This window comes from Notechis scutatus, chromosome Z, assembly GCF_049901735.1.
Source record: "Notechis scutatus isolate UNSWTSFEM ecotype Mainland chromosome Z, rNotScu1.2, whole genome shotgun sequence".
NCBI classification, from domain to species: domain Eukaryota; kingdom Metazoa; phylum Chordata; class Lepidosauria; order Squamata; family Elapidae; genus Notechis; species Notechis scutatus.
Genome location: NC_142025.1, coordinates 138,117,172 through 138,188,481, shown reverse-complemented (window position 1 = coordinate 138,188,481; position 71,310 = coordinate 138,117,172). Strand labels below are relative to the sequence as shown.

The 71,310-nt window shown below is 40.0% G+C and overlaps 3 protein-coding genes across 10 annotated transcripts; 1 reads left to right on the top strand and 2 right to left on the bottom strand.

Annotated features, from left to right (window-relative positions):
* Positions 1-15,612: 15,612 nt before the first annotated feature.
* TBC1D17 (TBC1 domain family member 17) lies at positions 15,613-34,447 on the bottom strand. 5 transcript variants are annotated; one of them, XM_026677492.2, is made up of 17 exons: positions 34,321-34,447; positions 33,759-33,857; positions 32,813-32,887; positions 32,174-32,285; positions 31,777-31,990; positions 29,867-29,978; positions 27,998-28,162; positions 26,956-27,090; positions 26,311-26,414; positions 26,089-26,183; positions 24,867-24,983; positions 23,976-24,076; positions 23,186-23,285; positions 22,818-22,915; positions 20,841-20,957; positions 18,019-18,105; positions 15,613-16,739 (listed from the first exon to the last, which is right to left on the bottom strand). In XM_026677492.2, exons 1-17 carry the CDS (start codon positions 34,339-34,341, stop codon positions 16,527-16,529), a joined length of 1,965 nt encoding a protein of 654 aa, XP_026533277.1. In that variant the 5' UTR covers positions 34,342-34,447; the 3' UTR covers positions 15,613-16,526. The 5 variants fall into 5 exon arrangements, with proteins under 5 accessions (XP_026533277.1, XP_026533279.1, XP_026533280.1 ...); XM_026677494.2 differs by having other exon boundaries at positions 26,956-27,087; XM_026677495.2 differs by having other exon boundaries at positions 26,956-27,084.
* Positions 34,448-36,453: 2,006 nt separating this feature from the next.
* Positions 36,454-52,222, top strand: AKT1S1 (AKT1 substrate 1). Of its 3 annotated transcripts, none has more exons than XM_026677486.2 (5): positions 36,454-36,629; positions 37,484-37,950; positions 42,532-42,609; positions 48,450-48,598; positions 51,277-52,222. In XM_026677486.2, exons 2-5 carry the CDS (start codon positions 37,485-37,487, stop codon positions 51,418-51,420), a joined length of 837 nt encoding a protein of 278 aa, XP_026533271.1. In that variant the 5' UTR covers positions 36,454-36,629; position 37,484; the 3' UTR covers positions 51,421-52,222. The 3 variants fall into 3 exon arrangements, with proteins under 3 accessions (XP_026533271.1, XP_026533273.1, XP_026533274.1); XM_026677488.2 differs by having other exon boundaries at positions 36,455-36,619; XM_026677489.2 differs by having other exon boundaries at positions 36,471-36,529.
* An 841-nt stretch (positions 52,223-53,063) lies between these two features.
* LOC113418556 (tetraspanin-4-like) lies at positions 53,064-69,236 on the bottom strand. Of its 2 annotated transcripts, XM_087946228.1 has the most exons (9): positions 69,071-69,161; positions 66,939-67,047; positions 63,088-63,173; positions 61,918-62,109; positions 60,651-60,725; positions 58,919-59,020; positions 58,665-58,793; positions 56,404-56,487; positions 53,064-53,509 (listed from the first exon to the last, which is right to left on the bottom strand). In XM_087946228.1, the coding sequence occupies exons 3-9, from the start codon at positions 63,154-63,156 to the stop codon at positions 53,441-53,443; spliced, it is 720 nt and encodes a 239-aa protein (XP_087802354.1). In that variant the 5' UTR covers positions 63,157-63,173; positions 66,939-67,047; positions 69,071-69,161; the 3' UTR covers positions 53,064-53,440. The 2 variants fall into 2 exon arrangements, with proteins under 2 accessions (XP_087802354.1, XP_026533270.2); XM_026677485.2 differs by lacking the exon at positions 66,939-67,047 and having other exon boundaries at positions 69,071-69,236.
* Between the last annotated feature and the right edge of the window lie 2,074 nt (positions 69,237-71,310).

Below are 71,310 nucleotides of genomic sequence, written 5' to 3'. Positions count from 1 at the left end.
TCACCCCCTATAGTACATATACCACTTTTGTCCTCTGTAGCTGCTTATTAAATAGGTTGCCTCTCAAATTACTCCCTTTGTAAGATGATCTGATTTTTATTATCCAATACGTTATCACAAGACAAAAAGAGACAGATTCTAATTTATATGCTCATAATCCAGCTTCAGACTACTTTTTCAGCCTCTCCAGAATGCCAGATGAGACATAAAGAAGCAACTGTTTGTCGTGGAGATGGCGAAATATTATTGAAGAAAAAACTGGGTGTAGAGTGAAGGGAATTAAAATCTCTTTCCTCTCCTCAGATGCAGTTTTCTGTGCTCTGGTTCTTGGAGTAGTATTTTCGTTCATTTCAATAGAATAAACAAGGCTTATTTGGAGAAAATTACTTATATGTGGGCTCCCAAGTATCTATTACAAAAATCTAGCAGGGTGTCCAACACAGGGCCCAAGGCCCGCATCCAGCCCGCAATGTGGTCAGATCTGGCCCGCAGGTCCGTTCTGGAAAATGTAAGGGCCGGTCCATGTCGCTTCAGCCCAGTCTACCAAATGAGAAGAGGAAACATTGGGCTAGCATAGCTTCAGCCTTGTCTACCCAGTGCTAAGAAGAAACATGCCAGCAGTTTGAGGAGTGACGTCAAGCTGGCCACACCTACCAAGTTGGCCACACTCATCCAGTCAGCCACCCCCCCCCCCCCCACGAGGTCAACCACAACTCTGATACCGCCCCTCAATGAAATTGAGTTTGACAACCCTGATCTAGACGCTCACTAGATGCCAGTCTCCAGTCTACAACATAATCCTTTCAATAGTTCCAAGAAGGCTCCACACCTGTTTGCACTATTTAGGTGACCCTGTCGACACAGATAAACCTCCAGGTGGTCTCAACAACTCTCTAAAACAAATGCAAATGACCAGCGGTCTGTATGGAATATAAATCCTTCCATTCCGCACCATCCAATCAGAGCCAAAGAAGCTTCTTGGATGAGAAGTGAAACGTCTTCAAAGAAAAAAGAAAAACCAGAAAGTCCAGTTGCCTCTTGAAAAATCACCTTTTGGACAACCATGACCTGGATGACTTAGAATCTCCATAGAAAAATTGCTAGGCATCTTTTAATAACATTAAATAACTCCATCCCTAAATAGCTTTGTTTTCCAACTGAATAAGACAGAAAACTATAGAAGAGCTATAGAATAATAATTCTGGCAAACAAAAACATTAACATTCAGTAAAGGAGCTGGGGTATAATATTCCTTCAATGATATGGCAAGTTGTTAATTTATAGGGAAAAGGTATTTGTGAGAACACTTTAATCGGCTTTCTGGCTATAGCTCAACCCCCATCACATTCTACCTGCCAATTAACATGGACCTGTACTGACCAACGAGTAGACCAGCCCACAGAGACCCAGTTTGGGGTAGCAGTTAAGGCATTAAGCTAGAAACCAAGACGCTATATGTTCTAATCCTGTCTTATTGCATAAAGCCAGCTGAATGATCTTGAGCCAGTCACTTTCTCTCAGCTCTAGGAAGGAGGCAATGGCAAACTGCATCTGAAAAACCTTGCCAAGAAGACTGCAGAGCAGTCTTGCTTGTCCAAGCACTCTTGCTTGTCCAGGCAGTCCCAAGAATCAGACATAATTAAATGGAAGGGGGGGGAGACCAACTCATTAAGTCATTTCCCTTTAGGTATCTTGTAACTCAGTCAGTGTGTGAGATGTGAAGTAAACACGAGACCTTCTCTCTGGAACAAAGTAGTAAAGACAGGACACAACGCCTCTTCATTTGCTGGCCTTCAAATTGCTTTCCAGAAGCCACACTGCTTTTCTGCAGCTGCAGTCTGATGCTGATTCAAAGGCAGAAAAACACTGACAATTAAAATTATTTTTTTTATTCTATGGATAATGATATCCTTAACAACATTTTGCTCTCTTTTCATGGCTCCCACATTCAACTGCAAGAATCTTCTTTCTCCTTTGCCCAGAGTGGTGTTTTTTTAATTTCTTTTTTATGCCCACTGCACATAAAAAAAGAGGCAAGGCTTTGGTCACATGGTTTGACTGCCATCTTGACTTTTTTGACCCGCCTCCCTGCAGCCCGCCATCCTTTATTTATATACCGGTAGGATTGTGCTATCATTTACTTTGATACTAAGGAATTGTCAGCAAGTACATGTCAATCTAACTGGTAGAGCACTTAATAATTTCTAGCAGGTCAGCAGGGACCTCAAACTTCTAATTGTTTAGGTACAGTCATAACAAAAATTATTCTTTCCCTGGCCCTAAAGCACACTGACACAGAAACAAAACGAGCAATTCCAATTATTCAAATGACATAAAAACAATCTTTGGAGAAATAAAGGGGTATATTTCTAGGTATGAAAAAAATCTATGAAGTTCATTCAGTTTCAGTACTCAATGCAATTTTGTAAGATGTATATTCTAAATATATCTTTTGCAGCAGGCTGTAGTCAGTAGCTGCTGGGGAATCCATTAAAAAAACAGTAGGCCCCGTAACTTTGAAGAATATTCTCCTTTGTTAAACGGTACAAACAAGAACCAAGATAGTTTAGTAATTAAAACAGTGCTTACCCAAATGGCTGTCCTTCTGACATGTTCAGGATGTCAACTTTTTTCAGTGTCCTGAGAGCTGAAATCTGTTTGGACAGCACTGTAGTATGGAAGGCTGGTTTATACAACTGGACTGCGCCAGAGGAAAAACAGAACCAAATCTGTTTGAATTAGTCACTATCATTCAGTCCAATATACCCAAAGACTAAAAGACTAAAAACTAAAAACTAACTAAAGACAAACTAAAAGACTCAAGGTCCATCCCTCCCTTGAGAGGACCTGATGGTAAAGACTGCAACGACGACACCATTAAATCCAACATCTTTAACACATTCTTCGGCTCAGTATTTGTAAATAGCAATGGATCATGCCCAGTATTTCCTAGCCGTACCACAGATAACAACAATGATCTAATACATATCGATTTCACAGAAGACAATGTTGAAAAATCACTACGCAATCTAAAACCATCTCTATCTATTGGACCGGATGGAATATGTGCCTACTTCTTAAGAAAGCTATCCACTGCCATAGCCAAACCTCTAAGCATAATCTTTGAAAAATCTTTCAGAACCAGCTCCTTGCCTAACCTATGGTCACAAGCCACAGTCATCCCCATCTTCAAAAGGGAGACCCAAGCCTAGTTGAAAATTACAGGCCAATCTCCTTATGCTCGTCACCTGTAAAGTCATGGAATCAATTATTAACCAATCCATTATCCTCCACTTAGAGACAAACAACCTACTCTCCAATAAACAATTTGGTTTCAGAAAAACTATCCTGTAATCTGCAACTCTTACACTGCAAAAACATATGGACGACACAACTCGACCAGGGCAAAGCAATAGACGCAATCTACATAGACTTCTGTAAAGCCTTTGATTCAGTGGTACACGACAAACTACTCCTAAAAATAAAATCCTATGGTATCTCTGGACAACTGAAAAACTGGATAGAAGCATTCCTGTCAAACAGACAACAAATGGTCAAAATCGGGAGCGTCCTATCAAATCCAGTACCTGTCAATAGTGGTGTCCCCAGGGCAGTGTTCTAGGACCAACTCTCTTCATACTCTACATAAATGACCTCTGCGATCATATTAAGAGCAATTGCGTTCTTTTTGCTGATGATGTAAAGCTGTTCAATACCACAGACAATACTGCTACCCTTCAAAAAGATCTCGACTATGTATCTGAATGGTCAAACAAATGGCAACTTCAAATCTCAACAAATAAATGCTCTGTCTTACATATTGGCAAAAAAAATCAGAAAATAAAATACAAGCTGAATAGTCAAGAACTTGTTGATGACCCAAGCTCTGTAAAGGACCTTGGAATACTCATCTCTAATGATCTAAGTGCTAGAGCCCACTGCAACTACATAGCCAAAAAGGCATTAAGAGTTGTTAACCTAATCCTACGTAGCTTTTTCTCTGGTAATATCACACTACTAACCAGAGCATACAAAACATTTGCTAGACCAATACTCGAATACAGTTCATCAGTCTGGAACCCTCATTACGTATCTGATATTAGCACAATTGAGAAAGTCCAGAAATATTTCACAAGGAGAGTTCTCCACTCTTCTACTTGTTGTAGAATACCTTATGCCACCAGACTTGAAATTCTAGAACTAGAAAACCTTGAATTACGCCGTCTTCGGTCTGACTTAAGCATGGTATATAAAATCATACATTGCAATGTCCTACCTGTCAATGAATACTTCAGCTTCAACCATAACAACACAAGAGCACACAATAGATACAAACTCAAAGTAAACTGCACCAAACTTGATTGCAGGAAATACGACTTCAGCAACAGAGTGGTCAACGTCTGGAATACTCTACCCGACTCTGTAGTCTCTTCCCCAAACCCCAAAAACTTTAACCTTAGACTGTCTACTATTGACCTCACCCCCTTCCTAAGAGGTCTGTGAGGGGCGTGCATAAAAGCGCACCAACGTGCCTACCGTCCCTGTCCTATTGTTTCTCTTATTCTTTTATTTTTCTTATATGTACCCATTTCATGTATTCACAACTATGTATACGCTTATACTTATTATCTTGTAAACAATTGGCAAATCAAATAAATAAATAAATAAATAAATAAATACCCCAAAGACTTATACTGAAAATAAAAAGGGACAGGAATTCTTGTACATGCCTTGATTTCTTAGGATAAAACTTGAGAAGACATAAATATGGGTTATTCCATATTATTAATATTAATAACTGTTATTAATATTAATTAGTAATATATTGCGGGCAATCCAAATATGGATTATTTAAATCCACATTAAATAAATAGAGATTACAAACATGCAAGAATCCTAATGATTCTTGTATAAAACCCTTTCCATCAGACCTGGGTAATTTTCTTTTAATAAACAAATGTTTGTTCTTTTACATTGTTTTATTCCTAGTTCTAAGACTTAGCTTTTTAGTCTTCAAAATCAGTATTTTTCAACCTTAGCAATTTGAAGATATGTGCTGGGTAGGGAATTCTGGGAGTTGAAGTCTACACATCTTAAAGCTGGCGAGGTTAAGAAACACTGTTCTAGAGGAAAATAAATATATGAGATATATAACATCTAATATAGCTAGATTTGTGATTACACTCTGAACATTGTATTAACAGAGGGATACAGTCAAGATCAAGGGAAGTACTAATACCACTCTATAAAGCCTTAGTAAGACCACACCTAGAGTACTGCATCCAGTTTTGTTCACCACATTATAAAAAAGATGTTGAGACTCTAGAAAAAGTACAGGGAATAATAACCAGGATGATTAGGGGACTGGAGGCTAAAACATACAACGGATGGTTACAGGAACTCGGCTTGGCTAGTCTAGTGAAGAGAAGGACCAGGGGGGACATGATAGAGGTCTTCCAATATTTGAGGGGCTGCCACAGGGAGGAAGGGGTCAAGCTGTTTTCTAAAGCAACCGAAGGCCAGACAAGGAATAATGGATGGAAACTGAACAAGGAGAGATTTAACCTGGAAACAAGGAGAAACTTTCTGACAGTGAGAACAATCAACCAATGGAACAGCTTGCCCTCGGAAGTTGTGGGAGCGCCATCAGTTGAGACTTTCAAGAAGAGACTGGACTGCCATTTGTCAGGAATAGTGTAGGGTCTCCCGCTTGGGCGGGGGGGGGTTGGACTAGATGACCTACAAGGTCCCTTCCTACTCTGATTATCTGTATCTGTATCTTATCAGTTTAGACCCAGACTATGATATGCAAAATGACCCCAAGGAACGCTTTTTTATTTATAAAGGCAAAATGAAACTTATGAAATGTAATGAACAATGACAATACAAACTTCCAAATGCACTTTTTCTGCCAACGCAACTAGCCACAATCTGTGCAGTCAATATCTGGAGCTTAGCATGATTCGTAGCACTGATGGGAAGCCACAACAGAAGACTTGGCTGTCAAGTCTGGGCTCTTGACAAACATGTGGAAGTTATCTGCCCTTACATTCTTGACTTCCAATCCAGTCTATAGCTCTAGAATTTCCTAGTCATCTCCCATCCAGGAATTAGCTGTGGTGGCACAGTGGTTAGAATGTAGTACTGCAGGCTACTTCTGCTGACTACCTGCAGTTCTCATTGGCTCAGGGTTGACTCAGCCTTCCATCCTTCCAAGGTCAGTAAAATGAGGATTCAGATTGTTGGGGGCCATATGCTGACTCTGTAAACCACTCAGAGAGAGCTGTAAAGCACTGGGAAGCGGTATATAAGTCTAAGTTGCTCTTGCAACTTAGCGGTATATAAGTCTAAGTTGCTCTAATTAGCCAGGGATGATCCTGCTTAGCTTTGAGGGTTGAACCATAGTCATCTAGATATAAACTGCATGTGATGACCCAGGGTGGGATACAAAACAAACACAAAACAAACACAGAAAACCGGCCCCTTTTATTCCTTCACTTTGCTTCCAAGCTCCGAATATCTTTGACAGAAGACAAAAAAACTCCCACGCAAACAGTTACACAAAGAAGGAAAAAAGCAACAGAAACAGGCAAGATAAGGGCTGGAGGAGGTCCACAGATAACACACACTGGGAAGGATGCCAAACTTAGAGAGGAATTATAAACTAGAGATATTTACACGCTTTGTTTCCAGCGTTCGCCAGTACGCAGGTTCATATTCTTATTCAGTTGTCATAGCTGCAGCCCATGAAGAGGATCAAGGCCCTCTCCTCCCGAGTAGACCACATCTCTCCTTTATCCTCTCCTCCCTGCTTGCCCTAGGATGGATAGCGGATAGGCCTGGGTCTTCCTCTGACTGCTCAGCCGGCTTCTGCCCTTCCCCAGCCTCCTCCACAACCTCCGGAGCCACACTTCCACTCCCTGTCGGCTGTTCCTCCTCTCCCTCAGAGTCAGTCTCCACCAGGGGCATGACACTGCACATGTTTCCAGCTTGGATAAAATAGACTTTTTCTCGTGGGCCTCATAAAAGGATCATAGATTCAGAAATAAAACCCTTCTTTTGAGACAGTGAAGAAAGAGGAGGTTCAAATAGTGTGATGCAGCTTTGTTGGATTGACCTAGTTTTCCTCTAGAAAGACCTCAGTGCAATTTCTTAAAGAAAACGTAAGTATTTTTTAAGGCAGGTAAGAAAGTCCCTCTTCTCAACCTAGGAGTTTTTTATGCCAGAATTACTGTTTCCTTTACCATTTTAGAAGCAACCTCAGGATGGAAGGCACTCAAGCAATCCATCTCACCCAGCTCACAACAGTTCCCTCAGAGTATATGTCACCATTGTACACACATTTTACATAAGGAACAATGTCTAAGCACCATTTTAAAATCACTGCTGCTTATATTGGAGGTCATAGCCCATTGCCTCTCTGCTCAGAAATTGCTCAGAATTCAATAAAGGTAGTCCTTGACTTCCCATCATTCATTTAACCATTTGAAGTTACAACAGTGCTAAAAAAAAAGTGACTTACAGCCAATCCTCACACGTATGACTATCACAGAATCTCCTCAGTTATGTGGTCAAAATTTGGGGGCTTAGCAATTGACGTGTTTACAACGGTTGCAGCATTTTGGGTTTATGTGATTACCATCTGAAACTTTCCCAACCAGCTTCCAACAAGTGAAGTCAATGGGGGAAGCAAGATTCATTTAATGATTGTGTGATTCATGGTAACAGTCATGGTAATTTGCTTAATGACATCCATGGCAAAAAAAAAAAAAGGAGGGTTGTAAAACTGGATGCCACTCACTTAACAACCATCTTATTCAGCAGCAGACATTCCAGTCCAAATTGTGGTTGTAAATCAAGGGCTTCCATCCGATAAATTAAATCTGCCTATAAAGACATCTACAACCTAAACAGATTTAGGCAAGTATTTTTCCCATTTCGGACAACCCGTTCAAGTTAAGATTTTTTGGAACTGGAAGATCTCCTGATGGAAAGCACATAGCCATGCCATATTATTTGAACCACCAGGTCAGTTTTTAAAAGCAGATTGTGGAGCAATTAGGATTATAACCATCACCGTTTTAAATCTGTTTTAATGATAGAGGGATTATCTTTCAGAAACTCTCTATTTGTTTAAGTAATAGTGCACTGCTAATACTGTATTTTCCCCACCCATACTGTCTGAACAGATCTTCAAATCATCTGTCTAATTTCATTGTTCTGCTCTACATAGCATATGCAAGAGACTTTGAACAAAGAACAAACTTTTCCACTTGTTCTCATATTTCTAAATATTTGTCCCTTCTTCATTTATTTTCTTTTTCCAGGATGGGCACAATAAAGGACCCCTGGTCAGAAGATTTAGCAGGCCGCCCTCCCTCAAAGAGAGTGAGGGAGGCTGACTAACCTTCTTTTGAAGGCAGTGAATGAATAATATACATTATTCAATCTTTACAGATAGCAGTCTAAAGAGGGGGAACTGTATCAGAATTTTAAACACAGAATGAGGGAGCCATTTCAGACAGCAAAGATGTCATAGATCAAAAAAGGCAAGATGTCAGCTTTGATGCTGCAATTGGAGCTCTACCTCATTTGCAGGTGCAATTTATTTTAAAACAGGCAGAACTTCAATCTCACCATTGAGGCCTCCATCTTGACTTTTTTTAATCTCGCCCCATAGGCACCTCTGACAGGCAAGGGGGCACCTCTATTTCCAACTATTGCTGCCATATGAACATGCAGACTTCTTCTTATTCAGTGGCAAATCTTGTTTGCAGAAAGGAAGGCCTGCTGGCTGTCTCCCTCGGCATATCACAAACAATTTTGGGGCAAGGCCTTGAAAAAGCAGCAGGGAGGGAAACTTACCATTTGTAAGCCTCTTCAGAATAACTGATGTGCACAGGCCACAAAGCCCCTGTGCTAGCCATAACTTTTGATAAGATTAATTAATCCAGTGTGCCTTGCCCAAATAGTATCCAAGCTGGGATATCTCTTTATCCATGCATCAACAAGGAGAGGAATCCTAAAGATAAAAGCTGAGGAGGCCCTTAAAAAGGCAGGAAGTAACTTTACATGCAGTTTATATACAGTTCAAATATATTCAATTTGGAATGAATTCCTTCATGGGTTAGCATCATTTGATATGCTCAGTAGCTTTATACGGTATGTACCAGTAACATTTCATAGTATCTCATAATATTCTTAATATGATTTTATTAACATTCATCCTCATATTCAGTGGTGTGATTTTATATTATAATGGGGCATAATGAGTTTACAAGTTACTAGCATTCACATTTTTGAATTGCCAAAAAGAAGAGACGGTCAACCTGTTCTCCAAAAAGCACCTGAAGGCAGGACAAGAAGCAATGGATGGAAACTAATCAAGAAAGAGAGCCAACCTAGAATTAAAGAAAATATTTCCTGACAGTGAGAACAATTATTCAGTGGAATGACTTGCCTCAAGAAATTGCAGGTGTTCCAATACTGGAAGTTTTACAGAAGAGAATGGACAACCTATTTGTCTGAAATAGAATAGAATAGGTTTCCTTCTTGAGCAAGGGGTTGGATCAGAAGACCTCCAAGGTCCATTCCAACTCTGTTATTTTGTCCAGTCCTTGTCTTTAGCAGGCTATTAGAATCCAAATTCCACATGGAGAATGTTGTGTTACTTGAAAGAACTGGAAACCTTAATCAAAGACACTCCTAGTTACTGAAAACATTACTCAAAGAGAGTACTCTCTCCTGTTCCCATCACCTGTGCCCCCAACTGGCAGTGTCAGCATCTCTGTGTGTCAGCATTTGCTGAGCAGGCCTAAACAGAGTGGACTACAAAGAGACAGCGATGCCCATAGCAAACTAGGATCTCACTGCCAAGCTAGTACACTACAGTCATCTTGGTATAGGGTTTTCTCCCCTTACCTGTCCACAGCAAAAGGCCTTTAGCTGAGCCCTCACCAGAAGGCCAAGGAACACATTGCTCTCAGAGGCGCATTTGTCCTTTAAAATTTTCAGCATCAAAGCTTGGCTTACTAAGGCGTGTCAAATTTTTCAACTTTCAATTTCCAAACATTAGGAATGCTCAAAATGTGTGACATGCCCTGGGGATTGTAAAGATATTCTGGTTACTTTAATAAAATTTAGAGGTAAGTACATAAATATCATAACTTTTTAATATTTTGTTTCTTTCATTTGGCTTATAGAAGTGAAGCAACACGTATCCAGGACCAAAGGACCAATTGAAATGTTATTGCAAAGAATCAACTGTGTAGCCTTTATATGTTCCTGTATAATTGAAAGATAAACTAGAATAATTTTAATATAAAAGAAGGTCTGTGGCTAAATAGATCACTTGTTCTTATTGTATAAGGCTCTAGATCTGTTTTTCCCCTCTTGATTTAAAGCAGAAGTAGCAATTGTAAGCTGCTAAAATTCTTATTTTGAAACCTCTGCAACCCTTTGGATCATTAAAGATGAATCTAGTGGCATGACTTCCTGTCATTTTGAGGCAGGAAATATATATATTTTTTTAAATAACATCACCCCAAAAAGTAGATTTTGGCAATGAAAAAATACCCCACCCCCCAGCTCCAGATGAGAATTAAAGCCTTGAAAATTGAAGGCCCACCAGAAAGTGATTCAGCCCCGTTCACTTGGCATTTCACCAAGTAACCCTCAGTGCCCACCTATGAAAAAATGCCAGACTCCAAATCAAAGACTCCCATTTGAATTGCTGGAGAAAAAAAACCTCACTGTGTCTGCAGCTAGGAAGGACAATATGGGAGAAGTTGTAGGAGGAGGAGAGCCATGTTAGTCTCTAGTACCAAAACATCAGGAGGCGTTTGATAGCACCTTATCCAAATAAATAATTTAGCACCTCATGCCTTTTAATGAAATGTGTCAATCAGGAAAGGAAAGGATGAGTATCCACACATAAGTACAATCTTCCTCTTTTCTTCCCCCAAGTGGCTGAACTTGGAAATTCCCCTGCTTTAATATGTCACCATGCCCTCCACAGAGCATCACTTCAATCTGAAAAATACAGTATATCAGTTCTCAGAGACAGTTGTGTTCTTGCTACTAAAATGCACTCAAGGCAATTATTTTCATGAGGAACCCCCCCCAAACCAGCTTTTCCCTGGTTTGTGTGATGATCTGATTTGAACAAAATTGCAATAAATAACACAAATACATTTCCCATCGCTTAGCACCCATAGAAACACCATAATGTTGAACCTTTGATCTCACAATCATGCTTATGTCTGTTTTATTTTTATCCTGCTTTCTATCTTTCCATCCCACTTTTTTTTTTATTTGCAGGACCCTATATGAATACAAAATAAGCTGACCATGATTTAACTTTAGAAAAACCAGTGGTGCATTTATTTTTTTGCCTATCACATTCTAAAAATATATAATCCTTTCCACCAGCCACTTACATTGTTTTGCATAAGCTGGCTTGAATCTCTTTAAGTGTGCAGTAAGCAGATAATACAATACTGTATATACAAGTGTGAACTAGTCTAGCTTCTCCACCGAATCAGACCGTTTTTTTGTTTTTTCTATCAATATGCTAATCAGGGACATCTGCAGGGGGTCAAAAAATAGTCAAGATGCCAGGCTTTTCACTGCACAGATGTAACCACCATCTTGACTTTTTTTAATCCTCCTTCATGTCCTTGCTGTAAATCTTAATAGCTTTGCTCATATAATTTTATTCTCAGCTATTTCAAGGAAGAACGTTGTGTATCTTAAGGATTTGCTTCTGCCATTTTAAATACCACATTGACCCATAAAGATTATGGTTCATTTATAATTAGGTTTACATAGATGTTAATGTATATATTCTGCCACAATAATATTTTAAAAAAATCATTGCAAGGCAAGCTGGTTTCATTCATGTACATAAAACTTTCAATGGGTTGAGATAGTAGGAAAATGTGGAAACCAGGAAAACTAAGATTTTTTTACACCTTTGCACCAATATGTTTATGATTTTTTTTAAAGATAACAGGATGACAGAATAACAGAGTTGGAAGGGACTTTGGAGGTCTTCTAGTCCAACCAATACCCCAAACCAATTTTAATTCTGAAAAGGCATATGAACAGCTTTCCCTGAATTTGGGGAGATAACAACTCCTGTGATTATTAAACTGGAGATCAGATTCAAATTCTCACCTAGCAATTAAATTGAATTTACATACAGTGCTAAAGTTAAAAATAGAGCTTAAGGTTGGTTTTATATGTGGTGCGTTGTGAGGAATCTCACATACACACACACACATACCATATATAATGTCAGGAATATCTTGAAGAAAAAGCAGGAGTGGGACACTAAAATATTCAGGGCATCCAGACCAGCGTTTTCCAACCTCGGCAACTGTAAGATGTGTGGATTTCAACTGGCTGGGGAATTCTGGGAGTTGAAGTCTGCACATCTTAAAGTTGCTGTGGTTGAGAAGCATTTGATCTAGAATACAAGAAGCTCAATTACCTTCAAACTGGTGCAACGCAGAAACTAAGACTGAAGGTATGAACCTTCTCCTTTAAGAAAGCTCTGTCTCACTGCAGTTCAGTCTGATAGAGCCTAAGATATATACATTTTGGCTTCCAACAATTTCTGTTGTGCTAGGTGAGACGCAAGATCACTATAGCTACTGAAGCTGGGCACTGCCTTTGTCTAGTGGCTATTTGGATTTTTGCAGCTAACTACCTTAGCTGTAGGCTTACATTCGTTCCTGGAACTGAAATGAGGTATTTGTACTATTTACTCCTGATTCCCATATTTACAGGAACGGCAAAGCAGCTGGGAGCATTTTCTGAGAGGAAGATTGTAATTTTGACTGCTGGTTAGGGAGGGCATGGGGACGTTACTGTGGAAACACTTTTAAGAGAGAAAATAATTTATCGGATGATGGCTGGCAGTATCGGACATGAAGAAAAAGGTGGCAAGATTCCCAAATATCGTTCAGGAGGGAAATTGAGTATTGTATTCACTGGCATCATGGCTGAATATTGCTTCCTGTAATATATGTGTAAGAAGATATGGTATATTTAAAGAGTCTAATAGCTTATACCTTTTAACAAGATTTATTAATCGGAAAAGGTGCTACCAGAGTCTCCCTATAATATATAGGAAAACAGATTGATGTAACTCAAAGGTTTTTTTTTTTTTAATGCAACAGCAAGCACTAGGGGGGCACAAGAAGAGAAGCCAAAAGATAACCCATCTGCAGGGTTGTGTAGGTGCTTTTATTTCCAACTAGCTGCTTCCTGATTCTCCCTCCTCCCCACCCCCCCACAAAAAAAAAATCCCAATGCTCACTGCTAGGTGTTTCAGCAAGACAAAAGAGGAAGGCATAGAGAAGTGCAAGAAAAACGGAGCAGCCAGCCAAGCTTCGTGATCCTGGACAAATTGCCATTTAGTATTGCATCACCGGCTCCCTGCATTGCTCTCCTGCAGTGCTTGGGGGGGGGGGGAGAGAAGCGAGGAGAGCAATGCTGCATTCACTGCAGTGGAATCTGGTTTGCTGCAGAGAAGCTGGAAAATGTAAGTTCCTGTGGCCCTTACCCTTCACCCATGGGGCGGAGGGAAGGTCAGCAGTAATACATAATGATTTTGCAGAGACCCAGGTCTGCACTCTCTATAGTAAAGGCACAGAATTGGATTAACCCAAGGGACTGCAGACATCTCTCCCCCCCCATCAGGAGAGAACACACCTGAAATCAGCCCCCTAAGGGCATATCCTCTACCCAGAGGTCTCCAACCTTGGCAACTTTAAGACTAGTGGACTTCAACTCCCAGAATTCTCCAGCCAGCATAGCTGGCTGGAGAATTCTGGGAATTGAAGTCCACAAGTCTTAAAGTTGCCACGGTTGGAGACCTCTGCCCTACACTTCATTCCCTAGATAACACCTGCAACTTACACAGTGAAAACCCACAAGATCAATGCTTGTTGGCTTGTCAAGCACAGAAATGGGGAGGATGTTTATCACAGCATGCCACAACTGCCTGCCTCCTTCCTTTAGATTAGTTTTCTGGAGGATTTGGCTTTCTGTTGCCTTCAAGTCCTGTCTTGGCCCACTGCTCTCCTCCCTCTGAGGGAAATAGGTGGTTTAGAAACATGAAGTATAAATAAAAATAAAAACCTTAACAGGTGGGTGTACCAGAGAGACTGAGAATCTAAGCATGATCTAACTTAGAATGTATTTGGATGGTAGGCCACCTTACTATCCCAAGACCATAGACTGCAGAAGTTATTTAAAAATTCCCAGAAGGCAGCTGTGGCCTACTATATTCTGCACCATTGTCCAGTAGCTCCAAGGGACATGCTTTTGAAGTTCAACATTGCTTCTCTGAGCAAAGTTGAGAACTCTTTGAGATTCTTCTTTTTTAATAATCAGAAAATTCTGATTTTCCTGCAAGACCCTACTCATTATCTCATAAAGCCAAGAATCACTTTTTTTCCTCCCTATATCAATACAACAGATTTAAAAAAAAATACGGCAATAGGAACTCCTATCCCAATCTTACTCAATGGTACATACCAGTCCCAAAATCTAGGTAGAACCAGGAAAAGTTTTTGAAATTTTGGATAGCCACTGACTGTTTAATGAAGGCTAAACCCAGTCAACTTATAGCCTGCCATGAATTCTACCCAGATTGATAATATTCATGTGAATTGTAATCCAACATCTGGAGCATAATCTTTAGTGTAAACAATGCTGTTTGATGGATCAATGATCTGACCAAACATAAGTCAATCACTGCTTTTTCTTTTGATCGACAGTTCATAATGGAAACTGACCCACTGAATCTATTACTTCTAAATATAGCAGCATAATAAAATGATTTAACTAAATAGGTAGTGGATTCTTCATTGGGGGAAGAAAGCAACATTGAGATAGAATTCAGCAATGATGGAATTATATGTCAAATTCAGAGAGCCTCCTCTGCACATACTCAATTACAGATATACCTTAAATATAAGGTGATTAAACCAATATAGCTCTCATCAATTACTTTTGCTCCAAGAGGAGAGTTAATGAAATGCGTCAACCCCAGCCTTTGGACTGGCTTCATGTTGAGAGAAAGATCTACTGTATATAAAATACAGTAATTGATTCTAAGCAATCATGTGATTTAAAAACTTGAGCTACCATAGTTTGTATTAAGGTGTCATTAACCCTTTTGTATTGTAGAAAAATACATCAATCTGACAACCCTTTTATCTGTTTACAATTTTATTCTCTATTTGCTTTCTTTTCTATCTATGTCTGTTCCAAGTTTGCATTTACATTTCATGCAGTTTGGGTTGAATTGCTGACACTTTGTCAGATCTACTTTTCATTTAAAACAAAATAACTTGCTAAGGGAGATGGTTGATGAGGCTGCAAGTCTCACAATCAATAGTCCACAATCACACTAGTTTAAAAGGCGCAGCACAGAAAGATAAAAAAGGAATGCATGCTTTTCTGGAAAGGCCTTACACCATTCTGGTCAGAAGTGGCTTTTGAAGAATTTTTATTCCTCCTCTCTCCAGTCTCAGCCCACCCAAAACGAATAGCTCAGGCCAAGGAATGTTCATCCCAAAAGAGTTACACACTCAAAAGAATGACACAATACTTTTAATGTATTTTATAAAGGGGGAGGGAAGCAAGATAAGGACCAAGAAAGACTGTTTGGTGGGAAGGAGTCTGCATATGCACACAAAGCTTCAAATCCACATGCCTGCTGGATTAGAGGCACTGAAGAACAAAGTCTGACATCCTTCCTCAATGTATTGCAGTTAGTTTATAATCATGTTTTAAAGAGAAAGCAGCAAGCAAGTCATGAGATGAACCTCCAGCCATGGTAAGGAAGCACGAGGCAGCATATCAACAAGAATTCCTTGGCAAAATACTAAATAATTTAGGAATTGGGCCTTCCAGCCTCTAGTCCTGGAAATCTCTGATTCTGTGATTTTCTCAGAGACAACATCTCTGTAATATTCAGTGTTCCACCAAGGAACTGTTTCAATCAGCTTTCCTACATATTTGTTTAGCATATAGCTTGGGCATCTCCAATTAAATTCTGTAAGTCAGGTCAGAGGCTTCAAATCGGCAGAAGCAATTGCTGCCAAAAAAAACCCCTCAATCTCAACATATAAAACTGGGAGTGGGGGGGAGATAAATGTTGGAAGACAGATAGCAAAAACAGGATTTATGAGGTTCAGAATACAAATCAGAAGACCACTGGGACAACAGCTACTAATCTGCTCCTTTCTATCTTTTTATACAAACCAAAAGGGAAAATCAACTTCAGGCCAAGACCTGGGACTTTTCAAGGAAGCCTTATGTTATGGATAAAGGCACACTGTGCACACTAAGCCAGCTGGCTGTGATTGAGACTTGATATTCCTACAACTATTTGAACTCTAGGAAGAAAATAACTTTGCAAGGCCCCCTGACTTGCCTCCCTCCTAGCTCACCCCCTGCTCTGATTAAAGTGCTTGTGTTAAGAAGATGGTTGTGGTGGTGTGAGATTTTCATGGAGACAGGCTCTGAGAGGTGGAGGCATCCTCCGCAGGCAGGATTTCGATGCTGCTGTCCGGCTGGCTTGGGGAAACACTGTCAGTCAAGTCCATCTCCTGCACCTGACTGGGTGACAGTGGCTGTGGGGAGCTGGCTGTGTCAGTGCTAGAGGTGGGAGATTTGCTCTCGGAGAGGCCCAGCAGTTCCTGGACGTTACGCGGTAAATCCTGGCAGAAAGAAAACCCAAGACTTTAATAGGCAGCACTTTACCAATCACACATCTTCTAGGTATGCTTAGGTCCTACACAGCTTCCATGGCATATAAATACCCCAAATATTTCACTGGCAAAGCCCTGCTTGAAATACTGTATATAAATTCTAGGCTTCAAATCTTGGCTCTCCAATAAAAGAGTCAAGTAAGCAGCCTTTTTGTGTGCTTAAATTTTAGGTTGGGTGTAATGAACTAATACTATGCCATATAAGCTACCATTCACAGTCACCAGGTATGCGATCACCATTAGATTTGACAGACCTAAAAAGGGATTAAAGTATATTTGTACGTATTACTTCAGGATACTATATCCAGTTTGATATAGAAATTAAGGCATCAGACTAGGAACGGGGAGACTGGGAGTTCTGATCCTATCTTGGGCCAGTCACTTTCTTTCAACCCAAGAAAAGCAATGGCAAACCAATTCCAAAAAAAACCTTGCCAAGAAAACCACAGGGACTTATCCTTGAAGGCTCCAAGAGTCGATAGACTCAAAGGCACAGGTGCATGAGGGTGTAGATATACACATACCCACACATCAGACCTCATTATACATAATACCTTGATTTGTACTAAACATCTACCTATTCCAGGTCCTTGGGAAGGACTCGATAGGCAGATAAAATGCCAAATTCAGTCTGAACATCTGGTTGGCTATGCGATAAACAACAATATAATAATAATGAAGATGATGATGTGCCATTTGCAGACAAAGCAAAAAATCACCAGCTTATAAGAACGTGGAAAAAGCCTCTCAAGTAGCACCATGAAAACTGAGCATGCAAAGCGTTCACATAATTCTAACGCTGAACAGGAATTCTCCTTGCAATATTTTTCCATAGATCTTGTAAGAAGTATTGTTAATAACCACACACATTAACCGCACATGACAGATAGGAACACTTCTTGTGCTTGTGGGAGGGCAACATTCCACCTGGACATTTCAGTCTCCCAATAACATCAGGTCCCAAAACCACCAGGATGTTCTTCATTTTGCTCAGCATGAATCTCAAACACAGGAAGTGCTCAAGGTGAAAGCCAACAGCTATGCTAGGTAGAAATACAGGGCCAGTATTTAAGACATCCAATCGGGGAACATTCTTTCAATCCAGTGAAAGTTGGACCTTTATTTCAGCACTGTTTTACACATTCCTCTTATTGTGGATGTCTTGCCTATTGGCTCCAGAAAGGAGACTGCAGTAGGAAAGCTTCATGCCTCATTGGCAAAAACTCACTGGAGTAGAAACCAGCTGCCTGTAGATTGCCTCAGCCCGGCATAAGATGTCTTCCACGCTCATCCTCATGGTCAGTTCATTAATATGCTTTGGGGAGACACAAACAAAAAGAAGACACACGGTTAAACATGAACGTAAAATTCAACTAGACAGAAGGGAAAGGAATAGACAGTGTGAAAAATGTTACAGAAGAAGGTACCTTGGGTGAGAGTGACCATGTCATACTAGAATTCAACATAACACAAACACAAGCAACAGAACATAATGACACCAGAGTCTTGGGTTTTAAAAGAGCTGATTTCAATAAACTCAGAGAGAACTTGGGAAATATTCCATGGATGAAAATCCTAAAGGGGAAAACAACTCAAGAATCTTGGGAAACTCTGAAAAGTATGATCATAGAAGCCCAGACCAGCACAATACCACTGAGAAAGAAAAACAAGAAATCCAAGAAGAAACAAGCATGGCTGCACAATGATCTCTCTGACAAATTGAAAGAAAAAAAGGACAAGTACAAAAAATGGAAAGAAGGACATACAACTAGACAGAATATCAGCAGATAGCCAGAATCTGCAAAGACAAAGTCAGGATCGCAAAGGCTCAGAACGAACAAAGACTTGCAACAAAAGTCAAAGATAATAATAAAAAAGTTTCTTCCAACATATTAATAACAAGAAAAAAATCAAGGAAACAGTCAGTCCACTAAAGAGAGAAGATGGAAAGGAAGTAACAGGCAACAGAGAGAAAGCAGAACTGCTTAACTCATTCTTTGCATCCGTCTTCACGCAAAAAGAAACTATAGCTCAACCCACCAAAAACATAACTGTAAAAGACAGACCCGAAATAAAAGTTAAAATAAGCAAAAAAATAGTAAGAGAACACCTGTCTGATCTTGATGAAAACAAATCACCGGGGCCTGATGGATTAAATCCCAGAGTTTTAAAGGAGCTGGCAGAGGTCATCTCAGAACCACTGCACCATATCTTTCAAAAATCCTGGAGCACCGGGGAACTACCAGAGGACTGGAAAAGAGCTGATGTGGTTTCCATCTTCAAAAAAGGAAAAGAAAAAAACAGACCCAGGAAACTATAGACCAATCAGCCTAACATCAATACCTGGGAAGATACTGGAAAAGATAATAAAAAAACAGATCTGCCAACATCTAGAAACAAGTAAAGTAATAACTAGCAGTCAGCACAGGTTTGTTAAAAACAGATCATGCCAAACAAATCTTATTTCATTCTTCAACACAGTGACTAAATTAGTAGACCAACAAAATACTGTGGACATAATATATTTAGATTTCAGCAAGGCATTCGACAAAGTAGACCACAACCTACTTCTTAGTAAGCTAGAAAAAAGTGGAATAGATAGCACCACCACTAGATGGACTCGCAACTGGCTGGCAAATCGTACTCAATGAGTAGTTCTTAATGGGTCTAAGTCTAAAGGGAGGGAAGTAAGCAGTGGGGTGCCACAAGGTTCCGTCTTAGGCCCAGTACTCTTCAATATCTTCATTAACAACTTAGATGAGGGAATAGAAGGGGAACTTACCAAATTTGCAGATGATACTAAGCTGGCAGGAATAGCTAATACCCAAGAAGATAGGCTCAAGATCCAGATGGATCTTGACAGACTAGAACACTGGACCATATCTAATAAAATGAAATTCAATATAGAGAAAAGTAAAGTCCTACACTTAGGCAAGAAAAACCAAAAGTACCCATATAGACTGGGTGAAACCAGGCTCAATAGCAGTAACTGTGAGAGGGATCTTGGAGTCTTAGTGGACAACCAGCTAAATATGAGCCAGCAGTGTGCAGCAGCAGCCAAAAAAGCTAATGCAATCCTAAATTGTATTAACAGAGGGATACAATCAAGATCAAGGGAAGTACTAATTCCACTCTATAAAGTCTTAGTAAGACCACACTTAGAGTACTGCATTCAGTTTTGGTCACCACATTATAAAAAAGATGTTGAGACTCCAGAAAAAGTGCAGAGAAGAACAACCAGGATGATTAGGGGACTGGAGGCTAAAACATACAATGAACGATTGCAGGAACTGGGCTTGGCTAGTCTAGTAAAGAGAAGGACCAGGGGAGACATGATAGAGGTCTTCCAATATTTGAGGGGCTGCCACAGAGAGGAAGGGATCAAGTTATTTTCTAAAGCACCTGTAGGCCAGACAAGGAATAATGGATGGAAACTGAACAAGCAGAGATTTAACCTGGAAACAAGGAGAAACTTTCTGACAAACTTTCTGAGCAATCAACCAATGGAACAGAAGTTGCCCTTGGAAGTTGTGGGAGCGCCATCACTTGAGACTTTCAAGAAGAGACTGGACTGCCATTTGTCAGAAATGGTGTAGTAGGGTCTCCCAATTGGGCTAGATGATCTACAAGGTCCCTTCCAACTCTGATTATCTGTTATCTGTTAAGGTATTTTCCTGTAAACCAGAATGCATATTCTGAGATTGGGGAATTGTTATAAATGATATGTAAGAATTATGGATGTAAAAGTCAAAGTGAGAAACTTCTGAAAAAAAGAGTGAGGTATAGTGAAATAAATACATTATTCTTAACAAAGCAAAGCAGCAGAAACTTTTCATAACAGCAGGGGGCACAACAGCAGACAATCTGAGCAGAAAAGAATTCATTGTTTTCCGGCATATACCATTCATTTTTCAGAAGCAAGCTATTTGCGTAATTCAGTATTTGTTCCTGTAAACTTGAAACTGTGAATGGTACATGTTTAGAGTTCAAACAAAAACCTATCCTGATGAGTGAGAGATAGAAAAAAGCATTTATCTGCTTGGCCCTCACCTTGAGAATCTCATTAAAGCCAAAACCAGAATTCATAAGAGCCTGTCTTTCTGCATCCAGAATGCCACAAGCCACCAGCAGATGGAAATTGGGGCACGGTAATTCTGTCCATAATACCTGGAATGAGAGGTACAATTTAGACCATGCAAGGGTATCAACTAGCAATATTATTGATCATATTGCCTAATTAAGCACAATATTCTGTCTTCCAACCGTCAGCGGGGCCATCCTATCCCTAAGATGAACCTTGTTCAGTGAAAAAGTAGAACATGTAGCTTGCCTGGTTCTATCATTTGACCTTCTCAAATCACTCTCTACCATGGGGCCAGATCGCAACCAAGTCCCTCTGTGAGAAAACAAGACTGGGGGAAGTCAGCAGACTCTCCTAAAAGACCATCCTTGTTAAATTCTACAATACAGTTCTGTGCCAAACAGACAGGAAGAAATATAGATTTAGAAGTCCAAATCAAGAGCCGATTGTGAAGATTTTCTCAATCCACAGACTTATAACACTCACCTGGTTTATCTGAGATATAATAGTCATACATCTGAATTTATTGTCCCCTTTTACTCAACTCCTCAGGAACTTTGCACAGTTCTCTCCTTGCTAAATTATTTCATTTTATTGTTTACTAAGCAAATTTATATTGTTGCCCAGAGCCACACACAGGTGACTCTGGGCAGCTTACAACATTGAAAATCCACAACAATAAAAACTGTAAAACTCTATCACCATCATCAGCATCCACATGGCAGCAGCAACACAATGAGGCCAATCAAGTGGCTGGACCTATCTACGTAAAATCAATCTAAATATGACCTTTACTATGGTCAGGTCACTGCCTGGTCAATATTCTTTTCTGTAGATCTCCAATTAGACTACTCCAGCCTAGAAATCTGATGGATCAAGTGATTTCCTGCAGATGCTTGTAGGTTTTTAGAGTGATCTTGTGGCAGGTAGTTCCAATATACATTGATCCTTGGAACTCCGAAATAAGAGGGACACTAGACATGACTGCTTCTGAGCGTCAATTCTGAGGATCCTTTTGGCTTATGAAGGAGCTCTGGTGGAAAGTACAGAGAAACACTGCTACTTCACTGATAGAATGGTACATTGTGAGCATTATAGCAATAGCACTTATATACCACTTCATATAGTGCTTTATGGTAGGGATGCACGTACTGCCATGGCGAGTAATGACACAGGTGCGCACTTGCCAGCCACTTGTGCAAACTATCCCCTCCCTGCGCCTGTCAGTCAGCAAAGCCGGAAACGTTGGGGAACTCTGCTTTTCAGCCTTCTCTAAGTGGTTTACAGAGTCAGTATATTGCCTTCACCAATCTCAGTCCCCATTTTACCAACCTCGGAAGGATGGAAGGCTGAGTCAATCTTGAGCTGGTCAGAATTGAACTACTGTTATGGGCAGAGTTAGGCTGGAATAATTATGTCTTAATTCTGAATTAATTATGTCTTAATTCAAAAGGGCCCATTTCTCATTGGAGATGAATGAGCAAGACTTTCATGCAGGCCACATCTGCCAATAAAACTGCTCATTATGCACTAAGATTTAGACTCCAAATGAGCAGATCCAGGCACTGCTATACTGTCTTGCAATGTGTACCTGGGATTCTGTTCGGCTTATCGAATCTCTCCAAGGAAGGGTTCTCTGCAGCATGAGGATTGACAGCTGCATGTTGAGATATCAACTGGGAATGGTATACATGAAAATCTAAACTTGTTAGAGGAATAGCTGCAAAATATTCCTACAAGTCTCTGTCTTTCTAACATGTTTTGCATCTGTATATCTCCCTCAGATATTTCCCCAAACCTCAACACTGTACTGCAGTCCCAAAACTCTACTTTTCATCAGTCTGTTTTGTCTGCTTCCTGCACAAGTCCCCAAAATGAAATGAATTATCACCTAGGTTTCCCCTAATCCTCCTGACATGAGTAAGAATTACTTTTTCCAGTCTCACCTCCCAAAGCTGAAGAATTTCAGAGAAGGGAAATTCTCTCTTGAACCAGATCAAGATCCATCGGAAACAGAAACATAAGCTGCCAGATTCCTTCGAGTCTTTGGGAAGCAGAAAAAATAGAGCAGAAGCAAAAGCAAAAGATGGAATTATGTAAAACAAGACTGGGGGAAGTCAGCGTTGGTGTAAAATATGTTTTTTGAGTATTTGCAGGTCAAATTAAAGAAAAAAAGGCCCTGAATAACAAGACTTAATTTTTTTTAACATTGCATGAAATAAAGAACAAAAACATAATCTCTCTCTCTCCATAGAAACGGAATCCCTTAATTTTTAACCTCTCTACACCTGTAACACCTGTAATACACCTGTACCTAGGAAGTCACAGAGTGGGGGATCCAGCACTCTAAGAAGCAAGGTGAGCTGGGAAAGCTGGCGTTTCATGGACTCCTGGCTTTCTTCAAAATTGTGGTGCTGCAAGCAGAAAACAGAAGACCATGAAAAAACCGGTGGGGAGAAGTAATTATCGTTAAGTAAATGTATACAGATAGTCCTCGACTTGCAACAGTTCCCTTAGTGATTGTTCAAAGTTACAACAACATGATTTACGACCATTTTGCCCAGATATGATTGCTACAGCATTCCCATGGTCACGTGATCAACATTCAGACACTTGGCAAATGACTCGTAGTTATGACAATTGCAGTATCCCAAGGTCATATGATCATCTTTTCTGACTTTCTAACAAGCAAAATAAATAAGGAGGTCCAATTCACTTAACTGTGTCAGTAGCTTAATTGCAGTAATTCACTTAACAAATGTGGCAAGTAAGGTCATACAATGGGGGGGAAAAATCTCTTAAGTATCTCACTTAGCAACAAAAATTTTGAGCAATTTTGTGGTCGTAAGCCAAAGACTACCTGTATACCAGCCTTTTCCCTAAAAGTAGTCTTCAAGGCACTTGTTAAAATATAAAACCAAGATTATAATAATTTATATACTTTTTTTAAAAATGAAACTGGTAGCAAGTCAGGTCAAAGACCCAAAGCTTCCCTGAATTTCATACGTAACTTTGTTTGAGAAATGTCTTAAAATGAGGCTAAGGATATATTAATTAATTATAGTTACCAAGAGTTTTTCTTTTGACCCAGACAGTGTACTCACCACCAGTTCCATGAAACCACAAAAGCACCAGAAGGCATCGACTTCGTTCTGGGTGATATAGAGAATGGGGGATAGGAGATCACTCATACCTTGTACGTAGCCTGTTCAGGTAAGCGAAAGAAATAATAGAGGAGAGAGTTAATTTCTTAATTTGAGGTGATTTTTTTCAAGCCTCAGATTAATGCTTGTCTTTTGTGGTGGTGTGGTGACTCTTTAAAAGAACCTGCACCTTTTCCTGAACTCACAGTTTCAGGGAACATGTTAAGAAAACAACGATGAACACAAAGATTGTGTTGCGTCTTGGCAGTGCCACACTAACTCAAACACATCTAGTCCTAGGCCACATGGGTGTTGGCTCAGCCCCCCCAAGTTTGTGGCTTCTTTACGGAAACACTGACAGTTATAATAAGATGCTCATATTCCCCCCGAAGCACTCCTTTCACATCCATGTAGCTGTACATGATTAAACTGTATCTATTCCTTTCTATCTATACTTCTGCTTCCTTCCATCTTTGTCTATTAAGCTTCCAGACGCCAATATTTTAATATTAAGCAAAAGTCAAGAACACGGGGGAATGACCTCAGACAGGAGGGAAGTTCAAAAGTAATGTTAGAAAGTATTAATTCATAGACAAAAGTAGTAGAAGCATGGAACCAACTTTCAACTGAGATAGTGGGTCAAATCATCAGTAACTGAATTTAAACATGCTTGGGATAAACACATGTCTATCATCTGACGAAAATAAAATAAATAAAATAAATAGAAGTAAAAAATAATGACTGAAAATAAAAATAAATGAATCATATTTTTTTGCCATCAGTTTGCTATGTTTCTATAAACCCTCTCTTAAGCCATGATGATTTGGAATGGTGCCCTTCCTTGGAACTCACCTAGATCAAAGTTGTACATGCAGTATGTCATCAGCACATCATTCAACAGTACCAGTCCTGGATTCTCACTGCCCTCATAGAATTTGTTGTTTCTATCCGTGCGACTGACATCTCTTTCTGCAAAGGCACAAATACAAGTTTATAAAACCCACCTGTGCTGCCCCCTTAGAAAGGACATTCAGGATAACTTAGCGAAGGGCAAACTAAATCAGGAAAGTAAAACAATGAGGAAAGATTGAGGCATTGTATCCCAAGGAAAGCACAAATGGTCATATACACACCTTAGACAATTTAGATTTAGAAAAAGGTGTTCCAAAATAATAGGACAAGCACTGGTGAGATTCAATAGAAATCATTAATCTGATGTGCTGAGAAAGCAGAAATAGAGATCATTGTCTTATGAGCTGTGGTGCCGCAGAGGTTAGAATGCCATATTGCAGGCTGACTTTGCTTACTGCCAAGAGTTCAATCCTGACCAGCTCAAGGTTGACTCAATCCTCCATCTTTCTGAAGTTAGAAAAATGAGGACCCAGATTACTGGGGCAATATGCTGACTCTGTATCTGCTTAAAGAGTGCTGCAAAGCACTATGGAGAGAGATATAAGTCTAAGTGCTATTGCTGTAATGTAGCACAAGGGTCCCCATCCCCGGGTTCATGGACTGGCATGTGTCCAAGGCATGCCAGAAACTGTGCCATGCAAACAAGTGAAGCCCCCATCCATGGGGTGTATGCAGATATAAAACCAAGCCCTTTAGAAATCACTCACTGAACCTGACTGGCAACAGATTTAGGCCATATTTAAGAAAGCACTTATTTATATAATGCATAATTCCTTCATACAATGTACTGTCAGGAGTAGGTGGTGATGGCTGCTGTCTTGGAAAGCTCTAAAAGATTCTGTCTTTTGTGCACCGATTATTAACTATTAACCAGAGCAGATAATAGGAGAAACCTCCACATTCAAGGGAAACATGGGTTTGTAATATTAGATACTGGGAAACAATAAAAGGAAGAAAAAGATTGCATTTAGAAACATCTGGCTGTAATATGAGAGTAGGTTGTATGAATAGAATGACACTGCTTTAGGTCAGTAGCTCACCATGGCTAAGAATTCCAGAAGCTGCGAATCTGGCCATTGGCAAAAAAAAGACGGGCAAAAACAAATCAGCCAGGTGCTGTTACAGAATGACAGTAACCCTCAAAACCAGAATTTATACCAACCAATAAGGCTGCGATAGCCCCGCAGTAAAGAGTTCCGCAGCTCCTGTTCCTCGCTGACCGACTTCCACTGTAACTTCATGCGGAAGTATTCATCTCTGAGGAGAAGGTGGAAGAATGGAATGGGAAAACGCTCAGACTCAGGTCACCTTTGGCAGTCCTTGCCAAGGCCCAGAACTAGTTCTCCTTCAAACAGGCCACCCCCTGATGAAGAGTTAGGCTTACGTCTTCCGTCTCACTTGCGCCTTGTTCTCCTCACTGGTGTTGCCCCAGGAATAATAGTTCAAAAGGTACTTCCACACTTCCTTACGCAATGACATGCTGAGACCCTGAAAGGGACAAAAAAAAAAATAGTTCAAAGAAAGGAAGCAATGATCCAAATTATTATAGAACAAAGGACCTACCTTGCATCAATTCTAGGACTTAAATCAGTGGTAGGAAACACACAGTACAGGTGGACCTCAACTTACAACTGTTTGATGTTACGACAGACTCCCAATTCAAAATTCAAATAGCCTGGCAGCCCTTGCAGTTATGTAATCACATTTTGGGCGCTGGCAACCAGTCTGCATTTACGGCTGTTTGCAATGTCCTGCAGTCACGTGACCATGATTGGGGGGGTTGCTGGAAACTGGCATTTACTTCCAGTTTCCAGCAAAGTAATGGCAAATGTGGACCGTGCTTACATTACAACTGCCATATTCACTTTATGACCACCATTAAGAAGTCATATGTCGAGGATTAACCAATATCATACTACTCAATTTACATGGACATTCCAATAAACAGACACAACAATTTCTTGTTTTTTATTCCAGAAACACAAACTTGGCACGCTGATCTAGCTGTCATCTGTCCCACAAATCTCACCCCAGCAAAGATCCTCTTCCGCAATCCGATGGGATCTAATACACGTCCATCAGGATCCAGATGCTGTTCCCATTCCTGCTCCATAACAGGGGTCTCCCTTTGAACAGAGGGTCGTTCTCCTAGCTGTGCCTGCTGCTAGGAACAAAGTAAGCTAAAAAAACAATTGTATCTGAAGAAGAAAAATTCCTTAAGAGGGAAGGAGGGAGAGAGATAACGATTAAAACTTTCCTTCTTTTGAATTAAAGGGACGCTGTAAAGCTGAAGAGCTTAAAGAACTCTTTCTATAGTCAAGTGAGTATATATAATTGCAAATTTTTTTCACGCTGACAAATTTTAGAAGCACCTTCCCAGTTTCATTGCAGCCGTAGATCTAGCAAACAATGGAGAAATTCTGTTGTGTATCCATTAACTACAGTAGTCCCTTATCATTCATTGGTTCTGGGAGGTGCGACAGATACGAGTTCCAAACAAACGAGTTCCAAACAAACCACATAATTAACGTGTGATCCTTAGTTTCAGCTGTAAAGGGTTGTGAATCACAAGACAGCCAATACCGACAAGTTCTAGCTTGCATGAGTACTGAACAAATGATAAATAAGTACCGGGACAAATAGTTCATGTCAAAATGCATTGAGTAACAAATTTGATGAGTTCCAAATGAGTCAAGTACCGAGGTACCACTATATCTTCATTTATTTGATCATTTTAAAGTTACATTTAAGAGCATAATTTTTTGAAGGAATCTTTTTGAAGGTTGACATTGGTCCATTTAAGCTTCTGTGTTTAAAGACTGACTGGTTGCTCTTTGATAAAGGGGAAAGGATTTCCTTCAAAGAGTTCACTTGTAATCTTCTACTACTACAGTGGCAGTCGTCGTTGCATTTCTATAAGCTCCCGCCACAACATGACCACATCTTCAGTAACTCTATGACACTTGGAGAAAATGGGTGGCAGAAAGAATAACCAACCATTCCCTGAGCCAAAAAAATACCTCTTCCCCCTTGACTGGTTGTCATATCTGCCAGACTATTTCAACACTCACACAGGTGATGACTTCAAAGCCTGTCTCTTCCTCCAAATTGGCAGTTGCCGAATCACTAAGGGAATGATGGGTGAGTCCATCTTCCTGGTGCAGAGCTCCACGGAAGAAATTGGTAACTTTGGAGAAGCCACCAAAGGTGGCAGCATAAGGATCCTGCAGGAATCGCTAGGAGGAAAAACAACCACAATGTGTTTACAGCTACAGGTAGTCCTCAATTACTGCTTCATTTAGCAACCATTCAAAGTTACAACAGTGTAAAAAAAATAGCTTTGCAACCAACAAGCACTTACAACCATTGTAGTATCCCAGTCATGTGATCACCATTTGTGTGCTTCACAACTGGCTTGCAATAAACAAAGTTCACAGAGAAGGTGGAAGTAAAATCGTTAAGTCACGGTCACATGATGCTTCGCTTAGCAACTATGACCCTTGGCAATAGAGTTGCCAGTCCCAATTCTGGGGCATTAAGGAAGAACTATCTGTTAAACTTCACTGCATCAAATGCATGTTGCATATTATTCATAGTTCCTAATTAATCTGTGGTCTAGGAGTGTCTGGCGTGAATCATCTTAGCAATACCCATGCATCCAAAACTCTGCAGTTAATACTCAGGATGTAATTGCAGCCCTCTCCAATCTAATTTTCTTTCTTCCAGTGTAAACACCTGCTGGTGGTGTGAATAGCTGCTGAAGTGGTAAACCTCTTTTTCATCTATCAGTCTATAATCCACTTAAACTCAAATCACGTTTGCTCAGAACTTGATGGTGCAGCTTTACTCATTCAATCATTAAGAGAGGGATAGAATCCAGATCATGTGACGTGTTAATACTGTTTTATAAAGCTTTGTAAGACCACATCTGGAATACTGCATCCAGTTTTGACCACCATATCATAAAAAAGATGTTGAGATTTTGGGAAGAGTACAGAGAAAAGCAGCAAAGATGATTAGGGGACTGGAGACTAATGAAGAATGGCAGCAGGAATTGGGTATATCTAGTCGGGTGAAAAGGAGGGCTAGGGGCAATCTGATACAGTATTCCAATATTTGAGGGACTGCCACAAGGAAGAGGGGGTCAACTTATTTTCCAAAGCACCAGAAAGCAAGACAGATGGATAGAAATGAACCAAGGAAAGAAGCAACCAAGCATTAAGGAGAAATTTTCTAACAGTGAGACCCATTAACCAGTGGAACAACTTGCCTCCAGAAGTTGTCAGTGCTCCATCACTGGAGGCTTTTAAGAGACTAGACAGCCATTTGTCTGAAATGGTATAGATCTGCTTGAGCAGAGGGCTGGACTAGATGATTCCAAGGTCCCTTCCAATTCTGATGATGTTCTATGTTCTATATTTCTAGTTCTGTGCAATCTTTGTAGATATTCTTATACACCATTTTTGGATGCAGGAATTGAAAAGCATAGTACGAATAAAAAATATCCAGTCTGCTTGAGTTTTCAAAAGTTCGAAGACATAGTTCTGGATTCTCACTTGCTGGCTTATCATCTAACACAGTGTTTCTCAACCTGGACAACTTTAAGATATCTGGACTTCAACTACAAGAGCTCCTCAAATATCATGGCTGGCTGGGGAATTCTGGGAATTGAAATCCAGACATCTTAAAATTGCCAAGGTCAAGAGTCACTGATCTAACTCATTAAACTAATTCTATATCCTTGCTTAAGAATGTGCACAACACCTTTATTGTCCATTTGATCCCTTTTGGTTCAAAATAACGCACATAACTGTTCCCAAAACATTCCTAAACCAAAAAAAACCACCATATTAACAGCTTGTTCTTTTTTTCCACATTCTGCTTTTAGTTTTCCTTCATTCCTTTTATGGAGTATGTGACTCTTCAGAAAACAGTCTTACCGATACTAGATTTGATGAACTGTCATCAAAGAGCTGAAGCTCATCAAAGGAATGAGAAAGGGCATCTGAATCATGTGTATAAACCAGGTAGAGCCGAGAATCCTTCGGGGAGCTACAAGAAAAAAAAAAAAAAAAAAGGAAATAAAAATGGTTTTTTTAAAAAAAATCTGGAAGAGGATTTCAACACTGCGACAAATTGTCCGATGCGTGATACATTTTTTCATTGTTTACAACAATTAAAATCATCACAGTGTAAAAATACAGATAAAAATCAAGATGACAGGAAAAAAGGGGACGAAAAAGGAAAGTAAGCTATAGGGCAAAGGTGGAAAATGAAAGCACTGACTTCCAACTTTTTACAGTACAGGAAAGTACAGGTAGTCCTTGACTTACGACCACAATTGAGCCCAAATTTTCAGTTGTTGAGTGAGACATTTGTTAAGTGAGTTTTGTCCCACTTATGACCTTTCCTGCCACAGCTGTTAAATGAATTATTGCAGTTGATAATTTAGTAATTTGGTTGTTAAATGAATCTGGCTCCTCCATCGATTTTGTTGTCAGAAGGTCACAAAAGGACAATTACATGACCTTGGGACACAGCAATGGTATGAACCAAGTATGAAGTAATTGCCAAGCATCTGAATTTTGATCACACAATCATAGGGAAGCTAGAAAGTTTTTAAGTGTGAAAAATGGCCGTAAATCACCTTTTTCAGTGCCGTAACTTTGAATAGTTCCTAAATGAACTGTTGTGAGTCAAGGACTACTTATACAGAATAGAATTACAGTCTCAACTTTTTACTTCACCAGCTTAATAAGTATTAGCCATTTCTATAAAAACAAACTATATTAACTGGCATCAAGAGTTGATTTTTTTCTGTTTTGAGCACAAAATTTAGATACAGTTTTCAAGCAGAAACAATGCTGGATATGTTTATTAAAATAGTCTGTTTTGCCATTTCTGCAAGCATCATCATTTTTTCCATACATTCTTCTGTTTTGGGATTAATGCATCTTTTCATTTCTGTGCATGTAGAATTCTCACTGCTGTCAAACGAACATTCCAAATCCTTTTTTTCTGATTCATGTTGCGTCCATAATATAGTATAAAGTCCTTCTGGAACTATTCTGCTTCTAACTACAGCTGGAGATTCCTATATTTTAACTGCTCTTTGCAACACAAAAAAAAACTAGCATGTTAGAGAAATTAATTTTGCTTTACTGTGTCTGTTAAGTATTGTAGAACAAGGCCACTTTACTGTACACGCAGGAACAAAATGTTATGTAATTAGAATGCTTAGAAACTGCATTTCTCTTATTTTACAAAGTCCATAAGGTGTGTAGCATGCTATCTTCTCTACTGATCTGGAGCTACATAGAATGGTCTCTACAATCTAAGGCTAGTTCTTATTCAGTTGTGAAGAAAGCCTTTGATTCATTTGAAAAGGAGAGGGAGAAAGGCCACCCCATAATCACCAAGCATGGCATTTTAATAATGCCCATCAGATGATTACAAGAAATCCCAAACAAACCAGGATAAGCATATTTCTTTTGCTGTTGCTAGATATTTGGGTCTTACTTGAAACTTAGCAAGCACTTTGCTCAAAGCATCCAATGAGACAAAGAACAATGTCAACCTTGATTCCCAGTAACTTCAGGGACAAATTCAAATGATTTCCTTGCTAACAATGTAAAGGTGATTTACTGCTGCTTTCCTTCTGGATATTTTTCCTCACTTCCTAAATTAATCTACAACCTTGGTATATCCTGTTATCTAACAAAGGCTTTCAAAATTCATTTTCAGAAGCTGATATTAGAAAACATTCCCCTAGTCCACACAAGTTTAAACCAGATGGAGACTACATCTTATTTCTTTAATGTAACAGAGGTTGTGATGTAATCTCACTCACGTGGCTAATATAACATATTTGCAAAGAGCTTTGAGAAGGGCCTTCGTGCCTCCACGGTGGAAATGCAGAGCTTGAATGGAAATGCCTTCTTTGGTGATGAAGATAAGATACGACCAGCCGAGGCCTGGTTTACTCTTACGGATGGATTTCAGGTCAGACAAGCTGAGAGAGAAGGCCCACTGACCACGAGGGGCTGGAGATTTTGATCCAGAAACTGGTAGGGGAAACATGGGAAAAGCATAGTGACAAAGGACAGAAGAAACAAAATCCTACACTTTCTAGATACTATCTTTTTCTCATCCCTATGTTTCATTCATTATTGCAACTTCATCAGTAAACCTAGATACACACAACCAAAATTTGTAAGAGGACACTAGCGCTTCCTCTTTCAATTTACCAGCTGTTTCCTCCTGGACCCGAGATCTTGTCCCCACTGTACTGATTACGGCCCAGTCTGGTTCATATCCTGGATCAAAGTGTTCTTCCTCGGCTTGGGACCCAATGGTATCCTAGTAAAGAGAAAACAAGATTAGAGGACATTTCAGTGTTTTAAAATATGTCCCTCATAATATCTTCTAAATGCTCCTTTAAGTCCTGTTCAAAATTGCATCCATAGCAAACCATTGATTTGATTAATGACTGCTGAAAAAGCCTGTAAAATTATGTCTTACATGTTACTGACCCATTTTACAACTGTTACAAGTTACAACTGTGATTGGCAGGGTCCGTTACAATCATAACTCAAGGACTACCTGCACAGTAATTCTAGTAGCATTGAAAACATGTATAGTTGAAATCCTAGCATTATTCTTTATTCCTGTAACTATTTTCTTCTAAAGACTGAGGTTTTTTAAAACTTTTATATAAACTGAAAGGATACCATAACATATTGCTCTGTAAAGAACAAGCAACCTATACAGTGATTAAACAAGAAAAACCTCCAATATAAAGAAATGTATTTTTGTTTCTGCCAAAATATAGAGAGCAAATATACTGAATATATATAGGTAGAAGATTAAATCAGCAGAAAGCTTACCTTTTTAGTGTACGTAATCTGAGCAGTATCTGAAGATTCTTCCACAGGGGTCCATTGTAGTAAAGTATCTGAACCCTGAATAAAAAGGAAGCAACATTACAATAAAATATTCCAACAAAATTCCTCATCCCGAAACTTGGTTTTTAAATTTTGAAATTTAAGTGATCAAATGAGTGCTGAATTTCACGTGTTTCCTCCTTGAAAAGCAGCTGATGCATAAACACTGAAATACTGTTCATCCCCCACTTTGTTTTCTAAAATATCATCACAAACTACCTAATGCTTTTTGATGTGCACTTCTTAAATCATAAAATTGTGGGAAACTTAAAATTTCTTGTGAAATATTTAAATATTTTATGTACTACATAAACTACTACTTGTGCATATGCATTAATATCGCATACAGGTAGTCCTCATTTAACAACTGCATGATTTAGCTACCATTTGCAATTACGATAGTGTTAAAAAAGTAACTTTGCAATCAAACCTCACATTTACAGCTTTTTCAGGTCTGCAAAGCAAAGGAAAACTGAAGTAAGATCATAACATTGTGATGTTTTGTTAGCTTAAGTAACCCAACTGTAGTTACTAATTAAGGATAACTTGTAGTATGAACTGTAGAAAACCTTGGACTCAAATACAAAGCTTCCGCTATTCTGACCAGTTGTGTTCAAATTAATCCTAACTACTTTTAACCATAATGTCACAATTAGACAATATTATAAAGCTACAAAGGCCTCAGATTCGTCCTCCAGCATCCAAAAAGCAAGAGAAAAGTCTTGGGCCTGCTTTGGCCCATACATTTAATGGCAAATAAGACTGAACAGGATGCCCCAATATAACCAATACAATACTTCAATGCCCCAATATAACCAATTTTCTCACCATGACCATACAGCCAACTTGCTTCAGTTTACAACCCAATAGGCAACCTGTCTCAACTCACCTTCTCAATGATGCGGATAACTCCAGGTATGAGGGAATCCTGGTCAGGATGCCGCTTTGCACTGGTGTGTAAATAGACTCCATCTTTCTCAAACGCAATCTGCAAAAAGTCAGAAGAAAAGAAATGGAAGGGGCAGGAAAAGGACCAGAATTCCATTCCTCCAGCTTTTTCCCCAATGTGAAGCTCAGGCAACAAAATACAAACTTCTTTAATGGTTTATTGTCAAAGCCTCAAAACAACTCCAAAACAAAAGGGGGAGGGGCATTTTACATAACGGTAACAGTGATAGACAACCTCTACATACTACCAGGGGGGAGTCTCAATACATCTAGGAGGAATATCACGTCTTCCTTGTAACTTCCAAGGCGGAAGAAAGCACATTTCCCCATTTTTAACAAACCAGAGCTTCCATACGGAGTAACACAGCCGGCCCTCGCCTCCCGGGGAATCATTTTCGGCTCATGCTGGGGGAAAAACCCTCAATTCTCTTTCCTGCGACAGCCCATTTTTGCTTCGGGGAGCCTAATGAGCACCACCTTGGAGGATTAAAGGCCTCTCTTACCCTGCAGCCCCCTAACTCCATTCTGCCTGACAGCTACTTCCTGAAAAACAAATACGTCGTTTCCTGCTCCAATTAACCACCCCGCCCTTTTCATAGAGTGGCTTTCTATTTTTATCGTTTCTTGAAGACGCCATCATTGTTTCTGGCGCGGAAAAAAAAAACCTCAAGCTTGGAACGGGGATGTCTTGTTTGAAAACGCAAGTGAAGCTTTTGGCGCCATCTTTGGAAAGGTCAAAATGACTGGATCTTTGAACATGACTTTGTCGCCAGTGTGCAAGTAATATTAAATAATTATGCACCGGTTAAGGAATGTTTACACATTCGAAGAACTTTAATAAGGCATGAAATAGAAAACATATTTTATGATTTAACTAGGGAGGCTGCACATGAAAACATCAGGGTGATTTTGGCCTCGGAAGCTAAATTAGGGTCCGACCAGGATAAGTTATAATGTGGTTGGGAGCCTTTTAAACAATATCAAGAGTAGATATCGGGGGGAGAGTAATGCCAATAAATTATTACCAAGAAAATTATGCCCGTTAGCTATTTGAAGCTCATCTAAAGTTTATCTTGCAATTATTACCAAAGGACGCACTCCAAGCAAGGGGATTTTATTGAATGAAATAATCATATATGAAATTAATCTTGTAGAAGAGAGAAAGTGAATCCTTCTCACTTTCTATCAAATGACAAATCACTTGCAAACTTTTAAGAGCAGAGTTTCCGAGTGGGGTGCTTTCTGAAACTTCAACTCCCAGAATTCGTAACAAAGTGGCCATGTTGGCTGGGGTGTTTTGGGAGGCGAAGTTCACATACTATACTTGGAAGATGAAATTGTAAAATGCTCGATAGCATCGTATTCTAGAAGCAGAAGTGTTTGATGCTGATGGTGATTCAGTATATATCTTTTCTGCTAAGCGCCATCAAACAAGAGATACCTATCCTAGATTCTTGCGAAGGATGAATAGGTGGACAAAAATGCCAAATCCAGTCTAAATATCTGGCTGGCTGTACAAGGAACCCTAATAACTGCCGCCCAGTTCTCAGTGACTATCTACAGCTCACATAACCAAGCAAATAAATCAGAATAATATCAATAATAAGATTAGGTAAAATAAGGCAAGCACGGAGGGATCTCAGTCTCCAGAATGAGCAACGAAAGACTCCCAAGTCTGACCAGGCGGTGGCAGCAAGTAGCTTAGAGCAAGGGTCTCCAGCCCTGGCAACTTTAAGACGAGTGGACTTCAACTCCCAGAATTCCTTTGCTGGCTGAGGAATTCTGGGAGTTGAAGTCCACAAGTCTTAAAGTTGCCAAGGTTGGAGACCCTTGGCTTAGAGCACGTTTTATCAACCTTGACCACTTTAAATTGTGTAGAATTCTGGGAGTTGAAATCCTCAAGTAGCCAAGATTGATAAACGTTGGCCTAGAAGCTTCTGTCTCTTTGCTGTCACCTGCTGTTCTTTAGAATATCTGCAACATAGCAACAATTTCTTAGGAATGTGCAGGGTTTTTTAGTCGCCTTGCCTGTAGCAATCCACTAGTGACTCCTGGCGGATACGGTTTAAATCGAGTGCTGAAATTCTGTGCGAGAGTGCCATGTTTTAAATTTAAACAGATTCTTTTAAACTTGAGATTCTTCCACTTTCACGTGGGTATCTTGAGTCCCTCTCTCGCCTCCTGCTTATACAAAGTTCGGCGGTTTTCCTACTAAATTCACAGTAACATGTAGCTTTCTCTCTCTCTTATAATATGCCCTCTCTAGAATTATCGGTATCTCTTCGCCGCCATTCGGATTTTGATAGCCCTTAAAATATAAAATTAAATAAATAAATGAATTTAATATTTAATGTGAACTGGGTTTCATAAACAACCACACGCATGCGTACGAGGAAAAGCTCCCCTTCCGGTGCCATCTTTGGGTCGGGCATAAGAAGGCTAATCGGCGTTCTCAACTCCTTTCCTGCTTCCCCCACACGCCCTCCTTTGTTCCACGCCCTCCATCTTTGAAAAGGGCAGCGTGTGGGCGCTGGTCTCATATCTTATGAGGGCGGTCGGAGGAGGCGGAGCCTTGGGGGTGGGGAGGGGGAGGTGGCGGTTGTTGTTTAGAAAAGGAGGAGGAGGGGGCGGAGCCTTGGGGGGTGGGGAGGGGGCGATTGTTGTTTAGAAGAGGAGGAGGGGGCGGCATAAGTGTCCTGGGAAGGGTTAAAGGTGAGAGGTCAGGATTCCGGCTGCTGACCCCCAAGGGGGCTGGGAGGGAACGGGTCTCCGGTGCTTAAGCGAGGGGGGAAAAAAGAAGAGGTAGGAGAAGGTAATATGCGTCACCCTCCCCTCCCGCCGCTTCCTTTCGGAGCCCTGCTCGGGGGGGCTGGGGAGAGAAAGGAAAGATTTGTGCCGGGGGGGCTCCCTTCTTCCTCACAGTGCTGTCTGTCGGTATGTGTCCACCCCCTTGTTTTTATCCCAGGGCTTTATCACTTGCTTTTGTGCCCTTTTTAGCTCTGCCCCGTTGGAAAAGGGGGCTTTCCTCCCTGCATAGCCCCCTCTTTACCCCACATCCTGTGCATGCTCTTTTCCAGAGCGGTCTTGATTGTTTGAACCCCACTTTCTGCTCTGCACACAATCGTGGTTTGCTTGCTTGCTTGCTTGCTTGCTTGCCTCTTGCAAGCTCTTGAAAGAAGCCAGAGGGGTCCCGCTTCTTTGGCTCTTCCAGGTGTGCTGTGGTTTCTCTTGCTTCTCATACAGGCTGTTCATGGCGGCTTCTTAACTTTTTCTTTTTAACTCCTGCTCCAGGTATTCTGAATCCAGGCCCTGGTTACGTTGCTAAGCTGAATTCCCTCTCTGAGGCAGTCCAGGTTTCTTGGCCTTCTATGCATTCCTGGTCTCATAAAAGTGCCCCAGGGCAAACCTGGGCTGTGACATACAGCTGATTAATTGGTTAGGCAAATTGACTAAAAGTAGTTTGCTTTTTAACTGGGCAAAAACAACCATAGGCAGCAGAAGCTGTCTTTGTGAATTTGGAATGCCTGTTGCAGTGCGGTATTTGTGTCGCTTAGAAACAGGTGTTTGTTTTCTTCCTGTGAATATTATTTTCATCGGCTCGTTTTTTTAACTATGAATGAGTTCCACTGTGCAATCGTTTAATCTCCTTGTTTTGTTTGACTGCAGGATGACAGATATGGCAGATAATCATAAAGAAAATTGGGTAGCCTTGGTGGCTGCAGCAGAACAATACCGGCGTAAAACAGGCAACGAAATTGTTTTGCTCACTGCTTTCCAGGCACCACCTCCTGGCAACTACAGCTATACGCAGCATGGGAGTGGGGCTCTAGCAGATGCCGTTCAAAGCTACCTCGAAGATATTGCAGTGGTTCATAAAACCACTGCTTTTACCTATGCTGCCCGCCCTCCCTCAAACCCTCATCCACCTCCCCCACAAGGATCCTATTCCCAAAGTTACCCTCCTACTTATGCTCCAGATGAATCTGCCCCACACAGGACACCAGCCTTCCAAGGAGGTCTGCCTCAGGCTTCGGGAAGCCAAGAACGTGAAGATGAAGATGATGAAGGTGACAGAAATACATTGACTGAACTGGAACAACCCAGTGGAAGAGAACCTCCTAGTGACACTACTGGTAGGTCTCTGCACAACAAGTTGGCATTTATAGCTTGTTTTTCTATAAATAATTTCAAGTAGTCTGCAATAAATATATGTCAAATATCAACCCAGTGGGCTGCTTACCCCAAAGCTTTACTTGAAAAGCCAGGCTTGGACAATACTGTGGAAATTACAGCATAGAGCATGCCACCACATCACTTTTCACAATGTTTTTCCCATTCGCGGGGCTAGAGTAGGTCTGGCCTGCACGAGACACATCCTGCCCATGGGCCACCAGTTTGACACCCCAGGCAAAAAGGTAGAGAGAGAGAGAGAGACCTATGGCTGTTGATATGCACTGCTTTTTTTAAAAAGTTCTATAACAAATCCCAGTCAGTTATTCTCCAGATGTGTCAGACTTTAACTCCCAGGACCTGCGAGCCAGCATCTGGATAGAAGACCCCGGGGTGTTAAAATCCAACCACCAGATGCCTGAAAGTAGGTCCACAATAAATATTAAAAGAGTGTAGTGAACGATACAGGTAGTTCTCAACTTACAACCATAATTGAGCCCAAAATGTTCTGTTAAATGAGACATTTAAGTGAGTTTTGTCCCATTTTACAACCTTACATGCCACAATTGTTAAGTGAATCACTGCAATTGTTAAATTAGTAACCTGATTGGTAAGTGAATCTTGTTTCCCCATTGACTTTGCTTGTCAGAAGGTCACAAAAAGTGATCACATGACCTTGGGAAACAGCAACAATCTTAAATATGAACCAGTGGCCAAGCATCTGAATTTTGATAGCATGATCATGGGGATGCTGCAAAGGTGGTAACAATGAAAAATGGTAATATGTCACATTTTTCAGTGCCATTGTAACTTTTAACGGTCACTAAATGAACTGCTGCACGTTGAAAACTACCTGTATTTTAACTGGATCTGTTAAGAAAAGTAACCTGATTCATACATTGCACCAAACTTTGACTTGCTTAAACATAGTTTTAGAACAAACAGTGTAGACTTGTATAAGAAAAGCCACATTGGGTTAAGGCTTAGTAACATGCCTGAAGGCACTAGCTTCGCATCACATTCTTTAGCAGGATACACACTAACTGTGTACTAGTAGCACTTTTCCTTTTCTATCATTACAGTTGTGACAAAACTTGCCTCTGCTGAAGTGAGAAGGCATATCTTAAGGTATTAGGTTTGACAGAACAGTGGGTAGCAGTTTGAGAATGAAGTGAATACACGATTATGCATAATCCCTTGTATTCATCTCTCTCCCTCCTTTTTGGCCTTCATATTTTATTTTTCTGTTAAAAAGGACTTGCAAATCTATAAGCAAAAAAAAATTAACAGGGTAATTTTATTATAGCTAATAAACCAATGGGAAGCAGAATAATCAATTGTCAGAGCTTGAAAGGGGAAAAAATGAAATAATATCGTTTAAAGGTCCCCTGAAAAAGCAATTTTTTAATAAAAATGGAGAGCAATTTCATTTTGGGAACAAAATGAAACTAGATGAATGAGTGTTCCATAATCGGAGATCTTCTGCCAAAAAGGCCCAATATTTATCTGCTGCAGCTCAGAGCCAAGCCTCAGCTGAATATCTCATTGATAGGTTGATATATGGAAGTTTAATATTTCAAATTAGTTTTGTATTTTAAAAAATACAGCACGGCTATTTCAAGTATGTGAATTTATATAGTCCCAATAATTGGTATCAGTTTTATAGTTGTAATAAATTACATTTAGATACCACTTTTTCAGGTGCTGAGAACCATTTCATGTAGCTTAATTTGAGAATTCTCAGAATTCTTAAAGGCATTTCACTCATTCTACGGAACGAGATTGGAGTAGAAGCCAGTTGTGAGTGCACAGCTGAAAAAGAAGATGGAATACTTTGAGGGCTTCTAGTCTTAGCTACTGCATCAAGTGGCTATATGTTGGGTGTTTCTTTGTACTTTGCCCTCTGAACCTTTAGCCTCTCTTGCTGTCGTTCAATGCACACAACTGTCCCAAGTGAAGCCTGAAGAACTTAGAAAGATGATTTTTAGCTTCCCGGTTTAGGAGAATCCATTTGATACTAGCCAAGATTGTTGGCTTGTGTGAAGAGGCTTGTTGGTCTGCAGCTTGCAAAGTACATTGTCCCATGTCTCCATTTTGAGTCACTGAATCTATCTTGTGGAGCACAGTTAATTTCCTGCAGGCTGCAGCCAGATTTCAGTCTTCGTCAGTTGGCCTGAATGCTCTTAGCAGTGCCAGCAGTGGAGGACCTGCAGATGTGCTGGATGGGCATGGTTTTATTCCGTCCTCCTTTCAGGCCAATTTGGTTTCCTTCTACCATTTGTCCTGCTTTACATTTTACATATCCTCCCATAAAGCACTCAAAAGGCCAGAACACGTTAACATAAAACAATTACAGGAATTATTAAGAAAGTTGAAATTGAAAAATCTGAAGGGAAAGTTCTGGATTCCTTTCATAAAAGTGGAAAGAGCAGGAGTGTGATTTTCCTTGAAATGCATTTTACAGTTTGGAAATAAGATAGAAGCCCAACAAATGGAGCTCAGAAAATAAGGCCAGAGGGATGTCTTTAAGAAGGGCTCTTTTGTTGACCTTAATATTCAAACAGAGGCATGTGGCATTAGGAGTGCTTGAGACCAAACATAAGTTGTTTAAAAAACAATCTACCGCAGTCTCTGTTAAAATGCAGTCTCTGTTAAAACAATCTACCGCAGTCACTGTTGTTATCTTATCACGCCTCTTTGAGATAGACTAAAAGGCAATAACTAATTTAAACAAGATTTGTGACTGAGGGATGAAACCACAGTCTCTCTAGAATTAGGTCTAACAATCGCACTGATCGACAGTATATTTCGATTTGCTTGAAAAATAGGTCATTAGTTGTGCAAAGCCTAACATCCCAAAATATTGCATTCCTCCTTCAAACTATTCTGATTCTGGTTGTTCAGCAAGTAACCGTGGAGCAATTCATGACAGCCAAAGTTCAGAGAAGGAACAGAAACATTTATTGCCTGAGAATATTAGTATGCATGTATATGTCATGTATGAAATGCTATCTCCAGGGAAGCCTGTTTGCCCCCCCTTCTTCTAGAGTTTAAGTGAATAAAAAAATAATCTTTTTGCTAATCCATTTAACTATTGTTTTTGATTTTATTGTTTTCATATTTTATTCTTTGCTATAACTTTATAAGCTGCATTGAGGGTTATATGGATAGTCCTCAATTTATGACTACAATTGGAACCAGAATTTCTATTGCTAAGCAAGGTGGCTATTAAGTGAGTCATGTCTGTATTTATGATCTTTTTGCCACAGTTGTTAAATGAATCCAACTTCTCCAATTGACTTTGCTTGTCAGAAGTGCTCTGGGAAAGTTGCAAACATGATCCCAGGACACTGCAAGCATCATAAATGCCTGTTGCCAAGTGCCCAAATTTTGATCACATGGCTATGGGGATGCTGTGACCATTGTAAGTCATAAGTTGTTTTTTAGTGCCGTTCAAATTTTAGAATTCTTTATTGGCCAAGTGTGATTAGACACACAAAGAATTTGTCTCCAGTGCTCTCAGTGTACATACAACAATAGTGATAAATCATTATCATAGTCATTGTAAAATGGTTCCTAAATGGATGGTTGTAAGTCGAGAACCACTTGTATAAGCCGAAATATATGTGCTATAACATTATTTGACATATCCCACCTTTATTTTACACATAATTATAAAATACATTTTTATAGCATGCATAATTCTCCAATCTCCTATTTTCCCCAAACAACAATCCTGTAAGGTAGATTAGGCTGAAAAGATTGACTCAAAGTCTTCTAACTGACTTCCCTGCCTAAGGGAGAACTAGAACTCATGGCCTAACACTTTCTGTTTTAGCCATTGTATTATCCTGGCTCTCTTTAATGTCGTCCAGTTAATACCTTCCTTTTAAAATTGGCTTTTCATATTTTAAGTGCATTTCTTTTATCTGCTGACATGAAAGAAGTCTGTGTGAAAGGGAGGTCCACAGATTCATTTATTTGCAATAATGTAAACTTCAACCCACATTTACTAATCAGAGCAGGCCTATTCAGCTATTAAGACGTCTTGTTCACAGTGTACTTATTTTCCTTCTCCATCCATTCCTCCATTTCATATTGTTCTTGCCTCACCTGAGGGTTGGGGTATACTTTCTGTCTTTGCCTTCAAGGAAATTTATAAATCAAAATAAAAGGTAGGACCTTCAAGCAACCATTGAAGTGGGCTTTGTTTCAGGTTCCAAGTCAGTTGCTGAAAACTATTGGGCATGATTGGTTCAAACTGGTCTTTGTTTCAAACACACACACACAACACCATTACTTGTGCTCTCTTTAGAAAACCTTGGAATGCAATACAAACTTGTTGATATCTTCCAACTGTGATGGTATTATTTTTGGATACAAAAAGCTTAATTCTAAAAGAAATGATGTTATGAGAAAGGCAGTATTTCCATTCACCTGATATGATAATGAACATTTATGTCGAGGGACCGGGGTGTGTCATGAGGGATCTTGTATGGACAGCCACTGTCATTCTATATTTTAAGATAACTATCAATTTCTAGGTCTGTTTGTGATGGATGAAGATTCTCCAAGCCAAGATTATGAGCCTTTTTTTGATTCTGATGTGGAAAGCACTGACGGTGAGTGGAGTAGCATTGTAAGAGAGAAAACACTGAGCCCAACTAATCATTTTGCATTTTTCCCTATTCTGCCTGCGGAATAGGTAATCCTCCCTTCTCAGAATGATCCAGGTCTACTGAATCAGTCCAAACCACCTGTTAATTTTTGGTTTCAGCTTCTTCCATGAAATCCTCTTTCGTTGTTAAGGATCTTCTTGACAAGCCCAGTGAAGTTCAATTACAGGTAGTCCTCGACCTACAACCACAAAATGTCTGTTGCTAAATGACATATTTGTTAAGTGAATTTTGACCCATTTTATGACCTTTTTTTTTTTTTGAAAATTTTATTTGGGTTTTCACAAAAACAAAATACAAATAAAACATCTTTTTTGAAAATAGCATGGTCCCAGGTTATCATTTCTTCATACAAACTCAATTTCATGCTCATTTTTATATTCTATTCCATATCTTATTACCATTTTATATTTTCTACATAGTTTTTCCCCTATTTTAATTTTCTCAACTTTGTTTTAATTATCTCATCTCAATTCAAATCATTATATTTATACTTTTGTCTGTCCTGTTTCAATTTCACATTATCTTTTCTTATTAAGCAAATTTTTCCCTGTAGTTACCAATTAGAGTATGACACCTTTATATCCTTTAATTTTATCTATTCACACTCTTATTTAAGCTTCAATGTATACCTTTAAGATTATAGCATTCAATATAATACATAACTTCAAATCGAGTTCTGCTTGGTACATTCTTAAAATAGAGACTATATTCTTAAAAAGAAAAAATTATATATATATGTAAATAAAACACACATTCCAATTCAATTCTATCATTAATATGCATTAACATCTTAACATCTTTAACATTTCTTTTCAATTAAATATCATACTTCCTTGGGAACACTTATAAACTTTCCATAGTTAATTCTTTTTTTTCCATATTTCTCACTTATATTTTTATAAATCATTACTAATAATTAAAAATGTTCCCTTTTAATTCTCTCAATCATTTTAATTCATTTATTTATTAACAAACATCCCACTACATTACAGTAAATATTTTATCGATCATCATATTTTCTAAAATTATTTCTATTTGTAATATAACAATGCCATCTTATGTACCTTTGCAGAATCCCTTTTGCAATTAAATTTTCACCCATTATCTCTAAACAAGCTTATGGATACAATCCTTATATCTTTTCTCTGTTTCTCCATTTCTTGTTTCTGTTTTTACAACTTCTTTTCCTTGCCTTCTTCCCCCTCTTCTTCTCCCTCCCCTTTTTACCCCCTCGTCTCTCTATGTTTAACTCTCTCATCTGTAATCCCCTCTTCTGTTGCTTTCTAATATTACACTTATCTTTCAAATTGTTCTTCTTTTTGGTTGTTTTTTCTAGTCTTATACCTTTCACTCTCTTTCCCCCCTTTTCTTTTTTCCCCCACTTAAAATTATTTGATCATTAAAGATGGCTTCTTCTTTGTCCCAATCTTCTTGTTCTGCAAGCATTTCTTGTTGCTTCTCATAGTTCCAGATCTCCATTTCTAAAAATTGAAACACGAAGCCAAAAGAACTTCTCCCTTCTTGTGCATCTTCTTTCCATTTTTTAAGTTCCGTTTTCAGTTCTTCTAAGAGTGATACCATTTTAAAAACTTTTAAACAACCACCCGGTTAATTTTAGTCATCTAGATGCAAAAACCAAAAATCACCAAATAATCCAAGGCTGTTTCTACTTGCTTCTTTTTTCTACTTTCTCTTCCTGGGGTTCTATTATTTTGTTACCAAGTTTCAATTAAAATGTATCTCTGAAGAATCTTGTTAAAATTTCACTGTAAGTTCCTTTTAATTACAGTTCCATTCCTTAATTCGAGGCAGTCTCCTCCATTTTTCCAGATCCTGCCCTTTTATTCTTTTTTTTTCTCCTTTCCTGCTTTTAAAAACTTTTAAATGTCCAGAAATCTTTATTATCCCTTTGACTTTTATTTTCAGCTTAGATGCCTATTAATGTCAAAGTGGATTTTTTTTCAATTTCTTGCTTAAGTCTCTTAGCAATCAGTATAAGGAAGGGAAGAAAAAAAAACCTAATCCTTTCCCTTCTCTCTCTCCTTCGCAGCTTCAAAATCTTCTTTGGAAACAATGTTGTTAAGTTTAAATTCCAGGGTACCTTATTTGTTGCTTTTGCTGTTTGACCCGGTCAACCAAAATTTTCTCTTTTTATCTTCCCCCTGCACATTCTTTTCCGGTCGAGTTCTTCTTTGTGGTGGCCATTTTTGACCACCGCTACAACCGCCTTCGGGAAAGGGAGTAATGGCCAGTTGGGGAGGAGAGATGCGGCTCTTCTCAACCCTGCAGGCAGTCTCCCGCCTCTTCACCACCTCTATGGGGTGGCTTAGCCCCAAAACCAGCCGGCTCGGGGGGCTCCAGCAGCGAGCACGGATCGAAGCCTCGGAGAGACGAGGTTTCGGTCTGTCGCCGAAGAAGCTCAAACCGGAAGTTCCCATTTTATGACCTTTCTTACCACAGTTATTAAGTGAATCACTGCAGTTGTTAAGTGAATCTGGCTTTACTTTGCTTGTAAGAAGGTCACAAAAGGTGATCCCATAATCCCAGGATACTGCAACTGTCATAAGTATGAGTCATCTGCCAAGTGCCTGAATTTTGATCATGTGACTATGAAGGCTGCAATGGTCATAAATGTGAAAACAGTCGTAAGTCATTTTTTTCAGTGTCATTGTAACTTTGAACAAACAGTAAATGAATTGTAAATAGAGAACTATCTGTACTCACAAATTAAAGCAAATATATGTGTCCCAGGGTAATGATGCAGGATCCAACCTGGGTCAGTCACCAGAATCAAAGGTTTTGTCTTCCGAGCTTTTGGATTCATGCTGGAGCCCATCTTCAGAGAATATCTCTCTAGCAGAATGTGTGTTCTTCTGTGTGCGGTATTAATAGTGCCTGTTGTAAGTGGCTTTTTATGTGTGTTTGATGGCTGGCTTTTAAGTCATTAGCCTTCATTTGTTTGTGCTGCTCAGCTCTCGCCTTCTAAGTAGCAGTAGCAATAGCAGATTTATATAAGACTTTACAATGCTTTACAGCCCTCTCTTAAGTGGTTACAGAGTCAGATATTGCCCACAACAAACTGGATCCTCATTTTACCCACCTTGGAAGGCTGAGTCAACCTTGAGCCTGATGAGATTTGAATTGCCAAATTGCAGGCATCTGGCAGTCAGCAGAAGTAGTCTGCAGTACTGCACTCTAACCACTGCACTACTGTAGCTCATACTACCAGTACTTGATAGGCTGATGGTCAATCAACACTCCTTATTTACTGGCAAGGGGCCTGTTTTCCAGGCTTCAATCCCTTCCCTGGCTGTTTTTGTTCCTGCTCATCCAACAATTTTAGTAACTGCAAAGTTGAATGTGTTTTCTTGTTCATGGCAGTGTAAGGATACCAGTGAGTTTGGGTCTCCTTGTCCGACGGCTCGCTTATGTTTTTGCAGTATGGTGATTAGCTTCCCCCGAGTCCGTCCTACATAGTCAGAGGGGCAATACATGCGTGGGATTTTGTAGATTACATTGGAAGTATCTCCCACCTCCAAGCAATCTTTACAATGCATAATTTGTCCTCATATGGCAACCTCTGGGCAGTGTGTGATTTCCACTTGCAGCTCTCAGAAGCTGCATTCTACAGCTTCCTAAATGTTTTTTAATGTATGGCAGGATATGCCATGTGTTTGGTCTTGTACTTTTTTTTCTTCCTTTCTCTCCCTACCATGGACAAGATAAAAGACCAATGATTGCTTTGACGTGGGCGATACTTCCAGTGTAATCTACCAAATCCTCTGCATGGATTGCCCCTCTGACTATGTAGGACAAACTGGGAGGAAGCTAATCACCAGATTACGAGAGTACAAGCAAGCAGTCAGACAAGGAGACCCGAACTCATTGAAAGCCTCACATTGCCATGAACAAGGAGACACATTCAATTTTGCAGCTACTAAGATTGTTGGACAAACAGGCACAAAAACAGCCAGGAAGTGATTGAAGCCTGGGAAACAGGCCTCTTGTCTGTCAACAGGAGTGTTGATTTACCACCAGCATATCAAGTACTTAGAAGGCGAGGGCTGGGCAGCACAAGTAAACAACAGCTAATGACTTAAAAGCCAGCCAACTACACACCCCAATCAACATCTAAAAAACCACTTATAACAAGCATTATATTTACCACACACAGAACAGCACACATTTTGGTAGGGAGAAGTCCCCTGAAGATGGGCTCCAGCACGAGTTCAGAAGCTCTGAAGACAAAACCTTTGATTCTTTGGTTGACTGACCCCCAATTGGATCCTGCAACTACCTGTACTGTAACAAGCATAGTTTTAGTGGCCAAGAGGACAAAAAAAGAAGCCTGTTCAGCCATTCACTGAATGACTTTGGCTAGTCTGGTATACTTTGCAAATTTGTTTAGAGAAGAGAAAGAAAGGGGGAACTCCTTTGTCTGTTCCTTGGAGAAAGGATATAAATGTGAAGGATAATTAAGTAGAGATTCACCTAATAAGTGCAGTTTTGTCTCCTCTACCCAGTTGGCTCCCTTGATTGCTTGGTCTAATTAGTCTTTAATGAGACTGCTAGGCATAGTTAAGTGGATTCAGTTTACTTTGTTGGAAAAGCTTGTTCTCAACTTTTTCTTTATATTGTCATTCTCCACAATTTGTATATTACAGGTTATAACTTCTTGCTGTTTATACATTTGACACTTTTGTATATACTGCATATTATCACTTGAGTTTTCATTTTTAGTTTTCAAAAGCTAGAAGCTTGAATTCGTTATGACAGCCATCTCCAATTTAACAGTATTCAAACCATCAATCAGGTTTTCCTATCTTTGGCCATACAAGCTGGGAATTCTGGGAACTGTAGTTGCAATATGATTGGAAGATGCCAGATTAAGGGTGGCTGCCATAAATGGAAACTTCATTAATTGACTATAGTGGTATTTGAAACCCCAAGAGTTGCTTCATTTCATTTGTCTTTTCAAGATCTTCCATATTCTCTTTGGAATTGACACTATTGCAGGGTGAGAGGAAGTTTTAAATTATAGATTAAAAATTGCTCTACTGAGCAATCAAAAATTGCTCTACTGGCTTCCTGGGATTTTCAGGAAACAGAATATGGAGAAGTGCTGAATGAGAGTAGCCTTGGCCAGGTCTAAACATTCAAATATTATTTGAAGCATTTCAAATATTATTTGATTAAAAAATATCCTCAAGAAGATACAATCTATGCCAAAAATTCTTGTACACACTTGGAAATTCTTTTGGATAAAGTTGAGAGAGATGGGGTATCTGAGGAAGCTTGTAGTCATGGGTGTGTTGCTAGACCCTTCCATTGCTACCCACTTTTTGAAAGAGGCTTGTCATAAGAAAAAAGGAAGGCAGCATGCTGCACAACAATGCCTGCTGCTTTGTTATCTATTTGCAGGAATCCCCCTTGAGCTTATCAAGGCATGATAGAGAACATCCTAGTAAATGAGTGTTTTGTGACGGGCTGTGAAAGTACATCTGCCACATGCTGTCAAAATTCCAGGTGTGCCTTTGCCTTAAGAGGTTGTCTACCTCTGCTCTAAATATTGTTGAATTGCAACTCCCGGTAGTCTCATCCAAATGTGGCCAAAGATTAATGATTCTGGAAGTTGTAATTCAATAAAATCAAAGGGATTAATCTAAACCAGGCCAATCCTACTTTTGATCAGGCTTTGGATGCTCACAGCTCGCTGTTTTCAAATGTTGCTCAGTTGGTCTAAGCTTTTCCCCCCCACACCCCGAATCCCCACTTTTTCTCAGATGGGAGTCTGAGTGAGGAGGCTCCAGGACAGACAGCTCCTCCACCCCCAAGCCATCAGTATGCCAAATCCCTCCCTGTCTCCGTGCCCATCTGGGGCTTTAAAGAACAACGCCAAGAGATACGATCCTCTGACGAAGAGAACAGTAAGGTGGGTCAAAGTAAGGATGTCCAATTTGAGAGGCCATCCTCGGGGGGGGGGAGCTATCGGGACCCTTTCCTTTTCCTTGGCTGCCCTTGGAGCCTTCCTGACAAAGTACAGGTGGTCCTCGAATTATAGCCATTCATTTAGCAAATGTTCAGAGCTACAGCGGCACTGAAAAATATGACTTGCAGCTGGTCCTTGCACTTATAATCTCCCCAGCATTCCCATGGTTAGTGATCCAAATTCTGTCAAACCGGCATTTATTTACAACAATTGTAGTGTCCCAGGGTCATATGATCACCACTTACCACTTCCCCAGCCAGCTTCCAACAAAAAAAATCAATGAAGGAAGCTGGATTTATTTAACAACCACATGTTTCACTTAACTGAAGAGATTTGCTTGACAACTGTGGCGGGGGGGGGGTCATAAATCAGGCACAATTCATTTCACCATCACTTTGCTTAGCGGTGGAAATTCTGGTCCCAATTGTGGTCATAAGCCAAGGGCTACCTGTAATAAAATCCTTTGAGGGGGAGATTGTTGTGGCTGAGCCCCTCTCGGTCTGCAGACAGAAAGATTAGAGAACAAAGTGGGGGGAGCCTGAATTAGACTCTTTAACGGTTTTTAAGCATCATTTTCCCAACCAGAGACTCAACTTCCCTGCTGGTCTTTTCAGCATGAGAAGAGATGGGGGCGATGCCATCAAGAAGGGATTCCCCTCATTTTTTGGAAGTGATTGTGATCTTGAAAAAATACACGTTATGCTCTTTTTGGGGGTACAAATCCCCTTGTTTTTTAAAAGTGAAAAATTGTACGATTTTGATGCAGTCTTGTGTTTAAAAATCGTCAGTATATTTTGCAGTTCTGGGTTCCACGTTTTAAGGAAGACTAGGAATTTGCAACACATCAAAGGAAGTTGCTCGGGGACTGAATTACATCTTTGGATAAAAACTGGGGGAACATTGTATAATTTGTGCTAGAACCCGAAAGAATGCCTTACAGAAAAAAGATTAAAAATCTGTTCTTCATCTCCCAGAGGATGGAACACAGGAAAATGCTCTCAAGTTACAGGAAGGCAGATCAAAACAGTCAGACTGAATTGTGTAGAAGACTTTCTAACAGTCAAAACAGCTCAAGCCAATACCCAAAGAGGTTGTGGGATCCCTGAACTAGGTAAAGTTTAAAGAAAAGTCAGGAAGCAATTTTGTCAGCCATGCTTTAACTTGGGTTCCTGGACTGAGCAGAGCATTGGGCTCCATCAAACTCTCTTATTTTTCACAATTCATTTGTAGTTTAGAATAGCAAATGTATAGCAACGCGACAGCCTAATGCAAAGTTTTCCAATCTTGGCAGTTTTCAGACATATGGAATTTGAAGTTGATATCCATATGTCAAGCTATTCTCCAAAGCACAAGAAGCAATGGGTGGGAACTAATCAAGGATAAGCAACTTAGAACTAAGGAGAAATTTCCTGAGAGTTAGAACAATTAATCAGTGGAACAACTTGCCTCCAGAAGCTGTGGATGCTCCAACACTGGACGTTTTTAAGAAGATGTTGTATAACCATTTGCCTGAAGTGGTGTGGGAGTTCCTGCCTAAGCAGGGGGGTGGGCTAGAAGTCCTCCAAGGTCCCTTCCAACTCTGTTATTCTAAGAAGGAGTCTTAAGAATTTCACAGCTAGCATAGCCATTTCTGAGAATTCTGGGAGTTGAAGTCCATTCTTCAGTTTGGAAGGAACGCTGATCTTTCTCCACTGTCTTGGCCTTTTAATTGTGCCTAGTTCAGTTGAGACTTTTGGCTTTATTTGTTCTTTCTCAACTGATCCCTACATCGTTTACCCATAAAGCACTTAGACAGGTATAATGATGAAAAGGGAGATCTTACAGTTAGATAAACACTTCGGAAGATAAGAGTTTACAAAAAGGGCTTCAAACCAGTTTCTGGAGATAAATTAGAAGTGGCCTGTAGTTCCTTAAACACGTTAAAGCTTTCATCCTTCCAAGCAGGTAATGGAAAATGGCATATAGGCAGTCCGTGACACATGATCACATTTAAGACCAGAATTCCCATCGCTAAGCAAGGCAATAACTCACATCCAATTTCACAACCTTTTTTGCCATGGTTACGCAAATCGCTGCAGTTGTTAAGTGAATCGCATGGTTGTTAAAACAATCCAAACTTTCCCCAGACAGCTGAGGTCACAGCTGGCAATCAGATCACACACACACACATACCTATCTTAAATATACATGCCTGTTGTCTAGCAACCAAATTTTGTTCATGTGACCTTGGGGTGCTGCAATCATAAGTGTGAAAACCAGTCATAAGTCACTTTTTTCTATGCGGTTGTAACTTCCAGCAATCCCAAAATCCTGGAAACACTCAACCGTCTTAAATATGAGTTAGTTGCCAAGTATCTGAATTTTGACCATGTGACCATGGGGGATGCTGCAACGGTGATAAGTGTGAAAAATGGTCCCACGTCCCACTGAAACTTTGAACGGTCACTAAATGAACTGTTGTAAGTCGTGGGCTACCCGTAATGGTGAAAGAGAAGTCAGATTCATGGTGGGTTTCTCATGATTTCTCATGATCAGTGACAGCAGGAACAAGAGAGGGAGTCGAAGAAGTTTGGAGATGCGGGAGAAAAAGCAAACAAGTTACCCATTTTCTCTCTCTGCAGCATTCGTCTCCTGACCTCGAGAAGATTGCCGCCAGCATGAGAGCTCTGGTGCTGCGGGTTTCAGATGGCACCGAGATGTTTGGAGACCTGCCTCGGCCACGCCTGAATACGAGTGACTTTCAGAAGCTGCATCGGAAATATTAATAGATCTGGCCGTTGGTCCTGCTGCCTCGGCACCATTTTCCTCCACTACCAAAAATCGGTAGACAGGGTTCAGAGCTCCTCTCAAGCCATACTGTTCAAATTCTGTCCCTCCGGCCTTTGCTTCCACAAGCTTTAATTTAAAATGGGCAACCTCAATTTCACACTACAGATGGGCACAGTTGACTGGGTAACTCCGGGAGCACACACCTTAAATTTTCCACAGTTGAAAAACACTGCCTTAGCTAGAGCAGCCCTTCTGAGAGGGGCTTCTGACACACCTTGACAAAACAGACTCACACAAAGACAGAAACACTAGAGACACCCTGACAAAAATAGCTCTGCCACACCAATCAATCTTTCTTCTTCAACAAGTTGTTGGAAATTGTTCGTCTCCCTTTTTTTTCCTCCCCAATTAAGTGTCTTAAAAAAAATCCTTTGCACACAAACTGGGCTTGGGTTCTATGCCACTCTGCTGTTCGTTTCCTTCTCTCCCACTTGTATAAATCTCCCCATTTCCAGGAGTAGAATTTCAGGGCCCTTTTTACTTTTAGGGAGGTTGGTGCAAATGTGCCCTTGTGGCAGGTGAGTTGTGAAAGAGGGTCTAGGGGCTGTGTGTAGAGCCTCGGACTGATCCCACAACAACTCACCCTACTTTTTGTATCAGATTTTCAAGAGCCGTTTCTGGCTCAAACCCTCTATTTTTGTCCAAAGATGATTGGTGAATTGGAAGAGAGAGAGGATGTTTTTATCTCCTTCCTGCCAGCCTATAAGCCAATAATAATAAAAAGTTTGTCTTTACCAGCTCCTTTTGCTGTGTTGTCTTTTTTTGAGTTTTTAGGGTAGAAATCGGCTGTCTTGCCTGGATTTCTGAAGCACACATTGGAGAAAGATAATTGAAATAGAAAAAAAAAACACACAGAGATGTTTCCAGAAAGTTAAAGCGCTGAAATTGCACTCCCAAGTAATGTAGTGCTCGGCTTATGACAGTTCATTTAATGACCGTTTAGTTACAACAGCACTAAAGTGACTTATGATCATTTTTCACACTTACGACCATTTCAGCATCCCCATGGTCACGTGATCAAAATTCAAATGCTTGACAGCTGACTCATGATGGTTGCAGTGTTCCCGGGGCCATGTGATCACTTTTTGTGACCTTCTGACGAGGAAAGTCAATGGGGAAGCCAGACTCATTTAACAACTGTGTTACTGACTTAACAGCTGCAGTGATTCACTTAACAACTGTGATAAGAAAGGTCTTTAAATGGGGCAAAAATCACTTAACTCTCTTGCTTAGCAACAGAAATTTTGGGCTCAATTGTCATAATTTGAGGACTACCCGTAATATGAAAAGACAAGAGGGTGACTTATAACTGCCTACCTTGGAAAAAGCTGCAACAGGAATTTTGTTCAATGAAATACTGCCACTTTTCCCATATTTTAAAAATCTTCAATGGGAACATTGCTTTGCCATTAAGTTCATTTGTGCTTTTGTCAAGAAAAATGATAATGGGATATGAATAATATGAATAAGTTCTTACCTTCCAAATTCAAGTTTTATTTATTCAACATCCCAGACTTTTTAAAGTCCAGTTATAGGTGTGATTAAATCATAAAAAAACAGAAATAACAGGTACCAAATGCAGATTCTAAAAGATAAATACTATTTTATTGGTGCTTGATATATTTTCGTTATATACAAAGCAGGAGATTGGATTACATTATAAAATATAGGGAGAAGTCAAGATGTAAAGAGGTTTGCTTGAGAGTTAAACTTATGAACAACAGAAACAGATGAAGTTCTTCAGGGGAACTGGTTATTCTGGGAAGAGAAGGCCCCTCTTGCATGCACGGTATGAACCTACCAAGCGTCAGAACTGGCTTTTGCCTAAAGAAGAGAAATTGAAGATGTGGGAAGAGACCAATGCAAAAAAAAAAACCCCTCGAGCAAAAGTGCTCTTGATCCATCTGCATCTCATGTTCCCAAGTTTGAAAGGACAAAGAATGGACTTGGATGGAGTCAGTCGTAATATTTCTCTACCCTCCGAACTTGGCAGTACATCAGCATGGAGAACACGATGCCCAAGACCTAAAGGAATAGAGAAAGATTTACTCAGAAAAAGAACAAAAGCCCTAGCCCAGCTTATCAATACTGTGCCCTTGGAAATTCCTCTTCCTTATCTGCTCCAAAACACAAGCAGGCACTGCCAGCTCTTGGCTTGGGCCTTGAAGTCATCCCACTGCTTGACATGTAGAAACTAACCAATCATATTCTAAGCTAGTGGTTCTCGTTCTTAGCTATTTTAAAATGTGTGGAGTCCCAGAATTCCCCAATCCCTGTGATGGCTGAGGAATTCTGGGAGTTGAAGTCCACATATTTTACATTTGCCAAGATTGAGAAATACCGTTCTAAGCTTAGCCCCATATGACTTATAATACTTCATCTTCAGTTTTGACCAGCAAAGGATGGGTGCAGAAGCTATAGTTTCCTCCACTGGTGCTATTCTACTGGTTCGGCCCAGTTCTGGCATACTGGTAGCGCCAAAGATCAGTTGATACTGAACCGATTCTCTCTGATGAGCTGCTGTTGGGCCCACCTGCCCGCCTGGAATCCCATATTGACCTTTATTCCCTGCTTTTGAAGTGCCGTTGCTTTGCGCGGCACAGCAGATTGCCATGCGTCAGCTGTTGAGGCGACAAGGATTGCGTGTGCACAAAGTGTGCATTTGGCTGGCACAACGCAAAGTGTGTGCATGCACGCAAAGCACACCCGCAAAGCCACACCCATCGAACCGGTGGTAAACCACTTTGAAACCCGCCATTGTTATTCTCCCTCTCTTTTTTCAAACTCAGTTTATCTAAAAAGTGACTGGAGAAAGGAGGCCCCTTCTCATCTTTTCTACCAGCCATCTTGCTGCCTTTGTGGAATTTTGAGTAGTGCAAGAACAAGTATTACATGTTATCCTAGTAACACAATTTTCTTCAGCCTTGCACTCTCCACATGGAAAATAAACGACAGGGATCTGGCTGGAGGTATAACAGCCATGGTGCTGGATCTAAACTGACACTAGGGGAGACTCAGGTTCAAATTCACCTCAGCCAAGGAAATTCCCTGGCAGTTTTGGGCCACTCCTCCGCCAGTAGTGCTTGTGGAAATAAAAAGACATGAAGGGACACTATATATGTTGCATTGATTTCCTGAAGGAAAAGACTGAATGGAAGCCTAACAAATCTTAGTGAGCTAAATATTTTCTTTGGGTTGGTCACATTTAGAAAGTTTTAAGCCCAATTCTATTGTCTTCCTTCTAGTCTATCAGATCTGCAGCTAGGCTATGACTACTGCATTATAAAGATTATGCAAACGACAGGTGTCGGCAGAGAAATGCTGAAAATTTACTTCTTTCCTGCCATCCAGTGGCTGTTGAAAGTTTTGCAGTTTAGATATGTTAAAACCCAGATAAATACTATGATGTATGCTTGATGAAATCTTGGAACCAGTCACTGGTTCTGGTTTTTAACAACTGGCCAAAAATCCTTTGCATTATTTTTATATTTAATGTACAAACTGCTCTTCTAATCTCATTGCTGTCTTGCACACCTTTCCTATTATATTATGATCTAAATATGATGTTGTCTTTGTGGAACCTTTATAACCTTAATGAGCTGTAAATGGCTTTTCTTCTACCTGGTCTTTGCTCTTTTTCTCATGATAGGTAGCTCCGTTTTTTAAAAGAAAGAAGCACACTTTATTGTACACATTTCTATCATCCAAGTGCAGCAGGGGACATTGAGGTATCCCCTGAGCAGGTAAAGATTTAAATGTCCGTTTTAGGCTGAAGAGGATTAAGCAAAAAAAAAAATAGTACATAGTCCAAGGAAAGACTGCAAGACCATTTCTGCTTGTTCCTCATTCAGCTGAAAATTGTGCACTCAGATTTGCAGGTGTAATTTTGAGAAAGTCAGGGGGGAAAAAACCTTCCTAAGAGGTTAGGATAATCTTGTTCTATGTCAGAGGTGGGGAATGATGGCCCTTTTATGATTTGTGTACTTCAACTCCCAGAATTCCTGAGCCAGCATGGCTGGCTCAGGAATTCAAATCAATCAATTAGTTGGAAGGGACCTTTAAGGTCTTCTAGTACAACCCCCTGTTCTAGCAGAAGACCCTATGCCATTTCAAATAAGCTACTGTCCAGTCTCTTCTTAAAAACCTCCAGTGATGAAGCACCTACAACTTCTGAAGGTGTTCCATTGGTTAATTGTTCCCATTGTTAGAAGTTTATCCTTAATTCCAGTTTTTTCTCTCCTTGACTAGATTCCCATTCATTGTTTCTTGTCCTGCCCTCTGGTGCCTTGAAAAATAAGTCGTCCCCCCCACCTCCTCTTTGTGGCAGCCTCTCAAATACTGGAATACTGCTATCATATCCCCCTTAGTCCTTCTTGTCTACTAGACTAGCCAAACCCTCCAACCGTTCTTCATATGTTTTAGTCTCCAGGCTTTAATCATCTTAGTTGCTCTTTCTTCTTTGCCCTTTTTCCAAAGTCTCAATGTCTTTTTTATAATGTGGTGATCAAAGCTGGGTGCAATATTCCAGGTGTGGCCTTTCTAAGGCTTTATTTAAAATGGTACCAATACTTCACATGATTTTGACTCTATGTCTCTGTTCATACAACCAAAGATTGTATTAGCTTTTTTGGCGGCTGCTGCACACTGCTGGCTCATAAGTCATAAAAGGGCCATCGTTCCCCACACCTATTCTACGTGGTGAGCATAGAGATCTTGGAAGGAAACCTTGCTAGATATCTAGCAGCGTTTCTTAACCATAGCAAGTTTAAGATGTGTGGACTCCAACTCCCAGATTTCCCTAGCCAGCATGCTGGCTGAGGAATTCTGGAGTTGAAGCCCATATATCTTAAACTTGTCAAGATTGAGAAAAACACTGGTCTAAGTTACTCCATCTACCACTAGTGCTCTGATCATCTCACCTGGACAACAATGATACAGGCAGCAAAAATGCCCATTGCAAAGATGTTCTCTGCTAGCCAACGTTTCACCTTCTCATAGCAAGGCTGCAAGGAAAAGGACAAAATAAACAGAAGCACATGAAACATTAGGAAACCTTGGGAGAAATGTCCCATAGAGGTAATTCTCGACTTACAGTCATTTCTTTAGTCACTGTGCAAAGTTAAAACAGCACTGAAAAAAGTGACTTACAACCAGTCCTCACACGCATCGTAACATCCTCATGGTCACATGATCAACATTCAGGCATGTGGAAACCAATACGTTATTCACAATTTTTGCAGTGCACCAGGATCATGTCATCACCATTTATGACCTTTTCAACTGGGTTTCAACAAGCAAAATCAAGCAGGATTCGCTTAACCACTGCATAATCCACTTCACTGCAGTGATTCATTTAACCCCTGTGGCAAAAAGGTTGTACATCAAGCGTGACTCACCCAGCAATAAAAATTCTGGTCCCATTTCTGGTTATAAGTTGAGGACTGCTTTTTTACAAGTAGTCCTTGACATATGACCACAATTGAGCCCCAAGTTTCTGTTGCTAAGCGAGACGGTTGTTAAGTGCATTTTGACTCATTTTACAACCTTTATTGCTGTAGTTGTTAAGTTAGTAACACAGTTGTTAAGTGAATCTGGCTTGTCCCTTGACTTTGCTTACCAGAAGGTCTCAAAAAGGGATCTGGGACACTGCAACCATCATAAATAAGAGTCAGCTGCCAAGTATCTGAATTTTGATCATGTGACCAAGGGATCGATCACGCAGCGATCTTTAAGCATGAAAAACAGTCGCAAGTCACTTTTTTCAGTGCTGTTGTAACTTAAAACCATCACTAAAGGAATTGTTGTTAAGTCGAGGACTACCTGTACTCTAGTATTGCCATTAATTCTGCTCCTGGAAATGATCAGCAAGTAATTTTCACTAGTGCTTTTCAGGTCCTCCTTGAACATAAGAGCCATTCTACTTTCCAAAAAAAAAAAGACTTCTTCAGCCTCTATCACAATAATACAAGGGCAAACGATCAATACAAACTCAAGGTAAACCAACTTGATTGCAGAAAGTACAACTTCAGCCACAGAGTGGTCAACGCCTCGAACACCCTACCCAACTCCGTTGTTACAGCCTCAACCCCTCACAGCTTCAACCTCAAAACTATCTATTGTGGAGCTCACCCCATTCCTAAGAAGTCCTTAAAGGGGGCGTGCATAAGCCCACCAGTGTGCCTACCATCCCCATTTCTGTTCCTTTGTTTATTTAATACCTATATTGCTATCTTGTATATGTTTGACAAACAATCAATCAAACAAACAAACAAATAAATAGTAAATTTGGGGAAAATGACAGGAATCAGAACAAGAAGCTTCTCTCTGTTTCAGAATTGGGACTAGATCTGTACATAGATCTTGTCCCAACTTACAACTAGACTTATAACTGTTCGTTTAGTGACTGTTCAAAATTACAATGGCACTGAAATAAGTAATTATGACCATTTTTCAACCATTGCAGCATCCCCATGGTCACATGATCAAAATTCAAACGCTTGGCAACTGGCATGTATTTATGATGTTTGCAGTGTCCTGAGGAGGTCATGTGATCCCGTTGTGACCTTCTGACAAGCCAAGTCAATGGAGAAGCCAGATTCGCTTAACAACCATGTTACTAAATAACTGCAGTGCTTCATTTAACAACTGTGGCAAGAAAGGTCATTAAATGGGGCAAAACTTACAGCAACAAAAAATTTTGGGCTCAACCATGGTCATAATTCGAAGACTATCTGTACATGCTATTGTTATCTACTGTTAAAATTAATAGACATCCTTAAAAATCATGAACAGACAGAGAAGAGGACAAGCAGCAGCAAAGTGGAATTTCAGGCTGTGTATTGTTGCATAAACAGAGTGCCCTGGGGTTGAGGAATCTGGAAGGCCACCCGGGCAGGAAAGAGATATCTGCAGGGCCTCCCACAATTCTCTGTGCTTCTGTCTGGCTGTGAATTTACAGACTCTCTTGGAGAAAGTGCCAGTTTGGAAACCACTGCAGGAAAGGGAATTCCCAATAATCTCTGTGCACTGATGATGTTACCTAATTGGGTAATGAAACGTCTGCAAGAAAACTACCAAGCTCAGAGAGCGCCCGGAATTCTACAGCTCAAGCCTAAGCTACAGATATTCTCTTCTATCAGTTTCAATCATCTTCAGCACAATCCTGTTGCCATCATCTCACCTCTTTCCACCAGCTGGCACTGTCCCTTTGACAACCATTGCTTCTCTGTAAGCAGCAGGACTCGGGAACCCAAGTGCTATTCCGCACCTCAAACCAATCGGTGTAGTTACGCACCCCGCAACAACGGAACTGCAAAGCAAGAAGATAAGGAAAGGAGGAATGTGTGTGCTTGTGCTTGAGGTCCGGAAAAACTCCCAGTGACTTCAAACTAGGTAGGTACCACATTGAACCATTGTTGTTTTTTACACACTCACCTCGTTTTGTGCCAGGTCCCACGCTTTGGTTAACCCCACGTTGTCATCTGTGCCATAGAGTTTGAGCCCTTCCTTGAGGTTAGACTGGGCATATCGGTCAAACTGGAGGAAAGACACACTACATGCACCAATGGATTTCTTTAGTGCCACAAGTAAATGTCTCTGGATAGGGGGAGTATCAATGAACCCAAGTTTCCAGTCCTCACAGTGGTGATTGAGGGGAGTTGGAATGCCCTATGCTGAAACAGGATACTTTGGGCTGGTTTTAGAGGCCAAGGGTAAGGAAACTTGATATTAAAATACTTTATGTAATTGCAAGCCATATTTCTATACGGGTAGTCCTCGAGTTACGATCACAATTGAGCTCAAAATTTATGTTGCTAAGTGAAACATTTGTTAAGTGAGTTCGCCCCATTTTACGACTTTTCTCGCCACAGTTAAGTGAATCGTTGCGTTTTTTTAAGTTAATAAAATGGTTGTTAAATGAATCTGGATCTCCCATTGACTTGGCTTGTCAGAAGGTTGCAAAAACTGATCACTTGACCCCGGGAACATGCAACCGTCATAAACATGAATCAATTGCCAAGCATCTGAATTTTGATCAAATGACCATGAGAATACTGCAATGGTCCCAGTTGTGAAAAATGGTCATAAGTTACTTTTTTCAGTGCTGTTGTAAGTGAACTGTTGTAAGTTGAGAACTACCTGTACTTAACACTCGTCTTGGTTTTTTTAATATCACCTTTTGGATTATCAAAATACCATTACCCAGGAACACAAACATCATGTAATTTGAACAAAGGGAAGTTTTATGGGATGGGGGACTCCAAACAAGCCAGCAAGTTTGTGTAGGTACATGGAATGAAGTATCATTCAAAAGGGCACCTTTACTGGCTTGGGACATCCTACAAAAGTGGGTACCTGACTGGCTGGGGGAATTCTGGGAGTTGGAAGTCCATATAATGTTGAGTTTGAGAAACCATAATCTACACTCAGATGCGAGTTTCCAGTTTCTTAATAGATTTCTTAAACCCACATTTGGAAAACAGGCGAGGCTGGAAGTAAACCTACATATTTTTTCTCTCTCATAACATCATTATCATCATTATCAGTTCTGGACCCATTAAGATAGGAATGGATGAATAATATGACTACATTGGTGTTCGACGATGGAATTTTATATTTCTGACAGATGGCATCAGACTATGTATGACTGACATGGCCACACAGAAGCAAAGAAGGTTGACAGCCAGTACAAAATTGTTTCTTCCAATTATTTTGTTTTTGTTTTTAAAGAATATGTGCTCTAACTCTTCAAAGGAAAATTTTGAGGGTGTAAAACTTGACCACATGGCCAAAGGTTGCTGCAACATGCCAGTTGCCTAGTGCCAGAATTTTGATCATGTGACTGGGGATGCTGCAACGCAAGGACCAGTCAGTCATAAGTCGCTGTAACTTCGAACAGTCTCTAAAGAATGCTTGTAAGTCGAGGACTACCTGTATAATGGATTGTTTCCTCATTCCATGAAATTGAGATAGACGTTCAGTCTATATTACATACCTCTTTGGATACTTGGAATTCATATTGTAATTCACATTTCTGATATTGGTGATGCCACAATCAGCTATAATGCAGAGCACTGAGGATTTTCTTTAAGCAATCTCCTTAGCAATTCACCCCATTCCTTCCAATTGTTTTTTTTAATATACATATGGAAATAAGGATCCTTACCTTATCCCGGCAAGTGAAAAAAACTAGCAACCCAACTAGTTCCAGCAGGAACAGAATAGAAAGGACCGTGAAGAACTAAAGAAAAACAGACAAATTTATCAATCCAGGTTGAATGGTTTATGGTTAGATACATGTTTTATATTTATACAGGTAGTCCTTGATTTACAACAACAATTGAGCTCAAAATTCCTGTTGCTAAGCAAGACATTTGTGAAATGAATTTTGCCCTCTTTTACAACCTTTCTTGCCACATTAAGTGAATCACTGCATTTATTAAAAAATTAGTAACACAGTTGTTAAGTAAATCTGGCTTCCCTATTGACTTGGCTTGTCAGAACGTTGCAAAAGTTGATCACATGACCCTGGAACACTGCAACCATCATAAATATGAGTCAGTTGCATCTCTCCATTTTGATCATGTGACCATGGGGATACGTTCGTATATGTGAAAAACAGTCATAAGTGACCATTTTTAGTGTTGTTGTAACTTTGGTCACTAAATGAGCTGTTGCAAATCGAGGACTACCTGTATACAGTTAAGTACATTTCTCAGCTAGGATTGTTTCCATCATGAACCTCAATATTTTAATGGACTCAAAAGATTTTTCTGTTAGAAAAATACCTTGGAACACAACCTTCTTCAACCTGATGCTCTCCAGATGTGCTCCCTACCTGCCAATTATGGCCAGACTTCCCTGTATATAACCAACACCCCCAAAATGCACATTTTTAAATTCTCTTATTATTTTAATTCATTAAAGCCCTTAGACCCAATTTTTACCCAAAACGATCCCTACTGTAATTTATATATGAACACAGGAAAAGTAGTACCTGCCTTGCAGTATATTATATAGAAAGATCCCGTGCAAAGGAATAAACATTTTAGAAGAAAAAGAAAACGAATCATGCATCCCAAAAACTGAAAGCAATTCTTAGGAAGGTTGTCTGAAATGCAATCAATTTTGGGAGCAGAAAAAAAATGTGGTGTTGATCACATGGTCACCCAAGGTCGCCATCTTGATTTTTTTTATCTCCTTCTTGGAGATATATCCCTGCTCAGAAATTTATTGCTTATGAATTACATTCCAAGACCAAAGATGCCTGGTCTTTAAGTAGGTCCTGTAGACAAATCTTGCTTCAGAATAAGTCCTGTAGATACCACCTTCCCTGACCAGAAGTAGTTCCTGCTTCTGCCAATGGGCTTATTTGGCATTCATTCCATTTGACTCTTATTCGTGCCGACAGTATGGTCCACAGAGCTACTTACCGTCAGCAGGAGACATCGATGTTCTGTGGCTGCCCCCAAGCAACCGAGGAACCCCACCACCATGATGATGGCACCTGTGGCCATGAAGAGTCCTGCTGCTGACAGCGATGGGAAGGAGAAGGATAAGGTAGCAAAGCGGCCCTGGGTGGCGGCCAGCCATATGCCCACACCGAGCACCCCACATCCACCCAGCTAAAGGGAGAGATAAAGGAGAAGCACATTCACATAATCAAGAATGGAGGCTCAACTCTTCTCATTGTTTTCCAGGATACCATTGCAGGAGAAATAATTAGCTTAATTCACAATTATTTTTTACCTTTCCAGTTTATCAAACTCTCTCTCTACCACCTCAAAGGATCGTCTACTTCCACAATGGAAACTACTCTAATGTTCAATTCTTGTGGATGTTGAGGAGTTCCAATGTTTATAAACGTTCCCATAACATCATAGGAGTTCAGCCAATAAGCCGTGCATGAAAATAAAAGCCAGGTTTTCAGATTATTATTTTTCATGACAATATGGAATCAACAAATAGACTGCACTGTACTTCATTTAATCTCACATCACTCCTACAAGACAAGAGTTTATAACTCTGGTATTGTTTAGAAGACCCATGAAGACCTGGGTTTTTTTATCAGCCTTTTAGCGAGGGGAGATGAGACCCTTCACCATATTGGGCTTGCCATCTATTATCTTTATTGATGTATTGTAATTTTTTAGTTATTCTGAACTGCTCAGAACTCTTGAGAGTTGGGTGGCCTATGTTTCATAAATTATTATTAAAGTTATTATAACAGGAGACAATATGAATGTGGACCAGATCACCTATAATTGATTATTATTGTTCATTGCTGATTGTTGTTTATATCTTCCTCGTTTCTCATAAGTTGCTCTCAGTCACATTGTTAAATTAGATAGATAGATGGATGGATGGATGGATGGATGGACAGACAGATAGACAGACAGATATACAAACACATACACACACACACACACACACACACACACACACTCTATAGAATAATAATTAATAGAAAATATTCCTGATCTGGAATAGATCTGCTGATTTGTAAGGGATGAAGATTGCCTGTTGCACAGGAAGGTTTTCTCTGGTGCATAACTTTAAAATCACTCAAATTCATTCTAGAGGTATAGATTTCGCATACCTACCCAAAAGATGAGATTGAACAGAAACATTTTCACTTTAACACAAAGCAAACATCCTCGGCTCACCCCCATGATGCACAAAGATAAACCTAGAAAGAGATGTGGATGAAAACTCAATAATGCCTAATATTTCCACACATTATTCAAGACAAAGCTTGATTTGCCAATAAAAATACCACGGCTTAGGCAACAGATGTAATAAATCCAAAATTGGCAGACTCAATTTGGTCATAACTGGAGGACTACCTGTAAGTATGTTTGCTGGTAAACAATTGGGACAAATTTCCAGAGTATAATGTTTCTTTGCTGATATAATCCTGTTTCTAAGCAGTAAAGTGCAATTCTAAATCTTCAACCTATCTCTTCTTCATGGTTGGATTAGTTCTAGCTAGACCTACGCAATTCAAGCAGTATTCTAGGGCACCAAATTTTAGAGAATGCCAAAATTGAAAATACACAAAATACACAACTATAAAATTTCATAATCTTTGCTTATGGCTTTAGAATACTTTCTTTCCATGCTTTTGAAAATACCTACAAAGTCAGATAAGTGGTAGTAAATAGCACACTAACCAGATGTTGTGAATCCTGAAAAATTATTATTACAGCTAGGGACTTCAGGAATCTGATAATATTAGACAAAGTTCTGACATTAAATTACTGAATGAGAGAATCACAAGAGCAGGTCAACAACTTATTAACGTTATAAGTAGTAGTAGAGCAAACTCCATGCCAATGGTCCATTCAAGGGTTAAATATAATTTCACAGAATGGCTGTCATATGACCACAATGGGTGCTAATGTAATTAAAATTATTTACTGTAATTCAGAGTAAATAGGGGAAAATGTCCAAGAAAAGGGAAAAAAAGGTGTAGAAAACAATAAAAGTAAAAAGCTAAAGCTAAAATACTTGGGGGAAAAAGAAGTCCCTTCTCAAAAAATTGGAAGATGAACAAAAAATATAGGAGCACCCATAATATGCCTAGGGCATGAACATGTCTCGAGCTGGTCCTGATAATGGACTACGGTCTCTTGTATCTTTATCTAAAGTAGTGATTTTCAAACTTGGCAACTTTAAGCTGGGTGGACTTTAATTCCCAGAATTCCCAAGCCACCAGAGATGGTATTCAGCAGGTTTTGACCAGTTCGGGAGAACCAGTAGCGGAAATGTGGAGTAGTTCGGAGAACTAGCAAATACCACCTCTGACTGGCCCCGCCCCCATCTATTCTCTGCCTCCCAACTCCCAGCTGATTGGCTGGGTCTTCTTTTGTTGCCCTGCACAGGATAACGGAGCTGGAAAGCAGGCTAGTAGGGTGGGGAGGGAATGGGATTTTGCTGTATCCTTCCCCTGCCATGCCCACCAAGCTACACCGACAGAACCGGTAGTAAAAAAATTTGAATCCCACCACTGCAGCCGCCTATCTTAAAGTTACCAAATTTGAAAAATACAGATTCAGGAGGTGATTATTGTAATCAGTTGGTCTCAGAGGGACTTGTGAATCTTCATATATAGGATCCATTGTTAGATAAAGAGCAAATAATCTTTATGGCCTTATTTGAACAACATGCTCAGTTGAATTAACAGTGAGACTTGCATACAGACATGTAAAACAAACTCTATTGGAGCATAAAAGGACACATTTTAACCCAAAACAATGCTGGGCTTGTTCCATCTTAAACTATTCTATCCTGGTGAAGCAAGCCAATAAACTGTTGTAATTAAGTAGGAATTTGAATTTGGTCTGTTTTCACCCCAGGTCCCACCAAAAAAAATGTCATTTTACTATACATTTGCCAGCTTCCTATTGTCGCCACTGAATTACATATAAAATACTACGAGGCCTCAGTTCCACAGGCAGAGGCATAGCCACTGTCTTGACTTTTTAAACACACACACACACACACACACACACAGATGCCTCTGCCCCATTTGGTTTGGTGTTCCTCCTCTTAAGGAAGCACAGGTAGTCCTCGACTTACAACAGTTCATTTAGTGACCGTTATAAGTTACAATGGCACTGAAAAAAGTGATATGACCATTTTTCACACGGACGATCATTACAGCATCCCCATGGTCGCATGATCAAAATTTAGACCCTTGGCAACTGACTCATATTTACAACGGTTGTAGTGTCCTGGGACCATGTGATTCACCTTTTGCGACCTTCTCACAAGCAAAGTCAATGGAGAAGCCAGGTTCATTTCATAACTGTGTTACTAATTTAAGAACTCCAGTGATTCACTTAGCAATTGGGGCAAGCAAGGTCATAAAATCGGGCAAAACGCACTTAATAAATGTCTCACTTAGCAACATAAATTTCCAGCCCAACTGTGGTTGTAAGTCAAGGACTACCTGTATCCATCTACCTTCACCCATCTGATGCCATCCAGATGTACAAGATTGCAATTCTCATACCAGCTGGAAATAGCCGCATGTATAATCCTAACACAACCAAGACAGCACCAAACTGGGGAGGCTGGTATGAGAAACAGAAACCATGCAGAGTAGAAAATGACCATCTGTACACAATTGCGAGGGAAACTGAATACTCTGGATCCATTACATTGGTTAATTTTTTTTGTCAAAAATGGATTAAACCATTATGAGCGATGTGGTGGAGATCTCAGTGTCATGTCTGGAAGCTGCCAGAAGGCAAAGAAGAGCAAAAAAAAAAAAAAAAAGATGATAGATAGTGGGTACGGAGGCTAAATCGCATGTCTAACAGTTGAGGAAGTGATGCATGTCGAGCCTGTCGAAGAAAAGGATGAAGGGGGACATGATAACTGTCTTCCAGTACTTGAGGAGCTGCCACAAAGAGGGGGTTGACTCTAAGGCACCTGAAAGCAGGACAAGCTTGGTAAAGAGAGATCCAACCTAGAAGGAGATATGGACTGACTATGAGAACAATTGACATATGGAATTGCTTGCTCCCTGGGGTTGTGGGTTCTCCATCACTGAAGGTTTTCAAAAATAGAGCGGACAACCATTTGACTGGCATGGTATAATGCTCCTTCTTTGAGCAGGAGGTTAGACTAAAAGACGAGGCCCTTTCCAAACCTATGGTTCTAGGTTTCTATGTTTTTATGTGTAAAATGGTGCCAGAAGTCTTCCAATACAAGTTGCCATCTCTGATCCTAGATAGGGTTCCGCTACATCTGAAAGGTCAGGATCACAATTTAGTTTTTTCCTGGACTCACACCTCCTGCTAGAAGAGCAAGTGACAGCTGTGGTCAGAAGGACCCAACTATAGTTGAGGCACAAATTGTACCTTTTCCTGAACCAGGTGGCACTGGAGGTCTCCTGTGCCTGGTCTGTATTGCCCCAACTGGATTACAGCAGCTTACTTTTATGCAGGGAGGTCCTTGAAGAGCCACGTCTGCGACTTCAGAATGCAGCTGCTTGTTCAACTGTGTATCAGCCCACAGCTGCCATATATATCACACTGCCACTTTTATAGTTGCAGAGGCATTAGGATACTGCTTCTTTGCAGTTCAATACTGTAATTCAAAGTACTGGCTACAATATTAGCTATAAAGATGTATCACAATGTAGGGCAGGGTTGTCAAGGTCCCCGGGCCACATCCATCCCATGGGGTGCTTAGATCTGGCCCATGGGGCAGCCTGGAAACAGCAATGGATCAGCCTGCAGTGCCTCTGCCAGTGAAAATAGAGCGGTGGGGGGCATGTGTGGCCCTCCCAAGCTCCGTGTTCACTGGCAGAGGCTTGCAGGAGGCCATCGCAGCTGAAAGTGGAGCTCGGGAGGCTGTTTTCTCTGGCAGAGCACTCTGGCCGCCACAGGCACCCCTGACATGAGTGACGTCAAGTAGCCACGGCCAACCTGGCCACACCCACCTTGGGCACCTGAGGTCAAACACAACCCTGATGCAGCCCTCAATGAGTTTGATACCTGTGACGTAGGGCCTTGGTATCGACAAGAGCACCTCTTCTAGGAAGATTCTGCCTGTCAAACGTGCAAACAAACTCCCTGTTAAGGGTCTCCAAGGACTGAAGAGGACCATGGCTCCTTCCGCCTCCCCCCACTCACGCTTGCCTGCTTCCCTGCCTGTCACTTGCGAGGAACTATCCCCTCTGCCTCCCCTCCCTTCCCCCACCAGGCCGTCAAGCCAGAAAGGTTGAACCAGTCATTCTCAATCAGCCCAATCTACCACGCAGGGTGGCTGTTGTTGTTATGGGAAAAATAGTTCTCGTATAAGCACATTTCAAATAAAACCAACAGAAAAGTTAAATAGTATGTTAAAATGGTGAGTTAAAAATGAGGGGGTCACTGAAATCAGAGAAATGCTTTAGAGCAGGGGTGTCAAACTCGATTTCACTGAGGGCTGCATCAGGATTGTGTTGTGGGGGGGGGGGTGGGGGGGGGAGCAGGCTGGGCATGGCCAGCTCGACATCCCTCATGTCAGGGGTGCCTGTGGTGGCCAAGCGCTCTGCCAGCAAAAACGGTCTCCCAAGCTCCGTTTCCAGCTGCAATGGCCTCCTAGAACCATCTGCCAGCTAAAACGGAGTTCATGAGGGCTACACACAGCCCTCCCAAACTCTGTTTTCACTGGCAGAGGCACTGTGGGGCCGTCCTTCCGTTTCTAGGGACGCCCCATGGGCCAGCTCTGGCACACAGGCCATGAGTTTGACCCCCCTGCTTTAGAGGGGAAAGGAGAGAACAAAATGGCAGAGCGTCTATAAAAACAGAGAACACCCCTTATTCATAACTTCCCCGTATGGATGATACAATCTTGGGGTTTGGTAACCATGTATTTGCTCCTTTTTAAACATTGTAGTTATGCCTTTCTAAATTTCTTCTTGAAAACTGACCACTTATCATAAAAGGTCTGGAAAATCTAAGAGGCAAATCACTAGTCTTTCTATCTGGCAAGAAATACGAAGTAATCTTTCAAAGTTGCAAGCGTAATGACATTATCTTTCAAAAAAACAGAAATATATATTTAACGTTTTAAAAATAGAATCTGTTGCATTAAATGTTATACGCACATACTTGTGTAAAAAGTCCTGATAAAATCTTGTTATTCTCCCCTTTTTCTATAGTTTTGGGGGAATTTTTGCTTGTTTTGTTTAATTAAAAACCCCTCCAATTAAAAAAATAGAAACATTAAAATATAGTGAAGGAATTTTATCTAAAAAAAATCAAGTTGAAGTCACATGAGACTAATCTTAGTTCTGCCAGAAGGGGAGAAACAGCATCCTTTTTCAAAACCATATAAAACAGCCACATTTTGGCTCAGCTCCCTCCATTTTATTTCCTCCCCTTCCATATTTCTTGCCATATATTTTGGTTTCTCTTCTCTCTCCCTCTCTTGGCACTTTGGAGAAATGTACTCCTCCACTTTAGATAAACCAAATAGACTGCTCTCTAAATTGTAACTTTAGTTGAATAGAAATCTCAGAATTTTGACATCTGGTAAATCTGTACTTGGTTAGTTTGTTCAGATGTTTGTTTTAATCACATAATCATTTTTATTTAATGGATGGACTTCTCCCTGCCCCTTTGGATAATATCTCAGAAAGGAGAGACAAATAAAGAATCTAAAACAACAAATTACTTTTTTTAAGTCTTTAGAACAAGGCCAAATTTTAAAACAGTACATGTGCTTACCATAAATATTTGGGTCTTCCCTTCCACCCATTTTCTAATCTTGCACTATATTTCCCACCACATTTAAAGAAAAAATGAATAGTAGGTCTTTTAGGTTTTTCAGCCTTGATGGCTTTTATGAGAAGTGTTATCAATTTTCAAGAAGAAATTTAGACATAAATACAATATTTTAAAACGAAAATCAAGCCCTTCCAAAAAGAACGTAAAGGGCAGAATTACCTTGACCCTGGGAAAGTTTCTTCTGTTTATTTCTACAGCATCTTTCCAGCTTTAGTGAAAGAGACTGCTTCTCTCGCCCGCCCCCCCCCGCCCCCATGCTTATCCCCCCTCCCAAACATAAACATTATCACACCCTCACCTTGAGTTTGGCTCGGAGCCGTTTGGAAGAAAGAGTGGGATTTGGAGCACCGTCCCAGGTACCTCTGAATCCGAACGTGGCTCCTTCGGAGGGCGAGATGCAGGATGGAAAGGGAGGGGGAGCGAATTCCAGGCATGGGACAGGGGAAAGGAAATGGGCGGGGGGGAGAAGGGGGCAGCCATGGGGGGCGGGTTTGAGGATCTGGGGAGGAGTCCAAGGGGCTCTGACAAGGGACGTTTGCTAATCCCAGTGAAACATGGGTCATTTACATCAACCTCAATCCACTCCCAATCTAAAAATAATACTGTAGTATAATAGTTTTTCTGGATTCGCCTGTCAATCTAATTCTGTGGAATCCTTTTTGGTTAGCAGAAGGGAGAGGTGGTGGATTTTTCCTGCCCCTCCTGCTTTCCTTCAATTGTTTTATGGTTCTGTTACACACACAAGCACAGAAACATTTTGTGTGTCTAAGTGCAAAGGCTTCTTGGAGAAAAACAGGGAGTTTTGAAGCTAAAGGATCCTACTCTTTTTGAATTTTTTATTGATTTTTAAAAACAAACATAAACAAACAAAACATAAAACATAAAAACATAAAACATCTTTTTTGAAAGCAGCTTGATCCCGGGTTACATCTCTTGGTACAGACACAAATTCAAGTTCATGCTCATTTTTATCTACCATTCCATATCTTATTATCATTCTACATTTTCTATATAGCTTCTCCCCTCTTTTAACTTTCTTAATTTTTATTTATTTATTTCATCTCAATTCAGATCATTATACTTATATTCTTTGTCTGTCCTGTTTCAGCTGTTTATTATTTTTTCTCATTAAACAAAATTTCTCCTGTAATCACTGATTGGAGTATGACGCCTTTATATCTTTCCCCTAAAATTATAACACTTAATATAATACCTAACTTCCATTCGAATTCTGCTTAGTACATTCTAAAGCTACACACTATATTTTTAAAAAAGAAAAAATTATGAATATATAATATAATTAAAACAACAATCCATACCAATTCAATTCTATCGTTAATATTAATATTCATTTAAATCTTAAACATTTTACACATTACTTTTCAAATAGGTATCATGCTTCTATGGGAACACTTATAAACTTTCCATAGTTACTTCCCCCCCCACTTCACTTATATTTTAAAACATTGTGTAATTAAAATGTTCCCATTCCTTCCTAATTCAATTCTCTCATTTATTTCATTTCATTTATTTTGTTCACAAAAGTTTCACTGAATCACACTGACTATTTTATCCCACTTTTTAATCATGTTTCCAATTTTCTAACATTATTTCTAAAACAAATATAACAATACAATCTTATGTACCTTTGCAGAATCGCTTTTTCAGTTAAATTTTTACCTATTATCTCTGAATAAGTCCTGTTTCTTTACATCTTGCTCCAAACTTTTGTAGCTTCTCTTCCCTTCCTTCCTCCCTTGCTTCTTCTCTCTGCCCTTTTTACCCCCTTGTCTCTCCACCTCCATTTCCTTCTTCTGTGTTCCCTTTTCTGTTGCTTTCTGACATATCCACTTTTCACCTTGTTTTTCCCTTTTTTGGTTGTTTTTTTAGGTCTTAAATTCTCCATTCTCTTTCCCCCCTTTCCTTTTCCTTCCCCAGATAAAGTTACTTGTTCATTAAAGATGGCTTCTTCTTTGTCCCAATCTTCTTGTTGCACAGTCTTTTCTTGTAGTTTCTCGTAGGTACAGATCGCCATTTCTAAGAATTGAAAAACGGAGCCAAAAGAGCCCTTCCCTTCTTGTTCCTCTTCTTTATATTTTTTAAATTCCATTTTCAGTTCATGCACAAGTGATGCCATTGTAAAGTTTTTTTAAACAACCACCCAATTGTTTTTAATCATTCAAATATAGTTTCTAGAAGTCCCAAAGTCACCAAGCAATCCAAATACACACAAGCTGTTTCTTTTAACACTTTCTTCTTTTTTCACTTTCTCTTCCTGGGGTTACTATTTAATTACAAAGAGTGAGAAAAAAAAACCTTTCCCTTTTCACTTTCATTCGCTGCTTCCGAGTCTTCTTTGGGAGCGATGTATCTTTTATAAAATTTAAATTCCAGGATACCTTAGTTGTTGCTTCTTATCCCGGTCAGCCAAAACTTTCACTTCTTAACTTCCTCCTGTACTTTGTTTTCCGGATGAGTGCTTCTTTGAGGAGGCCATTTCTGACCGCCACTCTTACTGCCTTCGGGAAAGGGAGTTTA

What these genes read in the sequence shown, in the direction of transcription:
- TBC1D17 (XM_026677492.2), bottom strand. Translation starts at nt 34,341, where the DNA reads ATGGAGTTAGGGGGCTGCAGG. An exon ending in GGTCCAGGAGGAAACAGCTG is followed by an intron (nt 31,991 to 32,173) that starts GTAAATTGAAAG and finishes TTCCCCTACCAG; the next exon opens with TTTCTGGATCAAAATCTCCA. An exon ending in GGGCTATCGCAGCCTTATTG is followed by an intron (nt 24,984 to 26,088) that starts GTTGGTATAAAT and finishes GTGCCTTTGCAG; the next exon opens with AAAGAGATGTCAGTCGCACG.
- AKT1S1 (XM_026677486.2), top strand. Translation starts at nt 37,485, where the DNA reads ATGACAGATATGGCAGATAATCATAAAGAAAATTGGGTAGCCTTGGTG. An exon ending in ACCTCCTAGTGACACTACTG is followed by an intron (nt 37,951 to 42,531) that starts GTAGGTCTCTGC and finishes ATCAATTTCTAG; the next exon opens with GTCTGTTTGTGATGGATGAA. An exon ending in CTGACGAAGAGAACAGTAAG is followed by an intron (nt 48,599 to 51,276) that starts GTGGGTCAAAGT and finishes CTCTCTCTGCAG; the next exon opens with CATTCGTCTCCTGACCTCGA.
- LOC113418556 (XM_026677485.2), bottom strand. Translation starts at nt 69,206, where the DNA reads ATGCCTGGAATTCGCTCCCCCTCCCTTTCCATCCTGCATCTCGCCCTC. An exon ending in ATCGATGTCTCCTGCTGACG is followed by an intron (nt 60,726 to 61,917) that starts GTAAGTAGCTCT and finishes GTTTTTCTTTAG; the next exon opens with TTCTTCACGGTCCTTTCTAT. An exon ending in CCTGTATCATTGTTGTCCAG is followed by an intron (nt 53,510 to 56,403) that starts GTGAGATGATCA and finishes CTATTCCTTTAG; the next exon opens with GTCTTGGGCATCGTGTTCTC.